The sequence below is a fragment of the Antechinus flavipes genome, chromosome 1 (genome assembly GCF_016432865.1).
Source record: "Antechinus flavipes isolate AdamAnt ecotype Samford, QLD, Australia chromosome 1, AdamAnt_v2, whole genome shotgun sequence".
Lineage (NCBI taxonomy): Eukaryota > Metazoa > Chordata > Mammalia > Dasyuromorphia > Dasyuridae > Antechinus > Antechinus flavipes.
The window spans coordinates 120,417,787-120,489,875 of record NC_067398.1 but is presented as its reverse complement, the minus strand read 5'-3'; positions in this window follow the sequence as shown (position 1 = coordinate 120,489,875).

Genomic DNA, 72,089 nt, shown 5'->3' with positions numbered 1-72,089 from the left:
TGCTATTCCTCCCTTAGACTTTGGACAAGAGTACAGAAGAGTCATTCTTTCCTTCCAATCCCCTCCCTCTACCTGTTGTGTCCATGGCAACTTATATTATAAATATATCGCTATATTAGTCATGGATTGTGAAAAATGAAACTCGGTCTCATGTCCCTGGCTACCATTTTGCCTTTCTCTTGCTTTTACTGGGCATAGATTAGCAGTTAGGGATCCTGAGAAATGGAGCATTCCAGCTTTGACAGATGCCTTGTGATTTTGAGGTTTCCTGAGTTTAAGATTTGTTTCTCAGTCAGCCCGAGAGATGAATGTATCCTTAATAGCTTGGAGTAGAAGAATGTGATTTCTGGGGCCATCCTTTAACTAAAAGACTAAAGAAAGTCACATCTTGGCTGGCTGGGAGGTCTCAATTTTACAAGTTGCTTAGACAGTATAGGTAAGAAATAAATGTGAAGCATCTGCTCTGCATCTCATGAAATTGTCTTTACTTTATAGAGGGGGATTATAATAAACATAATGGGCTCTTTGTCATATTTTATGTTTTTGTATTTGCAAATGTGTGCCTCTAAATCTTTTGCATCTTATGTGGAGTTTTTTTTTTTATGGTAGAGGAAATAAGCAGTTGTTCTATACTTGGAAGAAAGGAAAAAAAAGAAAGTCACGGGTGTCAGCAATTATGTAGACACCATGGCTCTGGTATGTTCAGATCTGGTGAACATCTAACATGTCAGCATTAACTAAGATCATTTCCAGTGTGTTCAAAATATTGGCAGAGAACTTCAGGCAGCAGTGAGCTGGGGTGCAATACCTGATTCCTCTTATAATTCATGCCTTTTGTACAAAAGCTGCCAGGAATACTTGAAGCAATGGTGACAGGGAAAATTAAAAGCACACTGATGCCTTAAAAGTAGATTCAGAGAAATAGGATTTTGTGATTCTCTACTGTGTGAGAAAGGAATAGAAAGATCATTGAAGAAACTTCAGCTTTAGTTTTGCATGATCTGACAATGAGAGTGTGTATAGAATATGCATGTGGAACAATGAACAAATCTCCTCAGCGACTTCCAACTAAAACTATCTTGGAAGATTAGCCACTGGATTCTGTCCTCCTTGAGATGGAAGACCTCAGGAGATACTATTAGTTAACAGCATCATTATGGAACTCTCTAGTCTACATGCATCACTATAATGATGCTCTTGAAGAAGAATGGAAAGATGCAAATATGAGGACACTGTACAAGAGAACTTAGGTGGATCAGTATATTACATTATGAATTCAGTTAGTGGTTTTCAGTGCTGGACCTGCACCGTAGATACAATCAAATTTTTATTAAAGAGAGTTTAATCACAACAATTGGACACCCTAACGTCACAGCCTCAGATGTGTTTATAGAAGATGTAGATATGATACTAAAGAGAAAAAAAGACAGGAAAAACAGCTGAATTGGAATATTGAAGATATTTGTCTTAGAGTTGAAAAAGTTACAAGAGCATTGAGATTTCAGTATATAAGATATTTGAAGGAGGAGAAGATGCTGAAGATGTGGAAAACCTCAGACATTATTAATACCAAAGGCGAGGGAGATGAGGGAAAGATGACAAAGAAACTCTCAGTAATGGTTGAACTATATGCTTATTCTCCAATTTATGTAGAATCTTATTGAGGACCATTTATACACAAACTGAATGTATCTTTGATTAAGGTATCAGTAGGGAACAAGTATGTATTTGTTGACCAACAAGCATTAATTAAGTGCTTACTATATGCCAGGTGCTATGTTAAAATTAATTTTACAAAGAGGTACAAAGAAAGAGAGAATTGGAATAATAGTGGGGACAATCTGCTTGAGAAGAAGGTAGGGAATCAAGGGTATGAGAATGGCAAGGAGAAGAATCAATTTTTCATGTAAATAGGAATAAAGGTAGAGATAGTAGGAGAAAAATTCTAAATTGAGATTTTATAACAAATTTATAAAGGACCAAATTAGTACTGTTTCATCAAGATTCCTTGAAATATCTAATAGTAGAAATAACTATGTTCAATGACCTAGAATACTGACTATCAAGCAAGGCCATATTTGGCAAAAAAATTTTTTGTCAGTGTGATAGAAGAGACCCAAAACAAAATTCAGGTTAAAGAGAGATTGCCTATGGATAGTTAACCAGCTGCTCTTGTTTGTGGATGAAATTATATTGATTGCTACAAGCCTCAGAACATTGCAGAGACTCAGAGGAATGATTTGTATTCATACAACACAATTTGGCCTGGTCCTTCATATTGGAAAGGCCAAATGGATAAGCAATGTCGACTGCCCAGATTACAACATGTATTTGGGTGGGCAGACTATAGATCTTGTCTAGAAATATAAGGTCAAGCATTTCAAGGGAACTAATGAAAAAAAAAATCAATTGAAAGTGGCCTAGCTGTACCTGATCTAAAACTATATTACAAAGCAGTGGTCACCAAAACCATTTGGTATTGGCTAAGAAATAGACTAATTGATCAGTGGAATAGATTTGGTTCACAGGACAAAATAGCCAATAACTACAGCAATCTAGTGTTTGACAAACCCAAAGACCCCAACTTTTGGGATAAGAATTCACTATTTGACAAAAGCTGCTGGGAAAACTGTAAATTAGCATGGCAGAAACTAAGCATTGATCCACACTTAACACTGTAAGATAAGATAAATATGAAGATAAGATTAAAATGGGTTCATAATCTAGGTATAAAGAATGAGATTAAAAATAAATTAGAAGAACATAAGATAGTTTACCTCTCAGACCTATGGAGGAAGAAGGAATAATTTGTGACCAAAGAAGAACTAGAGATCATTATTGATCACAAAATAGAAAATTTTGATTATATCAAGTTAAAAAGCTTTTTCCAAACAAACAAAACTAATGCAGAACAGATTAGAAGGGAAGCAACAAACTAGGAAAACATTTTTACAGTTAAAGGTTCTCATTTCCAAAATATAGAGAGAATTGATTCTAATTTATAAGAAATCAAGCCATTCTTCAGTTGATAAATGGTCAAAAGATATGAACAGACAATTTTCAGATGAAGAAACTGAAATTATTCTACTCATATGAAAAGGTGTTCCAAATCATTATTGATCAGAGAAACGCAAATTAAGACAACTCTGAAATACCACTACACGCCTCTCAGATTGACTAAGATGACAGGAAAAGATAATGATGAATGGTGGAGGGGATGTGGAAAAACTGGGACACTGATGCATTGTTGGTGGAGTTGTGAATGGACCTAACCATTCTGGAGAGCAATTTGGAATTATGCCCAAAAAGTTATCAAATTGTGCATACCCTTTGATCCAGCATTGTTTCTACTGGGCTTATATCCCAAAGAAATACTAAAGAAGGGAAAGTGACCTGTATGTGCAAAAATGTTTGTGGCAGTCCTTTTCATAGTGGCTAGAAACTGGAAATTGAATGGATGCCCATCAATTGGAGAATAGCTAAGTAAACTGTGGTATGTGAATGTTATGGAATATTACTGTTTTGTAATAAATGACCAGCAGTATGCTCCAGAGAGGCTTGGCGAGACTTACACGAACTGATGCTGAGTGAGATGAGCAGAACCAGGAGATCATTATATACATCAACAACAATACTGTATGAGGATCAATTCTGATAGAAGTGACCCTCTTCAACAATGACAGGATCCAAATCAGTTCCAATTGATCAGTAATGAACAGAACCAGTTATACCCAGCAAAAGAACACTGGGAAATGAATGTGGACCACAACATAGCATTTCCACTCTTTCTGTTATTGTTTGCTTGCATTTTTGTTTTCTTTCTCAGATTATTTTAACCTTCTTTCTAAATCTGATTTTTCTTATGCAGCAAGATAACTGTATATGTATACATATATTGTATTTAACATATTTAACATGTATGAGACTACCTTCCATATAGGGGAAGGGGGTGGAAGGAAGGGAGGGGAAACGTTGGAGCAGTTTTCAATGTTGAAAAATTACTCATGCATATGTTTTGTCAATAAAAAGCTATTAAAAAAAGAACTTGTATAATAGGAAGAGAATATGAGCTGTTCATGAAGAGAACAAAGGTGTATCAGAAGAAAGCGAGGAAGGCCTCCAGAATATTTGGGGGTCTCCCTGGGGTAAATTGTGGGAGAATGTGGATAAGAGTCATTTAGGATGGGCTAGCATGAATAGTTTATGATGTACAACATTATAGAAGGGGATTTCCAAACTGATAAGATCATAAGCCTATTTGAACATATAATTATACTTCTTTGCTATATATGTTCTTATATGATATTATCCAGCTATTTTTTGATGTTCATATACTAACTATCTGCATTTCTGCCTGTGAAGTATATTTTGAACACTTTGTGTAACTTGGTGGTATAATACTATGTATTTTAAATATACGTATAATGTATAATGTAACATATGTATAAATACTATGTATTTACATCGGACTTGTGTCCTTAATCAAATATACAAACTGTCATTATATATGCTATGAATTATGTGTTATACATCCACTGTTGTATGTACTAACAGAGATGTACCATTCTAGTGTGTATGAGATATTTGAAGTATGTGTACATATAGTTGGGCTATTGCTTGTACCAACCATATATGTCAATTTAGATCTTTGAGTGTACTGCATATAATTTGCCCTGAAAATTCTTTGCAGGGGGTTGTACCTAAGGATATATCAATGTCTTGTAAGCAGCTGGAAATGCAAATCTCAAAGTCTGGAGAAAGATCAAAGCTGGAGATCAATTTAAAAGTCATTTACATAGTCCTGACTGTTGAAGCTGTGGGAGCTCATGAAATTTTAAAAGGAGAGAATGTAAGGAATGAAGAAAAGAGAGCTGAGGACAGCAGCTTGGCAAATTTCCACCATAAGGGCTTAGAGGCAGGATAAAGGACTAATGAAGAAATCAGAAGAGAAGCATTTAGAGGCAGGACCAGCAAAGTGTGGGGTCCCTTAAGGGTCGAGTGGATAGACTATCCAGAAGAAGAGAGCAATAAATATGAAATGCTACAGAAAAGTTAATGAAGATGAGTCCTAGAAAAAAAAGACCATTGCATGAGAGAAGTATGAAGTCTTTGATGAACTTTAGAAAAGAAAATTTAATAGAATGGTGGGGACCAAAGCCAGATTGAAAGGCGTTGAGGATAGAATAAGTGTTAAAGAACTGGAGACCTTGGGTGTAGACAATTCTGAACAAGTAAACACATTAAGAATTATTGCAACTATAGTATTTACTAACTCTAGTGTTTTTGGAGTGGTTTCAAGGTTGAGAAATTTGAAGTGTATGGTGAAAAGAAAGAAAAATCAACCTCTTTCTAAGTCATTCCAGAGAGATATTCCAGAGAGGAGTTCAAATTTCAGCAGATCTTGATTCAAAGAGAATCTTAGACTCTACTAGCTGGAGTGTTGATAATGGTAATGGAGATTTTTCATGTGCAGTATATATTTCACATATATACTGACATTGCTAGACATATGATCTCATGGATGTAGGTATATCTTTTTCCAAGGTAAATTATAGCCCATTCATGACTTCTCATTCTATGGAATTCTTGTCCACAACCTCCCATAAATTTTCCACAGAAGATTTGCTAAACACTAGGAAAGAGAGACAGAAACAGAGATAAAGGCAGAGACAGAGACAGACAATACAAAGAAGGAGGGGGAGAAAGAGAGAGAGAGAGAGAGAGAGAGAGAGAGAGAGAGAGAGAGAGAGAGAGAGAGAGAGAGAGAGAGTGTAAAGACATATAGAGAGCATTCATTGAACACTTATGTGTGCCAAGCACTGTGCTAAGTACTGGAGATAACAAGCAAGCTAATCCTTGCCAAACTTTCAGTCTAATTTGGAAATATAACAGAGAGGAGAGCTAAAAAGAGTGTGGTGAATATAGACAGCCTGGTTTGGAACTTGCTTTTGGGAAATGAGCCGGATGAGGTTCTGAGCAAGGCAAAGCTAAAACTCATCAATCACAGTTCAAGATGGTTGGAGGGGAAGGGAGTCCAAGTTTCCAGCAGAGAGGAAGTGGCAAAGAAGGCTGGAATGGAACCAACAAGGTTTGTAGCTGGTGCCTGGGTAGAGGTAATTATTCTTTTGGGTAATATTTAATGCTAAATTAAATTAATTAATGTTCCAGTACAGCATTCACATTTTCTCTAAGATGTTTCTGCTTCCCATACACCACCTTTTCTGGTCTCTTATGTCTTTAATGATATCTTTTATATATTTTTCCCCCAAACCCATCATTATTATTCTACAGCCTGCTTATGTCCTCCGTGAAGGACACGCACAAACAAACACACATACAGATAGTTAATGTAACTTAACTTTAGGTTCCCACTGATTGAACTTATTCGAAGTTATTTTTTTCTGGAGTCTGGTTTTACTCTTCTTGGTCCAGTGTATTGTTTTTGAAATGTTTATCTGCCCTTAGAGATTTTGGTGATGAGAGCATTTTACAAACTCAAAAAAAAATAAATCTGTATTTCTTTAAATGCAATCACCTGTTGGCTCATGTTCAGGATGTTACTCATAATGAAGCATTTGTTCTTTGGGGCTCATCCACATCCATCAAAAAAAAAAAAAGCCTTGCCTAACCAGATGAATCTTCCAGAACATCCCAATGGGAGGTTTGCATCTTATTTTGAAAGCTGGCCCATGCCAATGGTTAAATTTCTTTATTTTTCTTGAGTCATATGACCAAATGTCAAAATGCAGGAATTGAAGGATGAAGATATTACTATTTTCCCACCAAAAGACTATGTTTCCTACACATTGAATTGATTTTTCTGCTCAATTTTCCCCTATCACTCTTTTCTATCACTTTCCTCCCATCCTGTTTCCTGTATCTGGAAGGGTGTTTGTTGGCATGATATAATTAAAATAGCACTGATCTTAGCGTATTTGGATTAAAGTTCTAGTTTTGAGGTTGTGTGACCATGGACAGGTCACTTCACTTAGCTGAGTCCATTTCCGACTTTGCGCTCTTGTGATTCCCTTTTTTCTTCCTAGCTAATACATTGGCATTTAAACAATGCTTTCTGGAAGCAATTCTTCTTCTATTCCTTTTGGTTTGTTGCAGAGGAGTGACTTCTAATAATAAGAATCTCTGGCTAAGTAGGAGGGTTGGCATCTTACCTTGGAGTACTTTGGGAAGGCAGCCATCTCCTCTGCTTCCTTATAGATCAGATAATCCTCTTCATTGACTACAAACTCAATATGGTATAGTTGATGATGGTGTAATTATCCTTGGCATCCAAACTGTGAATTCTGTACATCCCTGGACTTGTTTGACAACCATGTATGACCTGTAGTCATTAAAATGAGAGTGAAGATAGTAAGCAGAGTGTGAAGTAGAAAATTATGAGAATGTATTTATCATATCCTCTAAGACCCCAGTGACCATAATAATGACACATTTATGTGGGAGAGGAAAGGGAAGAGAAAGGAGTTGATTAGAGGAAGTCCAGATAGATTTAATGATACCTCTCACGCCATAAAGAATATGTAGACCTATTGGCACTTCATTAATAGGAAAAAGATAATATCTGGTTTACTTCCAGTAACTAGGGCTCCCAAAAGATCATTGGCTACCTAAAAACTCTGATGAAAAGAATGGACTCTGGTTGCAAAAAATACACTGAAGTGCTAGTCTATAAAGAATAGTCAACAGAACACTCTCCTTTTTGTCTTTTCTCTTCTGTTTTTCTTCTAAAGCATGAGGTAGAGGTGGGGAGGGTGGGTAAGATTATTTCTCCCTTTCTTCCTCCAGGGAGGGAATAAGACACATGAAAATTAATGGGAGTTGATTCCACAGTTGAAGTACTGTCCCATTGGCAACTTTGACATACTTATAAGGATTGTAATCTAATTTCTCCCCATAATTTAATTCCCAATGCCATTGAGGTCTCTTCTCGTAAGACTTTCTTGATCCTCCAATAAATAATTGTCCTTCTCTCCTCATATACTTATGACTTAAGCAAGTTTTTCACATTCATTATGTATTTTTTTGCCATAATTGTTCAAACATTATCATATGAAAATATTGTTTCATTGTAAGTTTTATGAAGACAGGTACCATATCTCTTTCAGATTAATTTAACAAGCATTTATTAATTGCCTATTATGTTCTGTGTATTAAAGCCACAAAGACCAACATGGAACAACATTTGTCCTTCAGGATCTTATGCTTAGTATGTAGACACATTTGAGGGGCAGTGTTGTTTAGCAGTGACCAATTCAAATAGATATAGATCCTTTGTAAAACCACAAATTAACAATATCTGTATTGTATAGTATTTAAAAAAATTGTTAGAGATTTCCCATTTATATTTTAATCTTGTTCTAAAGGTTATACCTGAGCAGTTTGGTATTTCTGGTGTAGTACATAGACTATTGGACTTGCAAGTCAGGACTCAGAAAAGCCTGGATACAAATTCTATTTCTGAGACTTACAAGCCAGATGTGACCTTGAGAGAATACTTTCAATTTTATTTCTCAATTTGGCTTTTGGGTTTATTGGATTTTAAAAATCTATTATTTCTGATGAGGGAAAGAAATAAGCATGTATTAAGTGCCTATTATATGCTAGGCACTGTGTTAAATATTTTATAAATATTCCCTCATTTGGTCCTCACAACAATTTTCAAAGGTAAATTTCATTATTCTTTCCATTGTATAATTGACAAACTTGAGGCAGACAGAGCTTAAATGACTTCCTGAATTACATAGATGGCAAGTATCTGAAATCAGATTTGAGTTTTGATCTTCCTGTCTCCAGAACCAGAGCTCTATCCATTGCACCACCTTCCTACCTGAGCTATAAAGGGATCCCTGAACCAAGCCAAAAGAAGATAAAGATTCTGAAAGTTACATGTGGAGAGAAACTGCATTCCAGAAATGGGGAATGGCTTGTAAAAATGCATGGAGTAGGAGTATTAGACTGGGGGAGTAACTAATTGTACCATTTGGTTGGGAAAGAGAGTTCATAAAGAGAAAATGGTTTTAGGAGAGGAAGCCAGATGATAAAAAAAAATGTTAAATGCCAAGCTAAGGAGTTCCTACTTTATCCTAAAGGCAACGGGAAGCTCCTGAGGATTTTTGAGCAGAGGTGTGTAAATAATCTTAGGACTATTTAATTACACCTGGAATGATGGAATCAAGATCCCAAAAACAATCTTGACAGGCTAAGAAGATGAGGTTTTCTTAGGTTGACTTTGAAATTTTATATGACTGCAAAAATGCACTCTATAAGATGGAGGAGACATGGTTATATGATCTCAGGTTCTAATACCAACCTCCAAATACAAAATCTTGCTTTATTGTGAATGCTGTTTCACACCTCTGGAGGAACCTGGCAGCTGATTCAATCAACTCTCAAACAAAGCTCTGAAAGGAAGACTTGACTTCAAATCCAGTCTCAGACACTTATTAGCTTTGTGGGCTTGAGCAAGTTATTTAACCTGTTTGCCTCAGTTTTCTCATCTGGAAAGTAGGAACAATAATAGCACCTATCACCCCAGATTGCTGTGAATATCAAATGAGGTAAGCACTTAACATAGTGCTTGGCATGTGGTAGGTAATATATAATTGTTAGTTATCATCATCATCATCATCATCATCATCATCATCTCCCATCAAAATTATGAATCCCTTCCCTGATAAATGCTCACTACATCTCTGCTTGAAGACTTTCTGCAAAGAGAGCTAACTTTGGCCCAAGCCAACCCATTCTGGTTTTTTTCTTTTATTTTTTTCTAATTACATGTAAAAACAAGTTTTAAACATTATTTGTTTAAAGTTTTGTATTCCAAATTCTCTCCCTTCCTCTTCCCCACTCAATTAGGAAGGCAAGTCATTTGATATAGGCTATACATGTGCAGTTATGTAAAACATTTCCATAGTAATAACTATGAAAGAAAATACAGACCACAAAAATAAGAAAAATAAAGTTGAAGAAAATATGCTTCAATACATATTCAGGTTCCATCAATTCTTTCACTGGAGGTGGATATTACTTTTCATTGCAAATCCTTTGAAATTATCTTGCATCATTGTCTTGATGAGAATAGCTAAGTCATTCACAGTTTATCATTGCTGTTACCATGTACAATCTTCTCAAGGTTCTGTTTCCTTTAATTTGCATCTGGTCATATGAGGCTTTCCCAATTTTTTTCTGAAAGCATCCTGCTCTTCATTTCCTATAGCACAACAGTATTCCATCACAATCATATACCACTATTTGTTCAGCCATTTCTGCTGCTTTTATGATGGGCATCTCCTTAATTTTCAATTCTTTGATGACATGAAAAGAGCTGCTATAAATATTTTTGTATATGTACATTCCTTTCTTTTTTCCAAAAAAAATCTCTTTGGGATATAGATCTAGTAGTGTCACACAGTTTTATAGCCCTTTGGGCATAGTTCTAAATTGCTCTCCAGAATGATTGGATCATTTAACAATTTTACCACTGATTCAGTGTCCGAATTTTTCCACATTCTCGCCAACATTTTTCATTTTCCTCTTTTCTCATATTAGCCAATATGACTAACTGTAAGGTGGTGCCTCAGAATTGTTTTAATACGCACTCTTTAATCAATAATGATTTAGAGCAAAGTTTCTTAAACTGTGTCATGACCCCACATAGGGTTATATAACTGAATGTGGGGGTCATGAAATTATAATTTATAATCGGTATATATTTGATTTGTACAATTATTTTATAGACTTATATAACTAGGATTACATTAAAAATTTCTCAGGCAAAAAGAGGTTACAAGTGGAAAAAGTTTAAGAAGTCATGATTGGAGTATTTTTTATATGATTATAGATAGCTTTTTTCCCCCTGAAAACTGACTTCATATCCTTTGATCATCTATAAATTGAGGAATAATATATATTTTTGTGAATTTGAATCAGTTCCCCATTGAGAAATAAGACCTTTATCAGAGAAATTTGCTATAATATTTTCCATAGTTATGATTACTGTTTATTTCCTTTCATCCTATTTTTCATTTATCCTTTTCTCTATCGTTTTACCCTGTCCATCTTCAAAAGTATTTTGTTTCTTATTACTGCCTCTTTCAGTCTTCATTCCTTTCTATCAGCACCTCCTTCTCTTATTTTCTCCTCTCTTACTTCTCTATAGGGTAAGAAATACTTCTATATCCAACTAAGCATGTATCTTTTTCCTTCTTTGAATAAATTTTGATCAAATAAAGTTCAAGTATTCCTTCCTCATCCTCCTCAACCTCTTCTAATTTCCCCTTAAATGGGAAAATCTATTTCACCTTTCTGTTCCCCCAGTGCACTCATCTTTCTCATTCCTTAATTTTATCTTTATAGATATCATCTTATCGTATTCAACTTATGCCCATGTTCTTTGTCCTCTTTGTAACTACCCTAAAAATGAAAACGTTTTTAAGGGTTATAAATATCATTTTTCTCATGTTGCAATGTAAACAATTTAACCACATTGAATCCCTTATGATTTTTCTTTCATATTTTACAGTTTTATGCTTCTCTTGAATCTTGTAGTTGAAAATTACATTTTCTATTCAGCTCTGCTCTTTTCATTAGGAATACTTAAAAGTCTTCTATTTCCTTAAATATCCATTTCTCCCTTGACATATAAATATATTATCAGTTTTGCTGGGTAGGTGATTCTTGGTTATAATACTCCTTCTTTATTCTCTAGAATATTATATTTCAATCCTTGCTATCTTTTAATGTAGAAACTGCTAAATCTTGTGCCATACTGACTGTGACTCCATGATATTTGAATTGTTTCTTTCTTGATGCTTCCAATATTTTAAATTTGACATAGGAGCTCTGGAAATCAACTATAATATTTCCTGGGATTTATCATTTTGGGATCTCTTTTCGAAGATGACTGGCAGAGTCTTTCAATTTCTATTTTACCCTCTGGTTCTAAAATATAAGGGCAGTTTTCATTTATAATTTACCAAAATATGATGAACACATTCTTTTTGCAATCATGATTTCTGGTATTCCATTAATTCCTAATATCTCTTCTGGATCTATTTTCCACATCAGTTTTTTCCTAGCCAGATACTTCACATTTTCTTATATTTTTTTCATTCTTTTGATTTTGTCTTATTGTTCCACTTGTCCCATTCTAATTTTTAAGGAATTATTTTATTCATTGAACTTTTGTACTTCCTTTTTCATTTGATCAATTCTATTTTTAAAGGCACTCTTCCTTTCATTGGACTTTTGTGCCTCTTCTACCAAACAATTGATTTTTTTTCATTATTTTTATTTTACCAATGTCATTTCTTTTCCCAATTTTCCCTCTACTTTTCTTATTTGATTTTTAAAATCCTTTTTGAACTCTTTCAGAGATTCTTTTGAGACCAATTATAATTTTTCTTTGTGGTTTTGGATGTAGATGTTTTGATTTTATTGTCTTCATCTGAGTTTGTGTCTTGATATTCCTTGCTACCATTGTAATTTTCTATAATTAGGTTCTCTTGTTTTTGCTCTTTTCCCAGTCTATGTCTTGACTTTTAACTTAATGTTAAAGTTGTGCTCTGCTACCATGGTGGAAGGGTCACTGTTTTTCATGCTGCTGTTTTCAGAGCTAATTCTAGGGGTTTGTACAGCTTTAGTTTTTTCAAATAGGATCTAAGAAGGGGTGTGACTACTGTTCTCCTGGCCTATGTTCTGGTCTGTGAGTGCTCTGGAACTTTAATCAGTCTTCACTCCCCTGTGGCTGCAAAGCTATTCTTCCTCATACTGGGACTGTGACTCAAGAATATGTCCTGGATCCCTATATGGGCAATATTACAGAGTTTGTAATCCAATACCACCAAAGGGTCCCCTATAATCTTCTGACCAGTCATCCAACCCCCTTCCTGGAGAACTTTGGAAGCTCCTGCTATTGATTCAGAAACACACACCCCTTCATCCATTCCTAGAGCTGCTGCTGGCTTGCTGGGGTGCAGTCTGTACAGCACTGTGCTCTACTCTCACCCCAGTGAAATAGAATTTTCTTACAGACCTTTTAAGTTATCTTGGGCTGTAAAATAATTTCACACCAACCTTTTGTTGATTCTGCTGCTTCAGAATTCACTTTAAGGCATTATATTAAAGTTATTTTGAGGGGAGTTGGGAGAGCTCAGTCAAGTCCCTGCCTTTATTCTGACATCTTGACTTTGTCCTTGTTATTTACTTTCATAAAGAACCAGAGCCTTGTTTCTGTGTTGTTCAGGATAGTCTATCATGGAAGTCACACACTGAGAAATATTTTCCCTATAACATCTTAGCAATTGCTGAAATGGGTAAAATTTCAGTCATTTTGCATTTGCAAAAAGTCAAGGGACACAAGAGCCATAGGTTGGTGAGATGCTTAATATTCTCTGGGAATGCAACATGGATGGGTAATACTTTCCTTTGAATACACTGAGCATAGATCTTATGCTTTTCATAGTCATCTGCCATTTTGTCCATCAAAATCTGTTTTTTAGTTTGAATCTTTACATAAATATATTTTCTTGTTTTTATTATGAAGTTGACAAACATCAACAAACAGTAATATTTTCATATATTATATGTGAAATTGTGAATATTATGTAATCTTGAAGCACATATTGAATTTATTTTTTAAAATTGCTATCAACTTGATAAATCAACAAATGAATACTTCCATATACAAAGATGATCAGAATAAGAAGATTGCATATGAAGCTCTGGCTTTATTATGTATAACTTTTTTTTTAACAAGGTAGTGAATATAATGTCAAGTCTGGAGTTGGGAAGAATTGAGTTCAAGACCAGCCTCAGAAACTTACTAGCTATGTATCTCTGGACAAGTAACTTAACCTTTATTTGCTTCAATTTCCTCAACTATAAATGGGAACAATAATAGCATATACCTTACAGTATTGTTGTGAGGATCAAATGAGAATATTTTTAAAGCCTTAGCATAGTATCTGACATATAGTAAATACTATATGAATGATAGCTATTAATAATAATTATTATTATCTTAAACTATCTATGAAGTGTAGCAAGAATAATATGAATACTACCTTGCTTGTCTGTATCCTTTTCTTATATTCCTTTTTTCTCTTCTCTGTATTTTTCAATGTTTCATTGATACTCTTTTCTTCTTTTTCTGTATGACTATCTCTGCCTTTCTATTTCTCTCTTTTTCCCCTCACCAAAAACAATCCTTCCCTTATAATATTTTAGTCAAGCAAAACCAAATACATGCATTGGTCACTTCTGAAAATATGTGTCTCATTCTGAATCTTTAGTTTAAATGTGTTTTCTTGATCTCTTTTCTGACATGCAGTAATTGCTGCTTCTATTTTTAAGTGTTTACTAATGATCATCTTAATAATTTGTTCTTGAATTTTACTAGGATTTAGTATTAAGCTCCCTTACAGCAGATTTTGTGTATGGTTGATTTATAGCTGGTATGGGTAAAACCAACTTGCTAAAAGAGGATCCTGAGCTGTATGAAGCTGCTTCCCAAAAGATCTTTTCACTCATCCTTCAGAATTCTTGTGATTTTTCTTCTACTACATATTTGATATTTGGAGTTGTGATTTGTTGTTTTCATTGTCATTATATGTTTTATGCTATGTATATTATTGATAATAACAATTTCTGAGTTCTGAGAGAACATATTATTACCAGATTAGGTAATAGATTACCTAATCACCAGAGATAATAATATCTTCTCTCTCCTGATGTTAGTAAAAAAGTTGTAGGGAAACTTTTAGTGAGCAAAAGAAGACCTAGAGTGTGTATACAGTTCATTTTAGTGATTAAAAAAAATCTTTCATGAAAAGAAATGAACTAGAAAAAAGGTTCCTTCAGAGGTTCCTATTGCATAGTATATTCTATCCTATTAAGTCAAATTTAATTCAATTCAAATCAAGAAACATTTATTATGTACCTATTTTATGCAAAACCATTGGGAGACATAAAGTCAAGGTCCCTGTATTCATGGAGCTTATATTGCAGCAGAGAAATATGGCATATATAAATAATAATGATAGAACACATGATTAGTGTATGAGATAGTTTAAGAGTTTGATGTTTAAGTATGCTAATAGTTGCAAGAATCAGTGAAGGTTTCTTGAAGTAGTTGGCATTTAAGGATATGATGTAGCATGGTGGAGTGCTCTTCAATTTGAGGGCAGGGTATTACAGTTCAAATCTCACCTCTTTTCCTTGTAATTTCTATGATTTTGGGCAAGCCCTTTAATCTTTGGGGAGGTATTGCTCTTTTTTCATCTGTAAAAGAAGATTATTGAAAATGAAAATTTCTTAGATGCTTTCTGAATTGCATAATCTTATAATAGGTAGAAAGGGGTAAATAATAATAATATTCGGAAAACAAGGAAATTTCAAAGACAGCAAATAGCATGAACAAAAGTTTAGAGTTAGGAAAGTTGAAGTCTGTATAAAGAACAGTGAATACCCTAGGTTGATATGCACAGAGAAAGAGACACGTATTAGATTGGAAAATAGGATAATCTCAGGTTATAGAAGATGTTCATTCCAGACAAAAGACTTCGAACTTTACTCAATAAATTTAAAAGAGCTATTGAAAGCTTCTGAGGACAAGTAACATTGGCCAGTTTTATGCATAATAAATGTCATCCTGGAAACCATGTGAAGAATGGCTTGGAACAGGAACAGAGCAGAGACGAGAATATCTGCTAGGACATTATTGCTATAATATTAATGGGTATTAATAAAGACTTTTGCTCTATACCTAATTAGGAAGTAAAAATATAGAAGACATTATGAATTTCAGAGATACTGCTTGAGTAGAATGAATAGGACTTGATAACTGAATGAGCTGAGAGAGAGAATTGTCAAGGTGTTAAACATGAAAGCTGGATGAATAGGGTAGTCTGATAGAAATAGTGAAGTCATAAAGAAGAGTATGTGTTGATATTTGTTTGGTTTGGGATATCAATGGACTTAAAGAGTCAAAGGAAGACTTTTTTTTTTAAGATGGAAGAGATCATTTTTAAGTTGGATGGCAAGGAGCGAATAGAGAGGGACACATGGAAACTGTTTGAGGAATTATTGCTGGACTATAATCTCCAAAGGAGAATACAGAAAGTGGGGTCAGGAGTCAACTAAGAGGATAAAACTTTGGGGATAACTTCTCTTAAGGGATCCAGAAGAGGACAAAGGCCCAGTAATGTAGACAGATATGGAGTACTTGGAGAAGTGGAAGGAAAAAGTTATGGGAGGAGATAGTACCTAGTAGTAGAGAGTTGTCAGGGTCTGATATGGCAGAGACCAAAGAGACTGAGAACAGGGTGGGAAAGGATATTGGAATGGATGAACTGTGAGTCATCTCTACTCTATAGTTTTGTTGAAATGGTAAGTGAAAATTAGTTTGCAAAGACCTGAAGGGATATTAGATGGTAAAAGAAAGCATAAGAAAGGGACAATTCTTTCTCCAAAACATTTTTTGATTAAAAACATATAAAAGGTGAGATAGTAGTTGGATGAAGCAGAGTCAATGAAGTTTTTTTTTTTTGAAAGACTGAAGAGATGATTATATTTTAAGATGACAAGATCATATAAAATTGTATGAGTTAGAAAAAAATTATTATTGGATCAAGAGCCTGAAGGAAACTGCAGAGGGTGATGTCAAGGTTTTACATAGAGAATTACCCTTCAAAAATAAGGAAATATTTTATTCCTAAAAGAGGAGCAGGAAATGGGTGATAATGCAGGAATATTTTGAAGAATGGAGGATAAGATTTCAAGGAACTATTACTCTTCGGTTGGACAGAATGCCTTCTCTTACTAAAAATTGAACTTTTTAATTGATGAGAAATTTTAGCTTTGGAAAATGTTATGGGTTGAATCTAGATCTGTGGTTTTTCTTATATTTCACATTCTGTTCTATTTTTTCATTCTTTATAATGTTTTGTTATTTTTTGATTTCTCATAACTTCACTGGCTTCTTCTTGCCCGATTCTAATTTTCAAAATTTTTTTTCCATAATCTTCTTGTTTTTCTTGGATGGTTTTTATTTATTTATATATTTTTTGTTTTTCCTCAGTGTCTCTCATTTTTAAAAAAAAGTTTTTTAAGTTCTTTTATAAATTCTCTCTGGGCAGAGAGCCATTATTTTTTGGGGTAGGAGCTTTTTTATTTTTATTTTTTTACTTCAGTGTCCTCCTCTAAAGCTGAAACCCAATCTTCTCTGTTCTTATAGTATGTTTCTATGGTTTGAGTCTTTTTTCTTTGCCAGTTCATTTTTTAAAAACAAGAGCTAATCCAAAGAGATCTTAAAGAAGGGAAAGGGACCTGTATGTGCCAAAATGTTTGTGGCAGCCCTGTTTGTAGTGGCTAGAACCTGGAAATTGAATGGATGCCCATCAACTGGAGAATAGTTGGGTAAATTGTGGTATATGAATGTTATGGAATATTATTGTTCTGTAAGAAATGACCAGCAGGATGAATACAGAGAGGCTTGGAGAGACCTATATGAACTGATGTTAAGCGAAATGAGCAGAACCAGGAGATCATTATATACTTCAACAACGATACTGTATGAGGATGTATTCTGATGGAAGTGGATTTCTTTGACAAAGAGAAGATCTAACTCTGTTTCAACTGATCAATGATGGACAGAAGCAGCTACACCCAAAGAAAGAACACTGGGAGATGAATGTAAACTGTTTGCATTTTTGTTTTTCTTCCCAGGTTATTTCTGCCTTCTGTATCTAAGATATACTGTGACATATATAAGTGACATATATAACATATAGGACTGCTTGCCATCTGGGGGAGGGGGTGGAGAGAAGGAGGGGAAAATCGGAACAGAAGTGAGTGCAAGGGATAATATTATAAAAACTTACCCTGGCATGGGTTTTGTCAATAAAAAGTTATTAATAAAATAAATAAGAGCTATTAATGTAAGTAACTCTAAGCATCTAGTGTCAATCATCTCAATCAATCTAGTGTGTGGGGGATTCACTTCATCATGAATTCACTTCAGCTGTTCCCTCTGACTAGGAACCAAGAGGTCATTCCCCACAATCAGCAGCTTCTTTGCCCTGCTGCCTCTGCAATCACTGGGTGTGCTGATTCCTTCTCACCCAGGGCCGTGTCCTGCATCACAGCTGGGCCTTATTTTCCTAATCAGTGGAGGTTCCTTCAGTCTTCCTGGAGTCAGGTCTGGATTCCCAATAGTCAAGGAGGTAAAAGTTAATATGGTTGGGTCTTGCCCCACAGATCCCCACTTGGAGTTTCTGTAGAGCTAGTCCAGATGTATTTTGCACTTCACATGAGTTAATCCAGGCCCCAGTCTTTCTTCAGATTTTTTTGGGTTGTATCAGAAGGACCTCTGTCTTATCCCAAGTTCGCCCTGAGGCACAAATTTGTTCTATTTGTGGGGAAAATTGGAAAAGCTTGAAATTTACCAACCTATTCTGCCATGTTCCCTGAATCCTCCCTAAAGCTAAGAATTCTTAACTCATATTCAGTGTAATTTTGTTTGATTTATGAAGACCTCAAATATCATTGCTGTCCTCCTCCTCCTCCTCATTGTTTTTCTTTTAATATTGTTCTTATATTCTTAGTTCCATATGTTAGTGAGATTTCTCACCATTTGTTTTATACAATCTATTCTTGTTTTTAAAAAATTCTTTAAATATTCTAATTTCCATGCTTATCTTTTTCATTGATTTTCTAAAGCAGTTTAGTTATCTTTTAAAATAGTATTTTATTTTTCCAAATACATGTAAAAGTAGTTTTCAACATTCATTTTTGTAAAACATTGTGCTCTAAGTTTTTCTTCCTCCCTCCAACTTCCCTCCTCTACCAAAACAGTGGACAATCAGCCATTTAGTTCTTAAAGTAGTTCCATGACTACTTGGGGGGAGGGTGGTATGTTGTAGTTGATACAATGTTAGCACTTTTGGGAACTTTATTTTCACTACTTTTATACCAACATATTAATTTTATTAGTGGGCATTTTTGTTATTTGCTAATATTTTTAGTCTATCTGCTCTTTTATTTTTCCTATGAGGTTTTCTTTGAGATTAATTTTTTTTCCACTTTCTCTTTCACCATTACTTTCTTTCTTTCACATTTCTTGCTAATTTGAGATAAGAAAGGAGAACTTGACCTAGACATGACATCTCACTCAATTATTTTTCCAAAAACTTCTTTTTGGTAATTAAAGGGATATTTTAGTTTGTTAAAGTAATTTTTGTAGAGTAATTCACTTGCTGGTGAATCTAGATATGTGAGCTATAATTGTATATTGTTTTGATATGTTTCTATAGGACATTTTCCTTCTGCATTCTGGATACTTTATAGAATCTGAAAAAATATTCACCACATTTGCCATTAACTTTCTATATGACCTTAAGCAAGGCCTAATTTTCCATTCTATAAAATGAAATGATTTTATTAGATTATCTTTGTTATCTCTAATAGATTTCAAATTCTGTGCTTCTGTTGAGGAAGAAAAAAATAATTTGTGTAAACTAAACTAAAATGGTAAATCCAATCTAATCAAATAAAATTGAATGGGGACAAATGTAAAGTCTTCTACTTGGGTTAAAATTCAACAGCATGAGTACAAGATAAGGTTGATGTGGCTAGTAAACAGTTCTCTTGAAAAAAAAAACCTGGTAGTTTTTGTGGACTACAAGCTCAATAGGCATCACAAGAGTGTGATGCAACAGCCAAAAACAGAGCAATGCAATTTTAAGTCGTGTTAGCAGATATACAATGATCATAATTATGTATGGGTTTTGTCTTGATCAGGCCACATCTTGAATGATTTATATTATCTTGTGAAAGAAAGATTAGATTTATTTTTCTGGCCCCAGAAAATAGAATAAGAAAAGACTTGAGGCAGAGAAATCAGTTAGAAGGTTATTGCAGTAGGACAATCAAAAAGAAGACCTGAATTAGACTAGCGAAATGCAAATGGAAAGAATAATACAGCTGATTGCATATGAGGATTGAGAAATGAATGAGAATGATGAGGCAAAAATGACTCTGAGATTGTGAAACTGGGTGACTGAAAGGATGATGGTATTCTCAACAGAAACATAGGAGTTAAGAAGTACAGGTTTTTTAAGAAGGAGTATAAAGATGATGAGTTCTGTTTTAGACATATTGCATTTGAGATGTTTGTGGGGCATTTAGTTGAAGACATCTAGTAGACATTTGATGATGATACAAGTCTTAAGTTCATAAGTTAAACCAGAGTTGAATATGCAGAATAGAAAGTGGGAGATGCAAAACAGAAAATAAGATAGAGTAGTGGAGGCCAGCTGATAGGAGAAGCAAAAATAGAGCAGTGTTATGAAATTACATAAGTGAGAGTTTCTAGGAGAAAGTTGCAGTCAATAGTGTTAAAAGTCACAAAAGGATCAAGAAGGATTAAACATGATGAGAAAAAAGCATGTTATCAAGTTAGGGGGAAAAAAGAGAAAGAGGAGAAAAGAGAAATGAAGAGTTTTAATCTAGAAGAGACAGATCAAATGGGAATTACATAGGTAATTAAAAATGGAAATTTCATGCTTATTTTATTATGGTGTGCTTTTACTAAATAGGAGCCACTGAATGGAAAAGTGGTGCAAAGTAGAAGAATGGTAAAATGGTATGGATGACGGTTTTTGATTCATACATAAATTTGATTTAAGTGAAGCAGAATTGTATGAAGTTGTCATGTTCCAGAGACATGACAATCTAGTGGCAAAACAGAATCAAGATGACTGGTCTAGGATGCAGTGGATGACCTTGCTGTCTTTAATGTCTTTAATATCTAACCACTTCCTTCAGTTGCTTTCATGCCTGTTGGAACAATTTGTTCTCATCCACCCATTTCACTAAATGAAGTCTTTACATTCTTAAGGGAGAAAGCCCACCTAACTCTCTGACAGATTCAAGACATCTCAGTTACCATCAATCCAGTTTGGTCTGGTCGCTGAAACAGTTTATCAGATATGACTATTATGCATGATACTGCTTCTTGAACCCAGGTAAGAGGTAGGTGAATAACAATGAATGTCAAATGTGGAAAGCAAAGTTACTAGTTAACCAAAGTTACTAGTTTTTTCTTTCCACCCTCTGAAAGGCAGAGGAATGAGGATTACAATAAAGAATAACAAATCCAGAAAAACTGATCATTATCCTTCATGGAAAAATAGATTTTAGTGAAATAGAGGATTTTCAAAATTTCCTGATGAAAAAACAAGAGCTGAAAAGAAAATTTGACATTCAAACATAAGACTTAAGAGAAGCAAAAAAAGGTAAACATGAAAGAGAAATCATAAGGGACTTACTAAGATTTACATTGCTACATGGGAAGATGATATTTAAAATTCTTATGAACTTTTTCATTATTTGGGGCAGCTAAAAGGAATTTATATAGACATAGGGAACAGATGTGAGTTGATTATGTTGAGATTACACCAAAAAAACCCCAAAAAACTCTAAGGGTAAGAAAGAAGGAGTACAATAGGATAAAGGGGAAAGGGAGATAGAACAGGGAAATTTTTCTCATATGAGACAAGCAAACAAAAGCTTTTGTAGTGGAGAGAAAAATGGTTGAGGTGGGGGAAGCTCCAGGCAATGAGTGAAACTCATTAGTCAAAATTGGTTCAAAGAGGGAAGAACATAAGGAAATAGAAGACAAGGGAAAGGGGGAGATGATAAAAAGGAGGGCAGTTTAAGGGAGAAAATAGTTATAAGCAAAATAGTCTTTTGAGGAAGAACAGGATAAAAAGAGAGAAGAGAGAAGATAATAGGATGGAGGAAAATATACAGTATTCACATGAATCATATGAATATGAATGGAATGAACTCACCTATAAAACAGAAGCAGATAGCAGAATGGATTAAAAACCAGAATCTAACAATATGTTGTTTACAAGAGATATATCTAAAACAGAAAGATACATAGAGTTAAAATAAAGGGCCGGACAAGGGAATATCAGGAACTTTATGAGCAAGACTAGAAAACACTTTCCACTTTCCAAAACAAAATCTAAGCAATTAGAAAAATATCAAGTGCTCTTGGATAGGTGAAGCGAATATAATAAAGATGACAATACTCCCTAAACTAATCTATTTATTTAGTGCTATGCCAATCAGACTTCCAAGAAATTATTTTAGTGATCTAAAAAATAACAACAAAGTTCATCTGGAAGAACAAAAGGTCAGGAATTTTAAAGAAATTAATGAAGAGAAAAGCAAATGAAGGTAGCCTTACTGTACCAGATCTAAAACTATATTATAAAGCAGCAGTCATCAAAATCATTTGGTACTGGCTAAGAAATAGAGCAGCTGATCAGTGGAACAGGTTAGGTTCACAGAACAAAATAATCAATGATTATAGCAATCTAGTATTTGACAAACCTAAAGGCCCCAGCTTTTGGGATAAGAATACACTATTTGACAAAAACTGCTGGGAAAATTGGAAATTTGTATGGCAGAAATTAGGCATATAATCACATCTAAACACTGTATACCAAGATAAGGTCGAAACAGATTCATGATCTAGACATAAAGAATGATATTATAAACAAATTAGAAGTACATGGGATAGTTTATCTCTCAGATTTGTGGAGGAGGAAGGAATTTGTGACCAAAGAAGTAGAAATCATTACTGATCACAAAATAGATTATTTTGATTATATTGTTAAAAAGTTTTTGTACAAACAAAACTAATGCAGACAAGATTAGAAGGGAAGCAATAAACTGGGAAAACAAATTTTACATCCAAAGGATCTGATAGACTTCATTTCCAAAATATATAAAAAAATTAATTCTAATTTATAAAAAAATCAAGCCATTCTCCAATCAATAAGTGGCCAAAGAATATGAACAGACAATTTTCAGATGAAGAAATTAAAACTATATGTAGTCACATAAAAAGGTGCTCCAAATCACTATTGATCAGAGAAATGCAAGTTAAGAGAACTCTGAGATTCACTACACACCACTCAGATTGGCTAAGATGACAGGAAAAGATGACAAATGTTGGAGGGGATGTGGGAAAACTAGGACACCGATACATTGTTGGCACACACCCTTTGATCCAGCAGTGTTTCTACTGGATTATATCCCAAAGAGATCTTAAAGGAGGGAAAAGGACCAACATGTGTAAAAATGTTTGTGGCCATCCTTTTTGTAGTGGCAAGAAACTGGAAACTGAATAGATGTCCATCAGTTGGAGAATGGTTGAATAAGTTATAATAAATGGAATTTCTTTCTGTAACTCTAACTGTTGGGTTTTGTTAGTGATATATAAGAATGCTGATGACTTATGTGGGTTTATTTTGTATCCTGCAACTTTGCTGAAGGTGTGGATTGTTTCTAATAACTTTTTAGTAGAGTCTCTGGGGTTATCTAAGTATACCATCATATCATTAGCAAAGAGTGATAATTTGGTTTCCTCATTGCCTATTCTTATTCCTTTGATCTCTTTCCCAACTCTTATTGCCAAAGCTAGCATTTCTATTACAATATTAAATAGTAACGGTGATAGTGGGCAATCTTGTTTCATTCCTGATCTTATTGGGAATGGTTGTAGTTTGTCCCTGTTACATATGATGCTTACTGCTGATTTTAAATAGATGTTACTGATTATTTTAAGGAAAAGTCCATTTTGAATAAGTTATAATATATGAATGTTATGAAATGTAAGAAACGACCAACAGGATGATTTCAGAGAAGCCTGGAGAGATTTACATGAACTGATGCTAAGTGAAATGAGGAGATACAGGAGATCATTATACAGGGAAATAACAATACTATATGAGGATCAATTCTGATGGACATGGTTCTCTTCAATAATGAAAGGATTCAAACCAGTTCCACTTGTTCAGTGATGAACTGAGCCATCTACACTCAGAGAGAGAATTGTGGGAACAGAGTGTGGAACACAACATAGCATTCTCACTCTCGCTGTTGTTATTTGCTTGCATTTAGTTTTCTTTCTCAGTTTTTCTTTTCCTTCCTTCTTGATCTGATTTTTCTTGTGCAGCAAGATAATTGTATTAACATGTATAAATATATTGGATTTAACATGTATTTCAACATATTTAACATGTATTAGACTACCTGCCAGCTAGGGCAGGGGGTGGGGGAAAGATGGGGAAAATTTGGAACAAAAGGTTTTGTAAGGGTCAATGTTAGAAAAATTACCCATGCATATATTTTGTAAATAAATAAATAAATAATTAGAAAAATAAAGGGCTGGAATAGAATCTAATGTTTCAAGCAAAAGTAATAAATAAATAAATAGAAATACAAAAACACATTTTGCTAAAAACATATCTGCTACCATAGACCGTAAAGCAGTATCAAAATTTTTTACAAGTTTCTCTGAAAAAGATCTCATTTCTCACATATATAGAGAATCAAGTTCAATTTTTTAAAAAAAGAGACATTCTTTAACTGATAAAAGGTCAAAGAATATGAACACTTTTCAGAAAAAGAAATAAAAACTATAGTCATATGAGAAACTATCCTAAATCACTATTGATTAGAAAAATACAAGTTAAAACAACTCTGAGGTCCCATTTGACACTTAATCAGAAATGACAAATGCTGAAGGAAAATAGATACAATAGTGAACAGTTGGTTGATTACTGAACTCATCCAGCCATTCTGAAGAACATGTTGAAATTATTGCCATAGGGCTCTAAAATATTTCACACTCTAGCAATACCACGACTAGGCCTTTATCATAGATTTCAGAGAAAAAAGAAAAGACGTATACACAAGTTAATATTTATATATATATATATATATACATATATATATATACACACACACACACACACACATACATATACATAAAATTATAGTGGCAAACAACTGGAAATTGAAGAACTACTTATCAAATGGATAATGGCTGCACAAGTTGTGAGATGATGAGTAGGATGCTTTCCGAGAAACTTGGGAAGATCTATATGAACTGATGCAAATTGAAGGGAGAATAACTGCAAGATCATTGTGGGTAATGACAACAATCTTGTAAAGATGATGAACTGTGAAAGACTTGGTTGCACTGATTAATGCAATGATCCAAGACAATTGTAAAGGACTCTTGATGAAAAAATGTTATCCACCTCAAGAGAGAAAATTAATCAACTCTGGGTGCCATTTAAAGTATAATTTTTTCACTGTGGTATCTTTTTTTTTTTTTGGTAAAATGAGTAATATGGATATTTTGTACAATTTTACATGGATAATTGATATTATATTGCTTGCCTTCTCACTTAATGAGGTAATGTTGGGAAGAAAGAGACAATATAGAACTCAAAATTTTAAAAAGTTGTTTAAAATAAATAATAAAATTAAAAAGTTCTTTTAAAGAGCTTTTGTATAAACCTTAAAATGCTATATAAGTGATAGTTATTTGTTATTATTATCATTATTGTTATTATTGCCTGACTCAATAAAACTTTGTTGAAAAAATAGATACCATATTAGGGTTCCCTTTTCTTGCTGGCTCAGTCTCTTTTCCCTATATTCATTTCAAAGAGGTGCTATATCTAAAAGTTTTTGAGTTATAGCCCAAATTTCAAAATTGAAAAAATCAATTATTAAAATTCAAATGAGTGGAGGGAGGCCTAAACAGTAACTTTGTGATTGTTTCAAATAAGGCAGCATCCCTTCCTCCTTTCTTGTTTTTTAATAGACTAAATGGACTGAATAAAAAGCTTGAAACTTTAATGGTAGGATTCTAGGGGCTAAAAATATTTTCACATGAAGATAATTTGCCCATAACTTCAGCCAGAGCAGGCATGTCCAAGTGTGGAATTGAATATTATGCAATACAAAGGTATTTCTGGAAAGGTAAGATCACACTTTATGTTTCCTCACACCCATTCTTTTAAGATGGCCTAGAGATAAAGGGTGTGATAAAGGGTATGGAATGTTATAGTAGCCCCCAAAATTGGAGTCTAGGTGAGGAAGGATCTTGAAATTTCACTAGCCTCAGATTAACAGCTCAATATAAAACTTTGGCTACTTCCACTGTACTGATTCACTGGTTAAGTGAAGGCACTGGAGCCTGAGGTAAAAATTGTGAAAGATTCCTGTAAATCCTAATTGTTGTACTTCCTTTAGGAAAAGGCAGTTTATAGAATAAATGAGGTATTGGCTTAAAAAGCACAAACAGTAATTGATTTCATAAACCCTCTAACCCTTTTCCACTTGCTACGGAACTCCTGTGGGAGTTCCCAAGTCTATGAACAGCTGGGTTTGATTTAGGAGTAATATCCACGATAAATAATGGGTTCAAGCTCCCATTCTAGATAATACTCAATATAATAAAAAATTATCTAAACTCAGTCAAGGCACCTTACTAGAAATCAAGAACAAAGAATATGTGTCTTTATAAATAAAAATTAATTGAAATTAGTAGGAGTATATATTATTGTGAACAAAGAAAAAGAGAAGCATTCTCATATATTTGGTAGACTGGGATTTTATTGTCTTTTTAAAATAGCTTTTTATTGACATAACATATGCATGGGTAATTTTTCATCATTGACCCTTGCAAAAACTTTCGTTCTAACTTTTCCCCTCCTTCCTTCCCCTTTTTGCCTAGATGGCAAGTTGTCCAATACATGTTAAATATGTTAAAGTATATGTTAAATACAATATACGTATACATATTTATAGAGTTATCTTGCTGCTCAAGAAAAATTGATTTAGAAAGAAGGTAAAAATAACCTGAGAAGAAAAACAAAAATGCAAGCAAATAATAATAGAAAGAGTGGATATACTATGTTGTAGTCCACAAGCATTTCCCAGTATTCTTTTGCTGGGTGTAATTGGTTCTGTTCATTACTGATCAATTGGAACTGATTTGGATCTTATCATTGTTGAAGATAGACACTTCCATCAGAATTAATCCTCATCAAATAGTATTGTTGTTGAAGTGGATAATGATCTCCTGGTTCTGCTCATTTCACTTAGCATCAGTTCTTGCAAGTCTCTCCAAGCCTCTCTGTATTTATCCTGCTGGTCATTTCTTACAGAATAATAATATTCCATAACATTCATATACCACAATTTACTCAGCCATTCTCCAATTGATGGGCATCCATTCAATTTCCAATTTCTAGCCACTACAAAAAAGGCTGCCACAAACATTTTTGTACATACAGTCCCTTTCCCTTCTTTAAGATCTCTTTGGGATATAAGCCCAGTATTTACATTGCTGGATCAAAGGGTCTGCACAGTTTGATAACTTTCTGAGTATAGTTCCAAATTGCTCTCTAGAATGGTTGGATCCATGCACAACTCCACCAACAATGCATCAGTGTCCCAGTTTTCCCACATCCCCTCCAACATTCATCATTATCTTTTCCTGTCATCTTAGTCAATCTAAGAGGCATGTAGTGATATCTCAGAGTTGTTTTAATTTGCATTTCTCTAATCAAATTTATCAAGGGTTTATTTATTTTGTTGGTTTTTTTCATAGAACCAACTCTTAGTTTTATTTGTTAATTCAATAATTTTTTTACTTTCAATTTTATTAATCTCTCCTTTTATTTTTAGAATTTCAAGTTTAGTGTTTGATTTGGGGTTTTTAATTTGCTCTTTTTCTAGCTTTTTTAGTTGTAAGCCTAATTCATTGATTTTTCTCTTTCTCTATTTTATGCAAGCAGGCCTCTAGAGATTTAAAATTTCCCCTTATTACCACTTTGGCTGCATTCTACACATTTTGGTATATTGTCTCATTATTGTCATTCTCTTGAGTGAAATTATTAATTGTGTCTATGATTTGCTGTTTCACCCATTCATTCTTTAGAATGAGATTATTTAGTTTCCAATTACTTTTTGGTCTATTTTCTCCTGGCTTTTTATTGAATGTAATTTTTATTGCTTCATGATCTGAAAAGGATGAATTTACTATTTCTGCCTTTCTGTATTCGAATTTTAGGTCTTTATGTCTCAATATATGGATAATTTTTATATAGGTTCCATGAACTGCTGAGAAGAAAGTATACTCATTTCTGTCTCCATTTAGTTTTCTCCAAAGATCTTTCACACCTAATTTTTCTAGTGTTCTATTTATCTCTTTAACATTGTTCTTATTTATTTTGTGTTTTGATTTATCTAGTTCTGAGAGTGCAAGGTTGAGATATTCTACTATTATAGTTTTGCTGTTTATTTCTTCTTGCAGTTCTCTTAACTTCTCCTTAAGAAATTTAGATGCTATACCACTTGGTGTATATACATTTAGTATTTATATTGCTTCATTATCTATGCTACCCTTTAGCAAGATTTACCCTTTTTTATCTCTTTTACTTAGATCAATTTTTGCTTTTGCTTGATCTGAGATTAGGATGGCTACCCCTGCTTTTTTGACCTTACCTGAAGTATAGTAGATTCTGCTCCAGCCTTTTACCTTTGCTCTATATGTGTAGCTCTGCTTCAAGTGTGTTTCCTGTAAACAACATATTGTAGGATTCTGGCTTTTAATTCAGTCTGCTATCCACCTATGCTTTTGGGGGGAGTTTACCTCATTTAAATTTATGGTTAAAATTACTAATTCTGTATTTCCTGCCATCTTGTTATCCCCAGATTATGCTTTTCTTTTTCGTTTCCCCCTTACCCCTCTCCCCAGTATTAAATTTATGAGTATCACTTAACTCACACAGCTCTCCCTCTTTAGACCCCCTCCCTCCCCCTTAGAGTCCTTCTCCTTTTCTTAAACCTTTTCCTTACTATTTCTGTATTCCCTTCTATTTAGTCTACCCCTTCCCTTTTTGCTTTTCCTGTCCCACTTTTCAATGAGGTGGGAGAAGTTTCTCTGTAAACCAGATATGCCTAATATTTTCTCTTTGAGCCAGTTCTGATGAGAGTAAGATTCACACTATGTTCATCCATCTTCCTTCTTTCCCTCAGATATAATAGGTTTCCTTTGCCTTTTCATGAGATGTAGTACCTCCATTTTTCCCTTTTTCTGGAACAATTTCCTTTCCAATTCTAGATCCTTTTTTATATTATAACAATAAACCAAATTATACATGTATTCTTTATTTATACCCATAACAGAAATACAGTTCTCAAGAGTTATTTTTACCTTTTATGCTTCTCTTGAGTCCTCTATCTGGAGGTCAAACTTTTTGTTTAGTTCTGTTTTTTTCATCAGAAATAAATAGAATTCACCTATTTCATTGAATGTCCATCTTTTTCCTTGGATGAAAATGCTTAGTTTGGCAAAGTAAGTTATTCTTGGTTGCATATCAAGTTCCTTTGCCTTTTGGAATATCAGATTCCAACTCCTTTGATCCTTTAATGTGGATGCTGCTAGATCCTGAGTGATCCTTATTGTGGCTGCTTGGTATTTGAACTGTTTCTTTCTGGTTGCTTGTAGTATTTTTTCCTTGGTCTGATAGTTCTGGAATTTAGCTACAATATTTCTTGGAGTTTTAAATTTGGGATCTCTTTTAGTAGGTGATTGATGCATTCTTTCAATGGCTATTTTACTTTCTTATTCTATGACAGCTGGGAAGTTCTCTTTGATGATTTCCTGTGAAAAATAGTGTCTAGGCTCTTTTTTTCATCAGGATTTTCAGGAAGTGCAATAATCCTTAGATTATCTCTCCTAGATCTATTTTCCAGGTTTGTTGTTTTCCTAAGTAGGCATTTAACATTTTTTTTTCTATTTTTTCTTTTTCTTTCTTTTTTTTTTTTTTTTTTTGGTTTTGTTTGACTGGTTCTTAGTGTCTCCTCAAGTCATTCATCTTCATTTGTTCAATTCTGACTTTAAGTAATTATTTTCTCCATTTACTTATTTTTTTTCTTTTTGTATTTGTTCAATTGAGTTTTTAAATGAGTTGTTTTGTTCTATGGAAAATTTTTTTTCATTTTGCCAATTTTATTTTTTAAGAAGTTATTTTATTTTTCCAATTCACAAATTCTGTTTTTCAGGGAGTTGTTTTCTTTTTCCACTCTATCTTTTAATGAGTTTTATATCTAGACCCTTTTGTAAAGCTTCCCTTTCCTTTCACCATTTTTTCTTCTAGCTCTCTTGTAAGATCCTTTTTAATTTCTTCTTTGAGAGCCTTATGTGATGGGAACCAGATCATATCCATCTTTGGGTTTTCATCTAGAGACAAACTATTTTTAGTCTCCTCAGAGTCTGAAATCTGCTCTCTTTCAGTATAGAAGCTATTTATAATTAGAGACTGCTTTGCCTTTTTATCATTTAAATGAAAACAAACAAACAAACAAAAAAATGCTGCAGTCTGCTTATAAGGTAGTGGGGTATTTCCAAGCTGCCTCTACAGAAAACAGGAAGTAGCAATGAAGGTGCAGTGGGACAGCAATGACTGCTCTGGTGTTAGAGGTTGCATGCTGAGATAATGCTGAGTCTCTCTTTGTGCTGGGTGGGTGTGGCCAGGTCCCAGAAACTCTAGCATTTTGGGCTCACAGTCTTTACCCCCTGTGTTCATTGCTTCTTTACTGATCTACTGGCTTGCTGCCAGGGCAGAGTAGCCAACACTGTGGTAGAGTTCTCCCCACAGATTTTCCCACTGGTGAAGACCATACCCCATGCAGCTCTGGTCTGCTCAGTGTAAGCTGTTTTCCATGCTCTCACTGTCTACCTGCCTGATTCTGCTCTTGGTCTATCCCTGTTCCATCCCCACACATGAGCAAAAACAGACCTTTTCTGGAAAATTTCGAGATTATCTTCTGTTGGTAATGTGTTGTACTCCCAATATTCATGGGTTCTGACAGTTGAGCACTAATTCAGAGGGTGGGTTTCGTAAAATAGTTTGAGGGTAGAAGAGAGCTCAGAAAGACTGTTTGTCCTCTCTGCCATCTTGGCTCCACTCCTTGAGATCTTATTCTCGAGTGAATACTGCAAGGAGAAGCAGATTCTTGGAAAACTCATGGGGAAAGGCATTGCAAAGTATACCATGAAGTTGAACTAAATCATTGATTCTCAGGTTAGGATCCATAGGCCTTCAAAGTACTATGAATGTAAATTGGAGAGGGTAAGTATTTCTACCAACCTGTAACTGAAATTTAGCATTTCCTACAATTAAAAAAACAACAACAACATTATTTTGGGAAGGGGTACATAGATTTATCAGAATACCAAAGGGTTTGATGACAAAAAGTTTAAGAATCTCTGAATTAAATGTTTGTTCTGCCACTAGCAATTATCCTGTTTTCTCTTCCTTGTCAGTCTCATGATAGGCATTCTCTATTCAGCAAACTATATCTTTTGATATCAAGTGGGTCTATTTTAATTCTCTGCCCTTTGAACCTCAAGAATCTTCCAGGACTCTTGGGATACTATGCATAGTACCTTCCTTATGTGATTTTCTTTCAGGTTTTCCCATTTCATTTCTTGCTAGTATCCTGTCTCCCACCTCATAACTAGTTTCCTACCTTCAGACACAATCTCACAGGATTTTAGTTCTGGAAGCTTCAATTATTCTGGCCCTTGTCTTCCAAACCCTTATGGTAAATATAATCCCTCAATTATATTGATACATATTACAAACTAGTTATGTTTATTTCTCAACTTAGATTATAAATTAATATTTATTAATTGAATATAAGACATATTCTATATAATATATATTAATAAAACATTATATGTATATATATGGTTTACACACAACCTACATATATACTTATATATGTGTAAATATATACAGAAAGAGAGAGAGGAAAACGTGATTGTGTGCAAAATGTGATTACTTGAACTTAACAAACACACCAACCCTTGCTTCTCAGAATTATTGGTTCATCTCCATGCCACTTTTCTCTCTGGGTTTAGAAATAACCTAGTGTGTATTTTCTGGAATTATCTCATAAATTTTTTTAAAATGAAAAATGTCTCACATCAATGAGCTGGAAACAATCCCAAGATATACAACTGGGTAAATTTTTTCTTTTGTGGGCTAACTTCCCTCTTTTTTCAATTTTCAAACATCAACCTAAAACTTTAGCCAAAAATAACTATTGATAATCATGTAATTTATTTGAAGGAATAAGTGGAAAAATGTAAATGAGCCTTCATATAATGCAGTCACAACCAGGCTTATCATCTCTCTCATTTCTATCCTGTTTCCATTCAGTCTAGGGATGGTCCGTGAAAAAGAGAATTAGGATTAAAAACACTGTCACTATTTATCCAGCATTGTGCTCCAGGTAAACAGGGGATGAAGAAACTATGCCTAGAATTATCTCATCTGTTTCAACCTAATTAAAATTTTAGGCCCCTCCTACCACACATTGTTTTCTGTCCTCTTGCTCCTTGCTCTGTGTGTTCATTGACTCTTGCCTTATCTTAGATTTTTCTGGCTGCTCACTTTGTGCTGAATCACAAAGTTTTGATTCAAATTTGGGCAAAAATCTTCCTCAGGCCTGAATTGCCAAAATGAGTGTATCTGAAATCAACTCAGAACCCCTGTAATCAATCTAGTCTTAGAATTCTCTGTACCTGAAGGTCTTCCAGCAGTCTCTAGGATTTCACTGAAGGCACAGAAATAATAATATTTGTGTTATTAATATAATATTGTAGGTATTGTAATATTATCTTAATATTATAATATGTTATAATTGATAATATAAAATATATGTAGAAAACAGTATTAATATAGAACCTATGTGACCCTGAAGAGGTCATACAAAGTTTCTATGACTTGAGGTCTTGCATACATACTTACATACACACATATATACACATAATTTTGTGCATATATATATATGTGTGTATATATATATGTAAACACACATTATACACACACACACACACACACACACACACACACACACACACATATATATATATATATATATAATGCACTTAACTCTCTCAGTCATTTGAAAGAGGATTAACCAGTCCAATTTGTGAACTATCTACACATATTTTTAAAATCCCAGATTGAATTTCCTTTGTCACACTATATTTCTGGGTTATTGAAAATTTCAAATGATTCTTATGTATAGGAAATGTGAATTCACATGCCAAAACAATGCAGATACACTTTCCTCTCAGCACAAATATGGTTATAATGGAATTTTAGGTTTTTTCAGAAGTAGATTCCACCACCAAATCCCTTCCTTCCATGAAGGGGCTTCCCTTTAGAATTCATAGAGCACTGGCAGAGACCTTAAAAACTGTAGGGTCCATCCTCTCATTTTATAGCAGAGAAGCCCAAAGGGTCAATGACTTAAGACCAAATAGTTGGTGACAGAATTGGGATTCAGATTCCTTGCTGTTTATTTTCCATTTATACGCACTGTCTCACAGATGCATCTTCTAAGGGATTTATGCAACTACCTTGGCATGGAAAATAACTTCTGTTGAATTGTATTCTGTTATGTTATCTCTCCTTTTTGTAGTGATCCACTATTTTCTTCCTGATGAATCAGAAAAGTTATAAGAATAAATTTTAAATACTTTCCCCTTAGACAAAAATTAATGTACTGATTGATCTTTAAGTTCTTGGACAGGAAATGGGCCTTTTAAGGGGAAATATTTTTTTAAATTCTCTTTCAGACTTTTTACTCCATTCTAGATTCAGTCTCATTGTTCCTTTTAGTTTTTGCCATTCAGGGCCAAATTAGGCCTTCAGCTGTCTGGCAATTGACTGATACCCTATGAGGTGCAGCTTGAATTCATCACTCTGACAATGGACTTCTTACAACAATGGATTGCCAATGGCAACAGCCGTGGCATTTCCAGAAGTGGCAGAATTCTTGAACAGATCTCTTCATCAACCAAGTGGAAGGGAACACTTCTGATAACTAAAGAACTGTTTAAGGGATAATTTTTTATCATTTTTTGAAAAAATACTAAGATTGATCCTTCACTGCTTTATTATGGTATAGACCTATTTTAATTTTATTCTTTTATTTGTTTCCAGGCTGAAGTTCACTGGTCATTATTTAACAACCAGTTCTTGTGGGGAGCAGTACTCAAAACATACCTTTAATTTTAATCTGAATTATTACTTCATCACTTCCTTAAATCTGGACAATCAACATAAAATAAATCAAATACTGATTTGTAGCATTTGCTGATTTCCTAAGCACAATTGCTCACACCAAAACTTTAATAACTGACTTTTTCAAAACCTTTAGCAGAGGCAGCTAGATGGTGAAGTAGATAGAGCTCTGGGTTTTATCGTGAGCACCTGGGTTCAAATCAGGTACATTTTAGCTATGTAAATTCTTTAACTTCTATTTGTCTCAGTTTTCTAATCTGTAAAATGGAGATAACAGAAGCACCTACCTTTGTAAGAATCAAATGAGATATTTGCACAGTGCTTAGAATAATGACTGACATATAGAAGATAGATGCTATATAAATATTTAGGGCAACTGGGTAACAGTGGATCAAGTATCAATTCTGGAGCTAGGAAAACTCATCTTCCTGAGTTCAAATCCACCTTCAGATACTTGGTTGCTGTATAACTTTGGGCAAGCCATTTAGTCTTGTTTGCTTCAGTTTCCTCATTGGTAAAATGAGTTGGAGAAGGAAATGGTAAACTACTCCAGTATCTTTGCCAAGGAAACCCCAAATGGAGCCATAAAGAATTAGACATTAAAAAAATGTCTGAACAACAAAAATACATATTTATTCCCTTTCTTCCAGCACATACTTGCTTCAGAGACAGTTTAATCAAACATGAGATGGTATGAAATAACACTGGAGTAAAATGAAATTGGCTTGAAGTAATGTAATATGCTTCAAACTTGGGAACTAATTGAACATAACCCCATAGTACACTTAAAGCATCTGGGCCATTCTAGTCATTTATTGTTTATTTATGTGAATATAGAAGAACTAGCAAGTGTTTTTATGAGACCAGTCTTGTATTTAGAATTTGTTAGAGAGCTTTCTGAATGGTGCTGAGAGCAGGATGGTATAGCTTTCTGGCTCAGTGAATCACTTTTGCTCCTACTTTTAGAACAACAATCATTTCTGTCAGATAAGGAGTAAAGAAAATAGATTTCATTTAATTTTTGTCCTACCCACTTTCTCAGGATGCAGGGGGCAATGAAAGTAGTTTTCTAGTTTCCTAGTTTCTTAGTATTTCTGGTATTGTTCACCTATTGGCAACTGAAATGTGATTTGCTCCTTTCACATCACTATACATTGAATAGAACTTCATACTATTCCTACACTCAGAACAAAATTTCATATATTTACTGTCTATCTCTGCTCCAAGACGTTATGGAGTTATGGTCTCACCAATATAGATATTCCCTCCAATAGTGCATTGGGCATCCTATCCATGCCTGCCGATCCTGTGCTATCCTCATCCATGGCTGTCTATAAGGATCCATCCAATATTTTGGAGACTTTTCTAATTTTATTGATATACCAATATATTACAATCCATGGACTACCAATGGAGTACACACACTGTCCATCAGTTGTTTCTTACTCTCACCATATGACTGGCAAGTATTTCTTTGATCACAATACCAGCTGAAAACAAAAATATATAAAAGACTTCACAATCCATAGAGGATTCCTCCTTGATCTGGACTCTGCAATGGACTTCTCTCATGACAGCGAGTCATGGATTTATGGTTTTGGTTTATAAGTTTTTGGGTTTTTTGATTTATAGTTTTGGTTCATAACTAGATGTGTTCAGTTGAGAAGGCAATCTGTGACACTGAGGATGTTTAGCTTGGAGAAAAGAAACCTTATATTAGACATAATAGGTGTCTTGGAATATTTGAAGTGTATTAATTTTTCTAAATGTCTATGACTCTCTTTGGAGAGAATAGACTTGTCTAGAGTTCTTCCAAGAATTATTAATTGTACTCTTGGTCTTGGCCTTTTCTGGGATTACATGAGAGTGGTGAAAAAAGCAACTACTACCTTTTGTGGTAGCAAATAACTGGAAAGAAAACAGATACTCATAAACTGGGGAAACAACTAAACAAACTGTGGTTCATGAACACAATAAAATATGACTATGCTGTAAGGAATGATGAACATGAAGAATTAAAGAAATCATGGGAAGATACAAATGAACTGATGCAGAGTAAAAAAAAAAGACCACAAACAACCTAAATACATACATACATATGTGTGTAAAATGTCTGCAAAAAATGTCTGCAAATATCCTTTGATCTACCAGTGTTTCTACTGGGCTTACATCCCAAAGAGATCTTAAAGGAGGGAAAGGGCCCCACATGTGCAAAAAGATTTGTGGCAGCCTTTTTTGTAGTGGCAAGAAACTGGAAACTGAGTGGATGCCTCTCAGCTGGGGATTGCTGAATAAGGTATGTTATATGAATGTTATGGAATGTTATTATTCTATAAAAAATCATCAGGAGGATGATTTTAAAGAGGTCTGGGGAGACTTACAAGAATTGATGCTAAGTGAAGTGACAGAACCAGGAGATCATTGTACATGGCCACAAGAAGACCATAGGATGATTAATTCTGATTGACATGGCTCTTCTCAACAATGAGATGATTCAGACCATTTCCAATGATCTTGTGATGATGAGAGCCAGCTATACCCAGAGAAATGACTGTGGGAACTGAGTATGGATCACAATATAGCATTTTCACTTCTTTTGTTGTTGTTTGCTTGAATTTTATTTTCTTTCTCATTTTTTTCCTTTTTGATCTGATTTTTCTAGTGCAGCAAGATCATTGTATAAGCATGAATTTACATATTTTTACCATGTTTAACATAAAAAAAGGAAACTGAATGGTGTGTAGTTATAGTAGAACTTGGCCCTAGAGAAAAATGTACTTTTCCTTCCTTCTTTAAAGAGACCGAGTTCTATGCAGAAAGTACATTGCATGTACTATAAGATAAATTGAATGTGTTTATTGACTTTACTGAACTACCCTTCATTTTTTCTTTTTCTTATTAATATTTATTATAAGGGATGGGTTGCCAGGCAGGGGAGAGGAATGGGATACTTTCAAAAATGAAGGTGGTTTTAAATCATAAGATAATAAAAAACAATGAGAAGATTAAAACCAAAATACTTTTTATAAATACAACTGCTGCTTAGACCCAATCCTCAAATTTATAATAGAGTCTCTCAATTCATCTGCAATTTTATTTTTGACAATAAAGGGAAAATATATAAAAGGAAGGCAATGTAAAGATAAGAAATATTAATATATTGTACAAGAACCATAAACAGCATTCTACCAAGGACAGACATACTTGTTTGTTTCAACTATCCTCATAAAAAGAAAATACTCTCATTTTGAAATTAGGAAACAGACAAGAATATCACAATATTCACAAGAAAAACTGGGGGAAAGTCTGCAAAACCACTTGTAACAACTCCATGGGATTGTCCTCATTACACATGGCATTTGAGATAAATCATAATGAGGCTATAGACAAGAACAGTGGATGGATTTTTGGCAAGTTTCCCTCTAAATCGTGGTGAGAAACTTCAACATCAACATGAAACAAATGACTTTTTAGAAATGTTCCTATTAAGAAGGGAGGCTGAGGGCTTTGTCAGTCTGATTTGTTTAAGTGTTTCTGTATTCTTCCCTGGTTCTTTAGTCAATGGAAATTTATTAATAGTTGCCAGCACTCCCAAGGTTGCCATAGTATTTGTAAACAAACAAAGTTGGTCAAGAGGCTTCAGGGTGGTATAAAATTCTAAGAGAAGTTTTGTGAAAAAGTCCTTCTCCTTGGGGAAGTACTTTGGAAAAATGGCACCTTGAAAGGGTCCTAGAAGACACAGAGATAGTACCAGTGACTTACTGAGTGGGATTTACTATTTTTACTCACACAGTCCTATTTGCACTTCATCACACTGCTCAAAAACTTAAAAGAGGGAGAGGAAGGATATCATCCTCCTGATGGAGTGAAGCCATGGAATATAACTGCTGAAATAGTAACAATAGCTAACATTTATGTAATACTTACCATGTGCCAGGCACTGTGCTAAGTGCATTACAATTATCTCCAAGTGGTATAACTCAGGAGAGTCTTTGAAGTCTTAGAACAGTTAACTGATGCTAACTTCCCTTTGACACTCTTACTTAGTAAAAGTGGTGATTTGTTTGTCTTGAGCTGCTCTGACTAATTTTTCTGAGATCTTCGGTGTTATCCTTCATGCATTTCCCTTTGAGGGGAATTTCTGAAGTATCCTAAGTTCAAGAGCTCTGACAGGATCTGGCTCACCATTAGGTGTAACACCATGCTTGGCTAAAAATCCCCATTTACCATTTGATCGTGGAAACCCCATTGAGAAGCAGCATGGCACAGTGGAAAGGGCTCTGGACTCTTAGAATCTGGTTTCAGATTTCACTTCTGATACTACCTGTATGATCTTTGACAAATCACTTAGTCACTTTGGGACTCCATTTCCTTATCTTTAAAACAAAATAAAACCAAACCAAAATAAACAAACAACAGCAACAACAACATCAAAACCCTGAGAGTTCAAACTAGATAACTCCAAGGCTAAGATCCTATAACTAAAGGGACTAAAAACCCAACCTATTCTCAAGAGTTGAGAGTCTAGAAACTGTTACAAAAGATGCTTCTCACAAAATGACTGCGCCACCTTAAAGGGAAGGATAGAGATTTATGTGATAAAAAATGCAAATAGAGGTTTCTTAAATCTTTGGTTATCTTGGGCGACAAGTCATATAGATAATAAATAGTAGAGCAGGAATCTGAACTCGGTTCCTCTGATTCCCTTTCTTCCTCTCTGCCCTACCCTCCATTCTTAAGAGTTCACCATTTTGATGCCAAAGTTTTTATGTATACCTTGTCCAATTTTTTCCACTACTGCTCAGAATTCTGGGGCTCAAAGATCCACTAGCCTTGGTCTCCCCAATCATTGGGATTATAGATGAATGCCACTATTCCTAGTCAAACCTAAGTGTAGGATGTTACATTTATAGCTATTAATCAATCAATAAAGCTCTATTAAATACCTACTATGTGCCGAGAACTATGCTATGAATTGCAAATACAAAAAAAAGAGGAAAAAATAGTTCTATTCCTCATGAAGTTTACAATGTAATGGTGGAGACAATATATATGAAATATAAATATGTTACTATTTTGATATATAAATATTGTATACAGTATATATGAACACAACTATATGAAAATAAGATATATACAGAATAAATAGGAAGTAATCTTTTCCAAAGGGAAAGCACTAGAATTAAGAAGAGCTTGGAAAATCTTCCTGTAAAAGATAAAACTTTATTTGAAACTTAAAGGAAATCAAGGAAGTCAGTAGGTAAAGTTGAGGAGAGAGAATATTCCGGGCATAGGGGATCTCAAAGAAAATGGTGAGAGCTGAGAGATAGAGTGTCTTGTTTATGGAGCAGCAAGGAAGCCAGGGTCACTAGTACAAAGAATACATAGTAGGAAGTCAGGTGTGAGAAAAGTCGAAAGATAGAAGGAAGTAGATTATGAAAGGCTTTGAATGCTAAAGAGAGTATTTTGTATTTTATTCTAGAGATAATAGGTAGTCACTGGAGTTTATGGAGTAGAGAGGTGACATGGTCACATTTGTACTTTAGAAAAAAACATTACTGACTGAATGGAGGATGAATTGGAGTGGAGTGTATTCAATTACATCTCTCTAGATTCAGCCCAACATTCTAGCTGTTGAAATCTTTTGGGATCCTGATTGAAATCCAATTCATTAGCTATATTTCAGCTTTGTGAAATCTCTAAAGTTGATAAGCCTGCTGTAAGTGGCAGAAGGCCAAGGACAGTTCCTGTGGCATTCCAAATGAGATTTCCCTCCAAGACTGGCTCCACCCTACTTTCCCAGCCTTATTTCATGTTACTCCCTAAGATGTACTCTATGTTCTAGTCAAACTGTTCTACTAGCTGGTCTCTGAACTCTTGCCTTAAAGCATTCGGCCTCCTTCTGTGCATTTTCCCAGGCCATACCCCATTCTGGAATGCCCTTCTTCCCCTTTTCTGCTTTTCAGAATTTTTGTCAGAACTTTTTGGAGGTTCAGCTCTAGTACAACTTTATGAAGTCTTTTATTATTTTGCCAGCTGTTAGTAGCCTCTTCCTTCTCAAATTATTTTGTATTTATTTGTCTTTGTATATGAAAAAATCTTACAGTAAAATGTAGTCACCTTCAGGGCAGGGACTGTTTTATTTTGTCTTCATATTCCAAATACCTAGCACAATGTTTTGTAAAAAACAGACACTTAATAGACACTTAATAAATGTCTGGTGAATTGAAGTTCATAGAATTCTGGATTTTGATTATGATTACTATAGTTATTTCCTGATCTTTCCTTCTGCTACTACTCTCCCTCCCTCAATGACTTAATTATTTCATATATTATATGTGCACATCTCATCTTCCTTATAGAAGAAAAGTACATAGAGGAAGGTGACTTATATTTGTCTTTGTGTCTCCAGTGCCCAACATAGTGCCTGACATAGTGAGGGCTTAGTAAATGCTTATTGATCCAATGATTGATGGACTCATTGGTTTTGTAGTCTTGCCATTAATGAATCTGTTTAGACCTGTTGGTGAATACCAGTTCTGAATTCTACTTAGCTGTACTATCATCTAGCCCACTCATAAAGATAGCAAGAGAGTTTGTTAATGACAAAATAATTTCTGTAATCTATCAGGGGCAATACCATCGTGAATAGAGTGATGAGCCTGAAGTCAGAAAGACTACCCTTCCTGAGTTTAAATCTGGTCTGAGACCCTTCCTAGCTGTGTTATTCTGGGAAAGTCACTTAAACTTGTTTGCCTCAGTTTTCTCATCTGTAAACAAGCTGGAGAAGAAAATGGAAAACCATAGCAGTATCTCTGCAAAAACAACAAACAAAAAATCTCAAAACCACAAATGGGGTCATGGAGAGAAGGACATAACAAAAAAAAATTAAGCAGGTGCTTTGCGGTTATTTATTTATTTTTTTTTTAAAGAGCATTATGCTAGTGTGATGAGACTTGTTCTTGATAAGACTTCTTAGGAGTATCTCTTCTTTTTGTAAGTGTTCACAAGCCATATCTTTAAAGATCTAGAGATTTTAGAAGACTATGGAAAAATAGGAGACAGTGATAAAACTGAGAAAGTCAAAAAAGCTAGTATTATCTTGGTATGCACTAAAATAGGTATGGCTTTTATATCTAGAGAGAGGATTGAAGCTGAGTGTGGATCACAACATAGCATTTTTATGCTTTTTGTTGTTTGTTTGCATTTTATTTTCTTTCTCATTTTTTTCTTTTTGATCTGATTTTTCTTGTGTGGCAAGATAATGGTATAAATATATATGCATATATTAGATTTAACAGATATTGTATTATGTTTAACATATATTACTTGCCAACTAGGGGAGGGGATGGGTGGAAGGAGAGTAAAGATTGGAACATAAGGTTTTGCAAGGGTCAATGTTGAAAAATTATCCATGCACATGTTTTGAAAATAAAAAGCTTTAACAACAAAAAAAAAGAATTTTAAAGAGAAAAAGATAAAATAAGTATGGCTTCAAGAGTACAATTAGGCAGCATCTAAAATACTGTGTTTAGTTAAGGAGGTAAAGGGCATATAGAAGAGGGCAGTAAATATGGTGAAAGGCTTGCATGCCATGTTATACAAAGATTGGCTGAAGGAATCGGTGCTAGTTAGCCAGGAAAGAAGAGTAGGTTGTGGGGAGGGGCAGAGGAGAGAGCATGTTAGCCCTTTAAATATTTTGAATTTAAATATTTGAAAAGTTATCAGTGGAAGAGGGATTTCTTTGCTCTACTTGTTACTAGAGGAAAGAATAGGGCCAATGGATGGAATTTGAAAAGAAGCAAATAGGTTCTCAAACAGAAAAAAATGAATGACTAGAGCTATATAAAAGTAAATTAGTTTACCTAAAAAGGAAACTGAGTGATAAATTCATAGAGCCTAGATTGTGTTAGGCAATACAATACCTATAAATACAACTAACAATAATAATAGTTAATTTTACTTCAATATTTTACAAAGCACTTTATGTATATTATTGTATTTGATCCTCAAAACTGCCCTATGAAGTAAATGCTGTTATCTCCATTTTGTAGATGAAAAAACTGAGGTTCAAGAAGATTGGTCAACTTGACCAGAGCCATGTATTTAAGTGTTTGCTAGTGATGGAAATAGTGTTATGAAACAGTTGCTACCTTAAAGGAGTTAATATTCTACCAGACAGTAACAGTAACTGTTAACAGCAATCTTCTTTCCTTGATCATTCCTTTATTCCCAACACACCTTAATATATATATATGTGTATGTATGTATTTACATATGTGTGTGTATATATGTATATATGTACATACATCTCCTGAACTCTTAAATTCACACTAAACTGTTCCCAGCTTTCCTCTGCTTCTGCACAACACATTTGAAGATGAAATGATCACTCGAGCCCAAGATTAATATGACTGATGTAGCAGTCAGTTCCTTTTTTGGGGGGAAGGTGGTAGTTAGAATCAGGCTCTGAAAAACAATTCTCTGCCACACTTACTCCTTCTTTTAAAGAATGGAATGATCTCAAAAGTGGAATAATATTTTGTCTGTTACTTTGCATTTGTTCAGCAGAACACCAGCCAGCAGATGCCTGGGAAGACAGCAGGTGTCTCTATTGTCTAAGTCAGGCCAGAAGGGAGTCATCAACTTTCGCTCTTCAACTCTTCCACCTCTGTCCATTGCTGAGGTGTCTCTCACTAGTAGGCATCTATAACTGTACAACATTGTTCCTTGATGTATATTGAAGTATATTTCTTTTTTAAACATCCCTAATATAGAAATATGTTTTGCTTTATTTTATATGTGTAATAAGTATTATATTTTTGCCATCCTGATATATATCATTGCTCATCCTTTGTTCTCAAAGAGAACCAATGACATCAGGGGGGTGATATCTTGACTTGAAAATGAATATGATTTAAGTGAGACAAAACTATGCAAAGTCACCCATCCCACTCTCTCCTCCAGAGCCATCAGAATCCAGTGGTAAGATGTAGATCAAGACAATTGGGAATGATCCCCTCTTGGTAGGTTGGAGACATACCTTGGTAAGTCAGTCTTCAAGTATCCTTGGAGAGGAAAGAAGAGAATTTGAATCTGATAATAATAAAAAATGGAATTAAAAAAAGCCCACCACATCATTCCTTGGAGTTCAGACAGGTGCATACTACACAGAGAATCCTATTCTACTATCCTCAGAAAGAGTCTCATATTTCTTACATTGTTCTAAAATTTTATTGATCCTTCTTTTTTCCTTCTAATCTTCTGAAACAGATTAGGATTTTTAATCTACCTTTTCTCATATTTTTTGCTTGCTTTCTTTCCTTTCTTTTGAAACACTTCTCTTCCTTCAAGGCACTCTTCATGAATGATAATCTGGCCAAATGGAGAAGTTCTTCCAGCTCATTTTACTTTGTCCTCTAGGTAAAGATAGGCTTGGTCTTCTGTTTCTTCTTTTAGTAGTTCTCATGACAAACACTTTGTGCACTTTCCTCATGGCAGACTAAGTCACTTGGAATTCTAAAAGGGACTTGACAGCAGTGGGTTACATACCTCTGCATCATTTGGTAGTTAGCCAATTCCTGCCAAGTCAAAGGGTCACAGTGGAACAGAACATTTAATGTATCAGAAGTTGTGCATTCATATCTTGGCTCTGACACTTCCTAACTGTTTGACTTTGAGAAAGCCACTCAACTTGTCTGGGCTTTAGTTTCTCATCTATAAAACAAAGAGGGTGTCATTAAGACTCCTTTTAGTTTTAAATTTGTTATCCTAATGAAAACATAAGGAAACTTCTCTCAGCTATCTCTTTGATAGGGTCTCAGGTTAAAATTTATTATACATATAATATATATCATAACACAACATATAATATATTGTTATAATGAGGTATAATAATAGAATATATAATTATATAATACCTGAGTATATATACATAAATATGTGTGTAATTACATATACATGTTTTATATATGATATAGTTATAAATATATTTTATATACATACACATATATAAGTATATTTACATATAAAATCTTTATCTTTTCCCTGAGTTGTGCTCTGATAAACAAGGTACACATTTCCACATATCTATACATGTACATCATATGTATGCTATGTTTTTATACTATATTGAATTGTTAGAGACTAGTGTTTTGTCTGATTTTTAAATAATCAAATCTTCATGAATTCTCTGAAATAATGCTACTTTTACTTTGCATTAATAAAAATTTTTTGTATTAATAAAAGTTTAAGAAATGTGATTATTAGTTACTTTGTATTTCTCAATAGACTTTAGACATATGCCCTATCTGATAGCTTCTTTGGTCCCCAAACCTTGTCTTTGTTTTTGTTTGGTTATTTTTTAACTAAATGTTATTATTCTAAATTGAGTAATGAGGTTCTCCATCTTTTCTACAATTTGGTCATTATGGTTTTTACCTCAACTGTAAGGAGTAAGTATCGCTCTATATCCTCACATTGTAGTAAAGGTTCATTATGTTCTTAAATTGACTAGACTCTAGTCATACTAGACTATCATGAGTAGAGTGGGAAAAATAAGTGCTGATAATAAGTGGTAGACAAAGTCTGGTCCTCAGGTTTATATTTAGTCTTTGATGGAACATTCACTCCTTTTGGATAGAGGTACTGCAAAGTTAAACTGACATCCAGAAAATAATGAGATAGCTAATTTGGCTAAGGAACTTTCTGGTCAGTCAGTTTGCTTTCAGGGATTTTCTGGTCCCAGACTTGGCATGTGGGGTGATCTATTTTATTTAAATAAAGAACTGTTGGCTATTTTGATTCCTAAAGACAAAGTATGGGACTTGGGCAGAAGAATAGGAAGGTTAAGAGTTAAGATTTTCTGTTTTTTTTGTAGGGTTCAAGGAGAGGCTCTTGGTAGTTCCACAATAGGTTATTACCGAAATTTGGCTCCATATCTTTCCTGAATCCAAAAGACCAGTGATCATTGCACCATCAGAGGGAGCTGCTGGGTTAGAATCACATGGGGCCATGGGAAGACAAAGGTACCAGCCAACCCTTCCCTGGGTGATGGCACATGGCCATGGGAACAGGAAGTGGTCAAAAAACAATCCATGAGAAGCCCAGAAAGATTGCCCAGTGAGCTCTATCTTTAATTGGAATGGAGAAGTGAACCAACCAGCAAAAGCAGAGGAGAGGGTTGGGGCAGCTTGCCACTCACTGACAAGAATTGGACAGTTTCCTATACAACTTTTATTATTCTTTTGTATACACAAAAATGGTCATGTTTGTTGATGTTTATTGAACTCTGAATAAAAATTAGCACCATTCTTGGGGTTCATCCACAAACTTGCACTTGCACTGGCAAGTTGGGTCCTTAGGAGCATGGCTGCCACCTTGACCTTTCTGGAAAATCCTATGAGTAACTACTCTTAACGTTATAGTTCACAATCTCCACTCATGTATATCCTTTTAATAATCAACTCGGAGACAAAATTAGGTCTTAGCAAAGACATATCTCCACAGTCTACAAGGAGGAGAGGAGCATAAACCTACAATGAAAAATTAGTGAGACATTATGGCTTGTCCTTTATTCTCAAAGAGAATCACATAAGTTGGGAACACATTTGGAAAGGGAATTAAAAACTTTTAGAATGAGCATTGGTGAGTACTCACAAACTTCACTGTGAAATATGGTGCCAGTAGCAGATGGGCCATTCTACTGCTGGACTGGACTAGCTTCTCACGGGAAGCTCCATCTCAACTAGAGAGATCGCTCCTCTCCAGGCTGTCATTACAGATGTAGCAGTCATTAGCATTATCATTATCAGTTTTCTTCCTCTTGTTCTTTTTCTTCTTCCTCCTCTTGTTCTTCTCATCTCCCTCTTCTCCCTTTTCTCATCTTCCTCTTATTCTCATCTCCCCTCTTCCTCCAACTTCTTCTCTCCTTCCCATTGAAAAGAAAGAAAAACAAAATCCTTGTTACAAATATGGACACATTTCACACATTAATTATTATACATACACACACAGTGGGGAGGAGAGGAGAAAAAGAAGGGGGAGGATTAGGGCAGCAAGTGGTTAATTGTGGGAATTTATGAACCATACTGACTCAATCTAATGACTCAATTCTGGAGCTAGCTTAGTTCTCTTTCTATTCAATTATGGACCTCGTCCACCTTCTGTCTTGTGAGAAAACGCTGTTCAGCTGTGAAAATTGGGGAAAAAACCTTATTGCATTGCTTGAAACTAGCCCTGCTTGGCTGAGAAACTGGGCCACCTCTCCCTGCTGCTTAGAAATCCTTAATTCAGGACCTAGTTTATGCTGACCAGAAACTCGGTCAGATTCAAAGATTGAAGTAAAGAATTTCCTCACAATTGTACATCTCAAGTAATCCATGGGTCTTATTTAAAAAAAAAAAACCTGGCTCAATACTGATTAATCTGTAATGGTTTCCATATTCTTTTGATTGTTTACAGATACTTGAGGGAAATGGGCTACTTTTTTTTTTCTGAATTCAAGAATTTGTGCCCGTTTACTCTTCCTCTACCAACTTGGAAATTTCCTATTTTTCATCCCATTAGAAATCAGATTACCTAATATATTGTTTCATTTTAATCAATTGGCTTACATGGTTAATTGTTTTTAATGTTTAAAAGTCTGTGTCCCCCTCTATTTGGTGTCCAGGACTAAATTGAGGAGATCTGGTCCCAATTTGTCAGGCAATTGCCTTGCATTACTTAATAAATAAATAAAGTGCTTTGAAGACTGAACCTTTGTTTCCTCAGTCATTTCATCTTTCACCTGATGTATGTGTATGTATATATACACACACAAACACACACACACATGTTTCATTCTATACTTTTTGGTAAGGTGAATAGCATTCATTATCAGTGGTCTTTTACAATCATGTTTGGTCATTGCATTATTCAATATTCTTAAGTTTTAAAAAATATATTATGCCTTTATGATGTTGCTATGGTATAAATTGTTCTGTTTCTGCTCACTTTACTCTGTATCAATTCATACAAGTCTTCCAAATTTTTTTCTCAAATATTTCCCTTCATAATTTTTTACAACATGATAGTATTCTATCACACAAATGTGCATGCACACACACATACACAAATCTCAAAATTTGTTCAGAATTTTTTGTTGATGGTCATCTACCTCCACTTACAAATTTCATTCTCTAGTTTTCTGTCACTAGAAAAAGAACTGCCATAAATATTTTTGAATGCATGGGTCATATTCCTCTTCCTTTGATTTCTTTGGGGTATGAATCTAGCAGTGGTATTGGGTCAAATAATAGGACGATTTAATAACTTTGTGAGGGCATAATTCCAAACTGCTTTCCAGAATAACTGGAACAGTTCACAATTCTACCAATAGTGTACAATATAGTGGTTTTCCCATAGTCTTGCCAGAATTTGTTATTTTTCTTGTCAACTTTGCTAATTTGTCATGAAGTGGCACTTCAGAATAGCTTTCTTTTGCATTTCTCTAATGCTTAGTATTTGCATCATTTTCCTCTTTTGGCTATTGGTAGCATGCATTTATTCCTCTGAAAACTGCTTGTTCATGTGTTTTAACCAGTCATCAAACTGGAAATGATTCTTATTCTTATAAATTTGAAACAGTTTGCTCTATACTTTAGAATTTAGACCCTTATCAGAGAAATTTGTGGCAAACTCTCCCCATTTATTTGCTTAAAAAAATTAGCTGCACTGACTTTGTGCAAAAAAAAAAAAATTAACCCAAATTGTCCATTTTGTCTTTCATAATTCTCTTTATTCTTTATTTGGTCATGAACTCTTTGTTATTCATGGATCCAAAAAGAAATTTTTTATTTGCTACTCTTTCTGTCTCTGTCTCTGTCTCTGTCTCTGTCTCTGTCTCTGTCTCTCTCTCTCTCTCTCTCTCTCTCTCTCTCTCTCTCTCTCTCTCTCTCTCTCTCTCTCTCTCTCTTTCATATTATCCTTCATGTCTAAATCAGCTAGGACCCCATTTGGAGCTTGAGATGCTGTTTTAGTTTCTGCTGTTCAGTTTTCTCAGCAATTTTTTGTTTTATTTTTGTTAAATGGTGAGTTCTTGTACCAATATATGGAGTCTTTTTTTTTTTTTTCCCTGAGGCAATTGGGATTAAGTGATTTGGCCAAGGTCACACAGCCAGTTAATGTTGACTGTCTGAGTTAATTCTAAATTTGAACTCAGGTCCTCCTGACTTCAGGGTTTAGTGCTCTATCCACTATATCAATTAGCTGTCCCCAATATATAGAGTCTTTAGATTTATCAAACATTAAGCTACTATTCTTGCTTGCTTCCTTATACTGTATGCATAAACTGTTCAACTCATTGACCTCGCTATTTTTTAGCCAATAACACATTTTGATGATAACTGTTTAGTAGTATAGAGTGAAATAAAGTACTTTCTTCTCACTTTAAAAAATATTTCTTTTGAAATCTTGACTTTTTATTCTTCCAGATAAATACTGTTTTCACTTTTTAAAATATTTGATCTTTTGCAGTCTGGTAATATTAGGCTTAATAGGTAAATTAATTTACACGTTTTGTAATTTTTATTATATTGACTCAGTATACCAATGAGCAATGACTATTTTTCCAATTGTGTCCGATTATGCCTTCCTTTCCATAAAAAATATTTTATAGTTGTATCTGCATAGTTACTGTTATGACTTGGCAAGTAGATTTCCCCAATATTTTATATTTTCTAGAGACACAGAGAGAGGCAAACACTATACTTAAATCCTGGTTAAGGTAACAATATCATATTTATATTATAGATGAAATATGGTAGAAATTCTTTTCCTATTTTGTTCAAATGTGGTTTTTTTTGTAATATTGGAATTGTTTGATAGAATTCATTTTTAAATCCATCAAGTATCAAGGTTTTTTTCCTTTGGGAATTCATTTGTAGATTGTTCAATTCTCTCGCTCCCTCTCCCCCTCTACCCAATGAACTGAGTCTGGGTTATTTAAATCCTCTATTTCTTGTTTGGTTAATCTGGATATTTTGTATTTCTGTAAATATTCATCTATTTCATTTAGATTGTCATTTTTATTGTCATGTAAATTGGCAAAAATTTCTACTTATTTCCTTTATTTTTTCTTCATATGTTGTGAATTTACTTTTTTTCATTTTTGACAGTTAAAATGTCTTTATTTTTAAAAATCAATTTATCTTTAATAAAATTTAAAAATAGTTTATTTTAAAATAATCTATTTTATTAACAATGATTTTTTTCAGCATTTTTAATCTTTTATTTACATTTCAGGAATTCTACAATTGTTTCTAATTGTTCAATAATGTAGTTCTTTTAGCTGCATGCCCAGTTTTCTCATCTCTTCTCTTTAACTAATGAAAGTGTTTAAAAATATAATTCCCTCCCAAAAAAAGATTATTAAGACTAGTGAGAAAAGAATGTGCTCAGTAGCAGTGTTCTAGATTTGATGTAATCTATTTCTGGTCTCTTTTCTCCTCTTTCTCTTGCTCAGAGATCTAAGATAAGTTTTTCACATTTCCTTTTTTAAGCCTTTTTTTTTTTTTTTTTTTTTTTAAAGAACCAGTCTCTGTGGTTAGAGTTTGTTTGTTCAGGACTAATCCTTCCCTTGATCTACCTTCCCTCTTTCTCCTCCTCTTTCCTTTTTCTTTTCTTCTGCTTTCTTGTTGAATGAAATTTTTTTTTTGTTCTCACTGTATATCTGTATTCTTGTTTGATTTTGACTTGTTCTAATGAAAGTGATGGTCAAATATTGCCCACTTACCCTCCTTGTTTTGTAGTCTTCTATTTGAGCAATCCAATTATGTGAAATAATTTTCCTCATCTATCTTCTTTCCTTTCCCCTCAAGTACATTACTTTTTCCCTCAATTTCTTTTCTTTTAAGATAATCAAAATATTTTAAAAATTGCTAGGTCTTCTGTTTTATTACATTTTTATGACATCTAATAATGGTAAAGTTATGAGGGGACATATAATTTCCCTATATTTTAATGTAAACAATTCATCCCTGCATTTTCTTTCATAACTGTTCATCTTTTTATGTTTCCCTTGACATCTCTGTTTATAATCAAACTTTCAGTTCAGATCAGCTCTTTTCATCAGGAACACTTACTTGGAAGCCTTCTATTTCATTAAAACTTCATTCTGTTCCTAGTACCCTCTAGGAAAAAATAGTTTTTCTGGATAAATTATTTTTGTTTTTAAGATTACATATTTTTGCTTTTTAGAATATTGTATTATAAATTCTCTGCTCTTTTATAGTGGTAGCTTCTGAATCTTGAGTGATTCTGACTCTGACCCCTCAGTACATAGATTTTTTTTCTTTCTGGACAGTTGTAGTATTTTGTCTTTGACCACGAAGATGTGGATTTTGGGTCTAATGCTCCTAGGAATTTTCATTTGGGGGTTTCATTCTGGAGGTGAAATGATTGCTTCTTGCTATTTTTCCACTTTGCCTTCTGATTTTAAGAGACCTTGACAGCTTATTTTATGGTATCTTAAAATATGATGCCTTTTTTGATCATGGCTTTTAAGTAGTCCAGCAATTCTTAAATTTTGATCTTTTTAAAAATTTTAATCTTTATATAAAAAATCTTAGATTTTAATTTATTTTTTCAATCTTTTGACTTTGTTTTTATATTTCTTATCGATTCTTGGGGTCATTAATCTCTATTTGATTTCTGATTTTTTAAAAAAATTAAAGCTTTTGATTTTCAAAACATATGCATGGATAATTTGACAACATTGACCCTTGCAAAGCCTTGTGTTTGAAATTTTCTTCTCCTTCCCTCCACCCCTTCCCCTAGATGACAAACAATTCAATATATGTTAAACATGTTAAAATATATGTTAAATCCAATATGTAGTAATACATTTATACAATTCTCTTGCTGCACAAGAAAAATCAGATAAAAAAAAGAAAGTAAATATGTAAGAAAACAAAATGCAAGTGAACAACAACAAAAAGAATGAGAATGTTATGTTGTGATCCATATTCAGTTCCCACAGTCCTCTCTCTGGGTGTAGATGGCTCTCTTCATCATAAGATCCTTGGAACTGGCATCAATCATCTCATTATTGGAAAAAGTCACTTTCATCAGAATTGACTGTCGTATAATATTGATGTTGCTGTGTATAAGGATCTCTTGGTTCTGCTCATTTCACTTAGTATCAATTCATGAAGTCTCTCCAGGTCTCTCTAAAATCATCCTCCTGATCATTTCTTATAGAACAATAATATTCCATAACATTCATATACCATAATTTATTCAGCCATTCTCCAACTGATGGGTATCCACTCAGTTTCCAGTTTCTTACCACTGTGAAAAGGGCTGCCACAAACATTTTTTGCACATGGGTCCCTTTCCTTCTTTAATATCTCTTTGGGATACAGACCCAGGAGAAACACCGCTGGATCAAAGGGTATGTAAAGTTTGATAACTTTTTGACCACAGTTCCAAATTGCTCTCCAGAATGGCTGGAGATCCATCCACAGTTCCAACAACAATGTACTATTATTGTCTCAGTTTTCCCACATCCCCTCCAACATTCACCATTGTCTTCTCCTGTCATCTTAACCAATGAGAAGTGTGTAGTGGTATTTCAGAGTTGTCTTAATTTGCATTTCTCTGATTAATAGTGATTTTGAGCACCTTCTTATATGCTTAGAAATGGTTTTAATTTCTTTATCTGAAAATTGTCTGTTCATATCTTTTGACCGTTTAACTGGATAATGGCTTGAATTCTTATAAATTTGAGTCAATTTTCTATATATTTTAGAAATGAGGCCTTTATCAGAACCCTTAAATATAAAAATGATTTTCCAATTTATTGTTTCCCTTCTGATCTTGTCTGCATTAGTTTTGTTTTACAAAAACTTTTTAACTTAATACAATCAAAATTATCTATGTGGTGTTTAATTATGAGTTCCAGTTCTTCTTTGGACTCTTTTTGAAATTCTCATTTTCAAGAAGAGCAATTAGATGGCACATTTGACAAAGTACAGGAAGCCTCATCTTTCTGAATTCAAATCTGGCCTCAGACACTTACTAGCTCTGTGACCCTATTTTGCCTCAGTTTCCTCAAATATAAAATGAGTTGAAGAAAAAAATGGCAAATGACTCTATTATCTTTCCTTAGCAAATTCTAAGTAACACCATGAAGTCAGGTGTGATTGAAACAACTGAAAAAATGTCCCTCCTTTGAAAATCTTGCTTTTGGGATATGAACAGACAATTCTCAGATGAAGAAATTGAAACTATTTATAGACATATGAAAATATGCTCCATATCATTATTAATCAGAGAAATGCAAATTAAGACAACTCTGAGATACCACTACATACCTGTCAGATTGGCTAGAATGACAGGGAAAGATAATGGGGAATGTTGGAGGGGATGTGGGAAAACAGGGACACTGATACATTGTTGGTGGAACTGTGAACACATCCAGCCATTCTGGAGAGCAATTTGGAACTATGCTCAAAAAGCTATCGAACTGTGTATACCCTTTCATCCAGCAGTGTTTCTACTGGGCTTATACCCCAAAGAGAAACTAAAGAAAGGAAAGGGACCTGTATGTGCCAAAATGTTTGTGGCAGCCCTGTTTGTAGTGGCTAGAAGCTGGAAAATGAAAGGATGTCCATCAATTGGAGAATGGTTGAGTAAATTGTGGTATATGAATGTTATGGAATATTATTGTTCTGTAAGGAATGACCAGCAGGATGAATACAGAGAGGACTGGAGAGACTTACATGAACTGATGCTGAGTGAGATGAGCAGAACCAGGAGATCATTATATACCTCAACAACGATACTGTTTGAGGATGTATTCTGATGGAAGTGGATCTCTTCGATAAAGAGAGCATTAATTGATCAAAGATGGACAGAAGCAGCTACACCCAGAGAAAGAACACTGGGAAATGAATATAAACTGCTTGCATTTTTGTTTTTCTTCCCGGGTTATTTATACCTTCTGAATTCAATTCTCCCTGCGCAACAAGAAAACTGTTCGGTTCTGCACACATATGTTGTATCTAGGATATACTGCAACCCATTCAACATGTAAAGGACTGCTTGCCATCTGGGGGAAGGAGCGGAGGGAGGGAGGGGAAAAATCGGAACAGAAGTGAATGCAAAGGATAATGCTGTAAAAAATTACCCTGGCATGCATTCTATCAATAAAAAGTTATTTTAAAAAATCTTCCTTTTGGCTTTATATCCTTGGAGAAGAAAGACACTTTTCAGTCTGACCCCAAATATTCTTCTCCTGTACTTCTAGACTTCCTACATTACTTATGGAGTTTGCTGCCCTCTTTATGCTCAATAAAGGCTAAAAGGCTCTATTTCTCTATACCCTGACTGCTTTATTTGGAACATGCTCTTTAGTTGGTGGCTAAAGTTGGTTCAACTCACATGTAAAGCTCGACTTTTTCACTTAAAGATTTAGGCTAACATCTGTACCTAGTTCCCTTAAGAGGCCATGTGCACAAGTAGTTGGTGTCATCATTCCTAAGGTCTAATTCTCTCTCCAAATGGTAACAAAAAGAGATTGTCTTCTTACTACTGTCATTCCTTAATCTATTCTCCTCCCTTTTTCCTACCATCATTTTCCTTCCCACTCCTTTCCCTCTAAGGTGGTCCTTCCATCCTAATCAGATGGAAACTTTTGATTCCTCTTAGTCTTATGATTGTAGAATGCCTAAAGATCCTAGCTTTCTAGTCTCCAGTTAAGTTCTACACTGTTAACTAGGTGGTCTGATAATATATCTTTCATATACCACTCTAGAATGTAGTCTCCCCAAAGCCTATTCATTAAAAAATGCTTTCATATACATGAAGAATACAGATAATTTTCATTAATAGTAAAGAAAAAGTTATGTTGCTACATTTAAGGATTTTTTCCCCCTCAATGATTAATTTCATATAATCCATCCACCTTCAGTCCCACTTTGGGGCTGGGACTATAGTCTGAAACTGAAAGAGTAAGAAAGAGTCTCCATTAATAACACTCAATAGTTTTACCCTGCACAAGCAGCTTGCCCTTTATGGTTGCAAACTTATGATCTTATCATTCTTAGCACAAGCAGTGCCATAGAATAATTGTCTCCTGTCCTTAATATACAATATGACAATTACAAGTGTTTCTCAATCACCCAAATGATGGAGGTACTTGGCGAAACTAATGGAAGGTGGTCTCTATCCTCAAAGAATTCAAAATCAAAGCCAGACCAATTAATCAAATTTTATTTATTAGAAATGTACCTTGTACAACACCCTAAACTAGACTGAAGTGGAAAAATGGAGCTGAGGGAAATATGAAGAGCTGTTATATAGAGGAGGTTTTATGATTCATAAAAAGCTTTACACACATGGTCTCATTTTAAACTTCCAGAAATCCTGAAGGTAAGTACTGTAGCTATTTTTAGCTATTTTTACAGATGAAGAAACTGAAGTTTAGTTAGGATTAGAGACAGTGTGCTGCAGCAGAAAGTTAGAGGATCTAGGTACAAATCCTGTCTCTCACATTTATCACCTGTGTGACTTTGGGAAAGCTATTAAACCTCTCTGGGATTCAGCTTCTTCACCTAAAAAAGATGGAAGTTTCACTAGATGGCCTCCTACGATAGAGCTTTGATACTGCTAAGGCATCTAGATGGTACAGTGGTTAGAATGTTGTACCTGAAGTCAAGAAAATTTGCCTCAGATACTTCTACCAAGTCAATGATTTCTGTTTTTCTCAGTTTCCTTATTTGTAAAACAGGGATAGTAATAGCACCTACCTCCTAAGATTGTTGTGAGGATCAGATGAGATATTTGCAAAGCATGCTTTGCAAACCTTAAAGAGATGCTTATATAAATTTTATTATTAATTCTATTTTATTAATATTATTATTATTATCTTAGACTTTGACCATAGAATCTTGCAGGAAGTTAAGCATTTGAGGTAGGATTTAAAAGCAAGTCCCTTGTGGTCTAATGTTCTTTCCTGTAACTTTCTTTTTCTATCCCTGCCTCCTACTTCCCTATTCACATATGAACTTTAGGGTTTTCTTTAAGCCCGAAAGTCTAAATGTTCACAGATAGGATGGGAAAATCAGTAATCGTGGGATCTTGGACTTAAAGAGAAGAGGGACCTCTGAGTATATCTAGAACATCCACTTCATTTCACAAATGAGAAAATCTAGATCTAGAGAAATGAAAAGACTCATCCACTATCCCCCTCCTCCACCTTCATGGCCCTGCCCCATCCCCCATCCCCTCAGCCCTGAGTTAGGAAGTGGCACAGATAGGACAGAAACTCCGTCTGGCTCTTACCGGGGTTTGCCCAGCAGCCATTTAAATTTCTCATTTCCTAATACTGAGCAGAAATAGCGTAGGAGGTGAAATGTGAATCGCATCAACTGGGAATTCGATTCCAGCCAGGCTTCTCTGGGCGGCTTTGTAGCGCTGGTCACGATTTCTTTGGCCGGCAGCCTAGTCCAAGCCAGAAATGATGCAGGCTGGCAGTGTTGTGGGCAGCAGGAATTCTCACTTTACACAGCTGGGAATTAAACTCAAGTTCGGGATTTGGAACCGGCTCCACTGATGAAGTCAAGGCTCATAAAAGGGCTGTGAAGAGCCCAGAGCGAAAGTATGAAGAATAACACTCAGAAGCTCCAGGGTAGAATCAAGCGGGTTCACAATTTTTCTAGTGCCATAGGCTGGATTTTTTTCTGCAGTCCTCCCTTCCCCCCACCTTTTTGTAGGGATAAATGAGGGGAGTGACAGGAGTGAAATAAGCATGGAAGAGGGGAAAGGAGAGAACGGGAAAGGAGGTGGAGAAAGGGGAGAAAAGAAGGGCGTAATAAGGAGAGAGCCTTTGCCACGTGGGTCGGGCAGGAAACATTTCTGCCTAGTAGTGTCCGTTTACACAATTTTACACACACATACACACACACACACACACACACACACACACATACACAGCCTCACTTGTTTGACCTCAGAAGGCTGGCCAAGAGTCATTTCTGATTTTATTTCTCTTAACCATCCTGTCTTAAAAAGAGTAATTACAATGTTTAAAATCTCTTTTTGGCTCTAGGCAGTCATATCATTTTACCCCTCCCTTGTGCACACATTTTTGCACTCTGTTGTCAGACATATTCAGTCAATCCATCAAGAAGCATTTATTAAATGCTTACTATGTTCCAGGCACTGTTACTCAATGGGAATGCAAAGAAAGGCCTGGTTTAAAAAAATGGCAGGGATGGCATTTTAAAAATTGTTACACAATTTCTTTTAAAATCTTCAGTTCGGGATAATCATTACATAGGAGCCTCATGTGATCTGCCTGCAAGGAGTTCACATTCTAAGGTGGGAAACATGTAAGTAACTAGATACTTGCAAGATATGTACATAGTTGATGGGAGAGGGAAAGGACTCATCAGGAGGTTGTGGAGAAGACTGTGAAAGACTTACTGGACGAGATGTAAATTGAGCTGGGTCTTTAAGAAAGCCAGGGAATTTAATATACAGAGGTGATGAGAAAGAGCATCCTCAGAGATGGGGACAGCTAGTGCAAGGATAACAGAGATGGGAGCTGGAGTGCAATAATGTAATCTCTCTTATTTGCCGAGTTTCGGCTTCCTACAACAAGATATCCCTCCCAGCATAAATTCACTTCTAAACTCATCATTATGATTCTAACTCAAGCCTTGATTGACACTGTCTCCCTCAGTCTTCTCTATCCTCTGATTGAAGGGCTGGGAGGCAGAGTACCAAACTCTTCCCAATGCCTTCCTTTATACTAGGTGGAAACTGAATTCAGCCGATTCCATCTTATATCTGTTGCCTTTCTTGTTTTCAACTCCATGAAATGAAATACTCCTATTCCAGTTCCCCCCATCTCCACTCTTTCTATCTCCTTTTGCATGTTGTCTTTTCTAAACATTGTAAACTCCTGGAGGCCAGAGACCATCTTTTTAGCACTTAGCATAGTACCTGGGACTTGGTAAGAAATAAATACTTCTTGGATTGGATTATATTTGATTCCATTAGATGCAATCTAATTAAATGTCTACTAAGTGAAAGATATTTTGTCAGATGATGAAGATATAAAGACAAAATGAAAACTGTCCCTTACTGGAGGAACTTAAAGATTCCTGTTTGGTGTGCTCAATTAGATTATAAGCTTAAGGAGAGTAGAGGCATTTTCTTTGCTTTCTTTTCTTTCCTTAAGATCCATGCTCCAGGTTCCGGTTTTAAGTGAGCTGTTTCTAAGATAGTACTTTCCCCTATTTCTGGTCATTTGACTCCTTTGGATAGGGTCCAAGATAGGCCCGTTGTTAGACTGAGTTTTGTGCCAAAATGGGTCATGTGAGGATCCTCTGTAATGATTATACTGAACTGTAGGTTTTAAAAGAAATTTTGGAACAATCTAAGGGTTTTTGAAATGCCATTCCTGCCATTTTTTTTTACCAGTCTCACTTAAATTAGTAATTAGATTCTCACTCATATCTAATCCCACTCAATCCCTCCTTTCTTGTCCTCCTTTCCTCCTCACCTCCCCCTACCTCTCACCAATCATCTTTTTAGAATTAGGGATTGAAATATTAGCTTGTGATCATACTCATTCAGAGTTTTTGTAGCTTATGACCTGTAAATAAAGTTCTGAATTTACACGGATCAGATTCAATTTTTTCAGATCTCTCACAAATGTGTCAGTTTATTCCCCCCTCCCAGGAATTTGCCTAGGAGCATCCAAAATTTTTTTTTTATGTCTAGGTATCCAAAAAAAAAAAAAAGGAAAGGAGACCTAATATGTCATGCAAATATTTCAGCTAAAATACCTTATAACAGTATAAGTTCAACATAACCAAAATAATAATAGCCAGAATTTACATGCAATTTGAAGATTTATAAAGCACTTTATAAATATCACCTCATTTTATTCTTATAACAATCCTAGATAGTAGGTGCTGACTCTAGATTTCCAGCTAAAAGAAATGAGGCAGACAGAATTTAAGTGATGATGTACTTATGGTCACAAAGCTACTAAATAGAACTCATTTTCTTTTCCCTAAACCCTACTCTTCTTTTGAATTTCCCTAATTCTCTCAAGGGTATTACTATTCTTCTAGTCACCTAGTTCCCAAACTTGTCATCCTTGACAAGTCTCTTCACTCCTACTGATACCACATGACTAGTCAGATACCAAAGTTTGTCATTTCTGCCTCTACATCATCTCCCTAATCTGTCCTCTTCCCTCCACCTACAGACACATCAACTCTACTGTATATCTTCATCACCTCTTACTTGAATTATTTTAATAGTCTCTCCCATTTATATTCCTACTTCAAACCTCTCCACATCTTTTATACAGATGGCAAAGTGATTTTTTCTAAATTGTATATATGACTATGTCACTTCCCAAATCAATAAAGTTCAGTGACTCCCTTGTACTTCTAGGATCAAATAAATGTTCCTATGTTTGCATTCAAAAACTTTCACAGATCTGGTTCCTTTCTAGAGTAATCACATATTATTCCTTTTCATGTATGCTGTTGTTGAGTCAAATTGGCCTTCTTATGATTCCTTATATACCACACTTCATTTCTCATCTCTGAACTTTTGCATTAGATGTGTCCCATGACCTAGAATTTAGTCTCTCCCCACTTTTTACCTGTTACATCCCTAGTTTCCTTCAAGAAGCAGTGAAAGCATGAAATCTTTTCTAATATACTCATTAGCGAATGCCCTCTATCTCCATCATCTTTCTATCCATTTTAAGCTATTTTTATTTGACTATGTTATGTGGATTGTACAGAACATGTGCAGATATTTTCTATTTATTTTTGTTTGACCATGTGAAGGCTCCACCTTCATTTATGGTACATAAATGACTCAAGGGCTTGGAATGAGAAATGAAGAAGAATGTCCTAATGGCTCTGCAAAGCCAGAAAAGACTAGATGTAGAAAAATAACTCTAGGCATTTCCATCTCATTTCTATGAAACTGAATCTTGAAAGTGGAGTCAATTGTCCTTTCTTTCACTCAGCCTCCATGTGGCTGTGAACACATGACCACCCTTGCCCCTTTTGTAATTGTTTTTCCCTGGTTTTAGACAAATGAGCATACACCATGGTGGCTATATCCAAAACTAATAATGACCTGCTGAGTTCCAAAAAGTCCTAAGAAGCCTGAAAGTGTGAAAGCTATGAATTATTCTTTTATCCATTTGTCCTATAAAATTACATTATGTAGTCTCCATTAAATATTGATTATGTCATTGAACTTCTCATATTGGTAATAAATTTTATTGTGCCATAGAATATGTTTCATATTTCTTCATTTTATTATTTGTTTTTGAATTCATAAATAATTATATGAACAATTTTTCTTAAAGTGCCATAAGAACTAGAAAAATATATATACTTCTTAGGATTCTCATTCAATGATCACAAAAATCTATCACATTTAATTTTTCCCCTTTAATGTATGCAGATGCTTCATTTCTTTCTTTTTTAAAAAAATATTTTATAAGAAAAGTAATTAAAAAAAGAAATACAAAACAAAAAAGAAAATTGTCATGTACCCAGCAAAATACCAGAGAGGATCAAAATATATAACAACAAATAACAGTTCAAGAAAGTATAGATACATAGATATAGAAATGTATATACATATATCTATACATATATATAGAAGAAATTATATTCATGAGTGTCCATATTTTATTTACTTTCTTTTAAATTGTTCTTTTGTCTCTGCTGCACACTTTTTAAACTTTATTTCTTTCCCCCTTTCATTCTCCCACCATCCCTAAGCAGGTTATAATTGAAAAAGGATATATTTATGTGTCCATATATAGACATACATAAACATACACACACACACACACACACACACACATACACACACACACACACACACACACACACACACACACACACATCTTTCCTATCCTTGCTGACCCTTTGCATTAATGCTGCTCCTAACTTGTCTTGCTATTATTTAACCTTCTCTTACCCATGGATCCCTTTCTTGTCTTCTTTCCTCACACTTTGCTTCTTTCACCCATCCTTCTTTCCTTATTTCTTTATAGATTTTGGAGGATGTTATATCCTTTATCTTATGTAGTATTACCTATTTAATCCATTTCTGATGTGAGGAAGTTTTCAGAACCATGAGCCCTCCTCCCCCACCTAATACCTCTGGGTCTATTCTTCCTCTGCACCTCATTTGTATGATATAATTACTATTTTTTTTTTACCATAACTCTGCCTCAATATTTCTTTTGAGCTTTCTTATTGTTGATGTCAGTTTTAACCATATGGTATTCATTTTCCATGTAAAAAAAACATAAACAATTTGTCTATGTTGAATTCCTTGAAACTGATCTTTGATATTGGCTCTTATATGTTAAATTTTCTATTAAGTTTGGGTTTGGCTGAAAAGTCCGAAAATCTTCAAGTTTGTTGAATGTCCATTTTTTCTCATTCAATAGATAATTTTGCTGGATATGATATTTTTGGTAGCAGGCCTGGTTCTTTTGATGGTTGGCAGATATGATTCCAGGACCTGTGGTCTTTTATTGTGGTTGCTGATAAATCCTGTACAATTCTTGTAGCATATTTGAATTGTGGTTTTGTTTGTTTGTTTGTTTGTTTTGTTTCTTGCAAAATTTTCTCTTTGATTTGGGGGATTTGAAATTTGGAAATAATGTTCCTATGTGTTTTCCACAAAGGATCTCTTTGAGACAGTAATCAGTGAATTTTTTTCTATTTCTACTTTTCCCTCATGCTCTATCATTCCAGGACAATTTTCTTGGATCATTTCCCTTCATTATTGTGTCTTTCAGGATAATTATATCTGATTATATTATATTTTCTCTTCTTGATCTGTTCTCCAGATCTGTCATTTTTTCTTATAAGATATTTCATATTCTGTTCTATTTTTTCATTCTTTATAAATCTGATTTGTTATTTCTTGGTTTCTCATAGCTTCACTGGCTATTGCCCAATTCTAATTTTCAAAGAGTTATTTTCATCTTTGAGAATCTTTATCTCCTTTTCTGGTTGGTTAACTTTTTTTTTCATAATCTTGTTTTTCTTGAATGGGTTTTATTTATTTAATTGGTTTTTCCTCAATGTCTCTCATATGATTTTTAAATTTGTTTTTAATTTCTATAAATTTTCCCTGGGTAGAGAGCCATTTCATGTAACACTTTGGGTTAGAAGCTTTTTTTACTTCAATGTCCTACTCTGAAGATGAACTCTGGTCTTCCCTGTTCCCATAGTATGTTTTTATAATTAGATTCTTTCTTCTTTGATGGTTCATTTTTGTTTTGTTTTGTTTTAATAGGAGGTATTAGTATAAGCACCTCCAATCGTGGGGTGGGAAGGATGGTACCTCTGACTTCACTTTAGCTCTCCTCTTTTTTTTATTCTTTTTTTTTATTATAGCTTTTTATTTATAAGATATATGAATGCAATTTTTCAGCATTGACAATTGCAAAATCTTTTGTTCCATTTTTCCTCTCCTTCCCCCCACTCCCTCCCCCAGATGGCAGGTTGACCAATACATGTTAAATATGTTAAAGTATATGTAAAATACAATATATGTATACATGTCCATGCAGTTATTTTGCTGTACAAAAAGAATCGGACTCTGAAATAATGTACAATTTGCCTGTGAAGGAAATAAAAACTGCAGACAGACAAAAATAGAGGGATAGTGGTTCATGCTCATTTCCCAGAGTTCTTTCTCTGGGTGTAGCTGGTTCAATTTGTTACTGCCCTATTGGAACTGATTTTGTTCATCTCATTGTTGAAGAAGGCCATGTCCATCAGAATTGATCATCATATAGTATTGTTGTTGATGTATATAATGATCTCCTGGTCCTGATCATTTCACTCATTAGCTCTCTTCTTTGACCTGGAACCCCAAATTAAGAGCATCACCCTCCAGCAAGTGCCCAGAGTCAGCAGTCTTTGCCCCACTACTTCTCAAGTGGGTATGCTGGTTCCTTCTTGCCCAGGGCCACATCTCAGCAGTATAGCTGGGCTTGGTGTTTCCAATCAGCAGAGGTTCCCTCAGTCTTTCTCAGACTCAGACCTGACTCTAGAAACAGTCCTGGAGGTGAAAATTTCTGTGCTTCTTGCTGAAGCTTCAGCCAAACCAGCTAGCCCCAAGTTTCTCCATTTTGTGTTTCTATAAAGATAGTCTGGAGGTGTTTGCACTTCACACAGATTAATCTCCAGTCCCAGGTCTTTCTTCAAATCTTCTTGGGTCATATCAGGAGGAGCCCTGTTCTGCCCAAGTCTTCTTGATTTTTCACCAGTCTATGTTCACCCTGAGGGGCAAATTTGTTCTATTTGTTAGAGAAATCTGGATACCTTGAAATTTATCAACCCACTCTGCCCTCTTCCCAGAATCCTCCCCACTTCATTTTTTTATTGCTTCTTTTTTGGTTAGTTTTCTCTAATCTGAAAAGGGAAACCTGATAATTAGGTTTTCTGTGTAATTTGTTTGATTATCTTTTCCTTTATGCATTTAAATGCCATTTCATTTAATGCATATTAAAATTGATATTAGGTTATTACTCATTGATTCTTTAAGCATAATATAACTTTCTTGCTCATCTTTCTTAATCATGCCTATTTTATTACTCCCTTGACTAAGATATAATTAGCATACCTCCTATTTTGGATTCAGCTTTGGCTTCATAGACTATATTCCAGACCCTCCTGTTCATCCTCCTCCTCACCATCAACAAGCATTTATTAAATGTCAAATATATTCCAGCTATCAGCTAAATGCTAGTACTTATTCTCTTGATCTTGCTCACTGAATTTTGCTGAAGTTTATACAAGTTTTCTGATTTTTTTCAGTTCTTTCTTGCAATAATATTCCACTGTATTCATATGCCACAGCTTGTTTATCCATTCCTCAATTGAAGGGCATTCACTTTGTTTCTAATTGTTTACTACCAGAAAAGTTTTGCTATGAATATTTTGGAATACATTTATTTTTCTTTCTGTTCTTGAACTTGTGTAGCAGTGGGATTTCTGAATCAAAGGGTTATATTTTAGAAGCTTGGGGTGGTAGTGGTATATAATTTCAAATTGTTTTCCACAATAGTATGATGATCACTTTCTTGACTCACTTGATTCTAAACTTTCTGCAATCTGGTTTCTAATTTTGTCATTTACCTGAAACTGGTCTCTCCAAAGTTATCTTGATCTCTTTAAATTTTTTTATTTCATTAAATATTTCCCAATTACATGTAAAAAAAATTAGCAATCATTTAAAAAAAATGACCTCTAGATTCTCTCCCTCCTTTCCTCTCTTAATCTCTTTTTTGAGATGACAAGAAATTTTATGTTGGAAAAATGTGTGAAGTCATGCAAAACATATGTCTATTTTAGATATGCTGCAAAAGAAAAGAGAGAAAAAATAAGAATAGTTTTTTTTAAAAGTATGTTTCAATCTGCATTCAGGGTTTATCAGTTCTCTCTCTAAAAGTGGATAGCATTTTTTATCATGAGCCTTTGGAATTATTTTGGATCATTATCTTGTTGAGAAGGTGTGCAAGTCTTTTATAGTAGATCATCCTCATAATATTGCCTTTACCATTGAAAAATTCATATATCCTGTACTCTAGATAGAACTGGATATCTTCTGGAGACATCTCTGAGATAAATTGCATCTACTCCTTCCTGATTTCAGGATGTTAAACATTCAGATGATGTTAAAGTTGATCTCCAATCCCATAATACCATTTGCTTTGGGACATTTCCAATTGGGTATTCTTTATGCATCTTAAACTTAATATGTTCAAAACAGAACACATTGTCTTTCCCCATAAGCCTTCCCTTTCTCTGAACTCCTTTATCATCAGGGGCACCACCATATTTATGCAGGCCCGTATTCTTGACTTTTGACTCCCATTTACCTCACATATCCAGTGTGTTGCCAAGTCTTGCGGTTTGCATGTTCACAATGTTTCTTGTATACATGCCCTTTTCTCCACACATACAGCCACCATTCTGGTACAAGTTCTCATTACTTTATTATAAAAGCTTTCTATTGGATCTCCCTGTTTCAAGTCTCCCCCAACTCCTAATCTAGCCTCCATTCAGCTGCCATGTGGTTTTTTTAAAGTAAAAATCGACCATGTCTCCTTTTCCACCTTACTTCCACTAAATATACTCCATAGACTCCCTAGTACCTCCAGGCAAAACAACAACAACAATAACAACAACAACAACAACAACAACAACAACAACAATAAGTCATCTGCTTGACATTTAAAACCCTTTACAACTTAGCCCCTTCCTACTTCTTCAATCTTCTTATACTTTAAAATATACTCTAGGATACTACCTAAGATATTCTAGGATCTACCTAGTTTTTTCCTTGTTTACTCTATCTTCAAACTCAGTACTTTTTAACAGTCCAGCAAAGATCATTTTCCTCATTTTTATCTACTAGTTTCCTTGGATTCCTTCAAGATTTAACTCAAATCTAATTTCATCTCCATTAACAGTGACTTTCCTCAGAACTCTAGAGTTTGCTAGAATGGACTTCCCTTGTGAACTTCTCAAGTTCTTTACTTGATGAAGAAATTATTTTTCATTCCCAAACTGAAGAATTTGCTATTCTAGTGTTGTCTCCCACCTCCCTAAACTATCAGGCCTCCATGGAGAACTCTGAAGAGGAGAGTAGATGAAACTTCCTCTTGGTGTGTTGTAGGAAATATTAAAGATCTTTAAAGAACATCTAGTTATAAAATAGATAGATAAATGTCTACTATACTATGGCTGACCCACATGCCAGTCACTCAGTAAATAAACATTTTCTAACTATCTAAGATATAGCAGATACTATGCTAAGGTCTGGTGATACAAAGCAATGCAAAAGAACCTCATATTTGAATTGAGAAGACAACATACAAACAGAAGCAACCTTAAAACTTTGTGCTTTTATGGACAATTGAAAGAGCAGAAATTCAGAATTCAGAAAGACTCTTCATGATTAATGTGTAACTAGAATATGTGTACATGTATGTGAGTATGAGCATTATTGATATGTATGTGAGTTCACAGGAAATTAGGCAACTTGCTGGGCATCCCTTCCAATCTTAAGATATAGAATCCTAGATTTAGAGAGAAAAAGGACCTTAAAATGTATAGTCCAACCTTCTCATTTTACAGATGAAAAATTGAGGTACAGAGAATTCACTTGTTCACAACTTTGTTATTGTTGATCAGTTATTTTTTATTTGTATACAACTTTTCATAAGCCCATTTGGGATTTTATTGCAAAGATATTGGAGTGGTTCTATTTCCTTTTCCAGCTCATTTTACAGATGAGGAAACTGGGCAAATGGAATTAGGTGACTTGCCCAAGGTCACACAATTAGTAAGTATCTGAGGCCAGATTAGAACTCAGAAAGATGAGTCTTCCTGACTCCTTGCAGGGCGCTCTATCAACTGTGCCACTTATCTGCCCATAGTTACACAGATAACAAATAAAAAAGTCAGAATTAGAACTTGGTCACTCAGGCTCCAAATTCGATGCTCTTTCAGGTTTATTTACATAAAGTTGAACAGGTTGGCATTAGCCATTGCTAAGAAAGCTTGTGATTCATTATATATGTCTCAAAGGCATTGCATTTTCAAAGTCACCATTTAGTTTTATCTTTCAAATGGGAGGAGTACATTTGCTTCTTGGTGGGCCACTGGGTGACTCTCATGCCAGACTAGCAACCAAACAAAATAGTACATTCTCACTGTCTCATCATCTATTCCCATGGCTTCTGAACTCAAATAACATTTCCTGAATCACCTCTCCAATACCCACCTTCTCTTCTCTAGACTACATTAAGGGAAGCATAATGTTGGCCAAGAGGGAAGTGGGGATAGTCTTGTTGTATTTTGTACTGTTCAGACCAAACTTAGGATGCGGATACAATTCTAGACACAGAGAAAGACATTTTAGGAAGGACATTTATAAGCTGATTCTGGCCAAAGCACAGGATCCAGGATGTTGAGGCCTTGGGAGGCTAAACCAATCTGGAAGGTTGAATTAAAATTCTAGAGATGTTTGAGATGGAGAAAGGAGACATGGATTGGGAGCACAAAGATGGAAATGAGGACTGTGTTCAAATACTTAAAAATTGTATATCTAAGAAGGATTAGACAATCATGAGAAAACAGAAATTATATTTCTACTCAAGAAAAAATTTTCTTTTTAAAATATGCTTTAATTCATATTTTGTTTCTTTCATCACTATAGTTATCCTAAATATTCTTTCCCTTTCCAGAGCACTATTCCATATTACAACTAACATTTTAGAAGAAAAAAATCAGTTACAGCTGAGAGCTACATTGGGAAAAATCCAAAAACACATGCAAGGTATAATACCTATTGACATCACATCTCTATGAAGGGATAGTTGTGGATATGTATCTCATATGAGGAAAAAGTTTTCTTTTACTTTTTATTAGTATTTTATTTTCCTTCAGTTACTTGTTAAAACAACTTTTGACATTTAAAAAAGTTTTGAGTTCTAAATTCTATTCTTCTCTCACTTCTTCCCCAGCCTCCTTCTCAGAGAAAGTAAGAAATCTGATATAGATATACATGTTTCATTATGTAAAACATTTCCACATTAGTCATTTTGTACAAGAAGGGTCATATGAAAGGAAGAAAAGAAGGAAGGAAGGAAAGAAAGAAAGAAGAAATGAGGGAGGAAAAAGGGAAGAAGGGAGGAAGGGAGGGAGGGAAGGGAAAAGAAAGAGGGAGGAGGGAGAGAAGGGAAGGGAGAGAGAAAAAAAAAGAAGAAATAAAAGATAGAATGTAAGGAAATGAAAACTAAAATGTTTCAGTTTGTATTCAAACAATATCAGTTTTTTTCCCTCTGCAGTCTAATAACTGGTTTATCATAAATTCTTTGGGATTGTCTTGGATCATTGTATTGCTGAGAACAGCTAAGTATTTCCAGTTGTTCATTATACAATGTTGCTGTTAATGTATACAATGTTCTTCTGGTTTTGCTCACTTTTCTTTGCATCAATTCATGTATATTTCCAGGTTGTCCTGAAGTCATTTTGCATTTCTCATAGTATAATAATATTCCATTACAATCTCATACCACAATTTGTTCAGCCATTCTTCATTTGATGGACATCCCCCTGATTTTCAATTCTTTGACACCGCAAAAAAAGAGTTGCTCTAAATAAGAGGAAAACACTTTTGAAAAAAATTTTTTTGATTTGGTTTGATTTATTCAGACCTATCCAAATCTTTGTGATCCATTTGGGTTTTCTTGGCATAGGTGCTAGAATGGTTTGCTTTTTCTTTCTCCAGCTCATTTCACATATGAGGAAACAGAAGCAAACAAGATTAAGTGACTTTCCTAGAGTCCCATAGCTAGTATGTATTTGAATCCATATTTAAACTCAGGTATATGAGTCTTCATCATTCCAGGCCTGATCTTCTATGCATCTGAGCTATCATTCCAAACATATCAAATTGGCTAATATTACAGAAAAGAAAAATGACAAATGTTGGAATTGATGTAGAAACATAATGCACTGTCTTTGAAGTTGTATACTCACTTAACCATCCTACAAAGCAAGTTGGAATTATGCTCAAAGAGCTATTGAATCAGACATATTCCTTTACCAAGTAATGCCACTATTAGGTCTATTTCCCAACAAGGGGAAAAAAAACAGGAAAAGGGCTTATATGCCCAAAAATATTTATAACAGCTCTTTTAACAGTGACAAAGAATTAGAAATTGGAAAATGGTTGGGTAAGTTACTGTATATGATTGTCATGGAATACTATTATATGATAAAAAATGACAAACTGAACATTCTCAGAAAAATCTGGAAAAACTTTTACGAATTGATGAAAATTGAAATGATCAGAACCAGAATAACCATGTACACAGTAAAAGTAATATCATGTGTCATGATCAACTATGAATGACTTAGCTATTCTCAGCAATACAGTGATCCAAGATAATTCCAATTATGATGAAAAATGTTATTCATCTCCAGAGAAAGAATGGATGAAGTCTGAATGAAGATTCAAGCATATATTTTCTTTACTTTTTCTATTTTTTTAGTGAGGAGATCTGTACTGAGGAGATCAATATAGCTACTATGGAAATACGTTTGCAAGACTACAATAGGTACTCAATGAGAGAAGAAGGGGGAAAAGAGATGGAACACAAAGTTGTTTTTTAAAAAAAATAATGTTAAAATTGTTTTTCTATGACATTAGGGAAAAATAAAATATTACATCATAGATTGATCTGAGCAGGGCTGAGTAAACATTATGATAAGTAGTCTAGAATATCAAGAATATACCAATACTGCCTGAATTGGAACAGAACCATAAGAGGATCTTCTGTGTTTGCACTATGGATACCAAGAGGGATGTGATGGTGATGTTAATGGCTTCTCACAATAATTTTTCAAGCATATAAAAATATGGCCAGCTAGGTGTCAGAGTGAATAGAATTCTAGGCGTAGAGTCAGGAAGACCTGACTTCAAATGCATCCTCAGACACTTACTGGGTAAGTCACTTAACTCAAATTTCTTCATTTGTAAAATAAGCTGGAGAAGAAATGACAAACTAACTCCAGTATTTTTGCCAAGAAAAATCCAAATGGATCACAAAGAGATGAATAGAATTGAATAAATAAGAAATTTCTTAGAAAGTGTCTTCCTCTGATATATAGCAGCCCTTTTTTGTGGTGACAAAAAATTGGAAATCAGAGGGATGCCCATCAGTTGGGGAATGGCTGAATAAAGTACGGTATGTGATTGTGATGGATGTCATCAAGAGTCAGATGGATTGAAAGTACAACAACGAACAACATATAACTGATCTATCTAAGGGAACTCACACAGGACATATCTGGATGTCTTCTCCAGCTGAGTGGTGCTATTAAAAGACAAAACCCAAACAAACAAACAAGCAAACAAACACAATATAACTGACCATTTGAAAGTTTTGTTTCTCCCTTGGAGCTTCCTCAGGGAGCCCTCTGTTCACACTGTTTTTAGATGTCGGGTTTGCAGGGTACACGTGTTCCCCTCTTACTTTCTTTCTTCCCTCTCTAGACTCTTGTCCTGGCTTTGCTAATAGTCCCTTTAAAAAATGATCTCAGGCCCGTGGCTATTCTGGCTTGAAGCATCAGTATACTCTGAAGCAATAGTGCAGTGAAGAGAATGCTGGAATTCAAGAAGACTTGAATTCAAATGTGACCTCAGATTCTTCCTAATTGTATGACCCTAAGCAAGTCTCTCTACTGCTGATTGCCTTAATTATTTTAAAATTTCTTCCAATGTAGTATGGGGATATTAATAACACCTAACTCCAAGAGTTGTCATGAGGATCAAACAAGATAGCTATTATTATTGTTGTTGTTGTTGTATCAAATAATATTTAAAAATATTGGATAGATAATATTTGTAAAAAGTGTTACCACAGTGTTTCACACATAAATAAATGCTAATTCTCTCTTCCCCCTGTTCTTGCTCACATTCTTCTCCTACCTGTGTACTTTGCCATTGCAGCATGATGGGGCTAGTTTAGAAACCCCAGCAGCTTGCTGCTTCTCCTTGGCTTAAATAAATCAATTAATTATACCCCCCACTGAGATAGGAACAATGGAACCCAGATGTTCACCCCTGAGCAGGAGCTGTGCTTCTTTTGTCCTCAATCCCTCTGGGCTGATTCAGTTATCTCCCCAATGATGCTGACAAAATACTGTGAACTATGTACATAGGATTGTCTTAGGTTTTGGGAAAGACAAAGATATAGCTCTTGGTATCAAGAGGTCATGGCTATGGCCTTGACTAAACTCAAGGAGTTTACTTTAAAAAATGGGATGCAGAATTATACAAGACTGTTATTCAGTCATTCAGCGTTTCCATCCTAACTTCAGACCTACTTTTCCATCTATTTTACCACCTCGTTAGCATTATGCAGACTAATGATAATAGCTGGTATTTATATGGTGTTTTAAGGTTAGCAAAGTGCTTTGTGGATGTTATTTTATCCTTGCAACAATTCTGGGATGTAGATGCCATTATCATTCCTATTTTACAGAGAAAATTAAAGTCAAAATATAATTGACTTGTCCAGGATCACACAGTCAGTGTCTAAGATCAAGCTTACTTCAGGTTTTCCTGACTCCAAGACAAGCCTTTTAACTACTGTGCCATTAGCCTCTATCAACTATAAGATTATAAACATTTTAAGAATTCAGAAAAGGAACTCAGTGAAGTATCTCAGGAAGGTAGTATGTCAACTTTATTACCCAGACTTCTCTGGTGTCATCTTGCCAAATAAGTTCTAGTGAGATTCCCTGGAAAAAGTGGATCTTGAAAGAACTAAACCAAACTGAGAAGATAGCATTTGCACCAAGGCAACAAGCAATAGGAGGGTTTACTGTAGCTTTCTTGGCTACATTATTTTCTTTGTCTCTTTCTGTATGTCTTTCTCTGTCTCTCTTTTTTCCTTTTGCTGGGGCAATAGTTATTAGCTAACTTGCTCAGGGTAGCACAGCTAGGAAGTGTTAAATGTTTGAGGTCAAATTTGAACTCAGGTCCTCCTGACTTCAAGGGTGATGCTCTATTTACTGCACCAACTAGCTGCCCCATGTCTCTGTCTCTCTTTTTCTTTCTCTGCCTCATTTCTTATTTTTCTTCTTCGAATAAAACTTGAAAAAAAAAGCTGTTTCAACTCAAGATCCCACTCGTAGAAGCCAATTGTCTCTGAATTAGCTTTAGAGTTGAGATATCAAGGTTTTTAGGAAGAAAGATCAGCACCATTATTGACTTTGGTCTTTTAGGTAAGCTTTCTAACTTTAGAGAACCCAGGCAATAATGTTCAAAGAAGTCCATCTTCTCACCTTCAACTGAGCTAAAACACCTGGGTGTAATTCTATTGCAAGAAGAACTTAGGAAGGTAGAGTGATCTTAGCTTTTATATTTTAAAGAAAGAACTAGGATTGCCTGGAGCTTGAAATTTTCATGCCAAGTCATCCCTGGTAAGCAAAGACTTTGGGCTGTTGAGTAGGAGTCCCCAGATCATATTCACTACTGTTTCTCCTGATCAAACTCCTAATACTTTAGTGCTGTAGGCATGCTTGACAAAGAGCCAATAGCACAGATCTACAATCTGTCAAGGCATGCCTGTGTCCTGGTGGGAAAACATCTTCCCAAAGCACCTGGAGCCAAGAAGGGAGTAAGAACATAAGCTGGGGCCAAGAAAGGAGAAAGGGGGATCAGGCAGAGAATGAGGGACTAAGTTGTTAGATTGGGAGGAGGGGTATAAATTAACTCTCTATGCACCTCAGTGTAGGTTGAAGGTAGAGAAAGAGAAAGAATAAAATTGGGATCATTGATGGAAGTTTTAAGGAGCAAGAATTTAGTTCGATATAAGGGGAGAATTTTCTAATTATAGCTGTCCAAAAAGGAATAGGTTGTAGTGAGAAGGTGGTGAGTTCTCCATCACTGGATATGTACAGAGGCCAAATGACCTTCTGTATATGACAGTTGTAATAATATTCTTACCATGGGCATAGACTGGCTGAGATGATTTTTGAGATCTCTTCCAAATCTGAGAGTTTATGATTCTATCAATAACCTACTTTGGTAGAATTGTGGGGTACCTTGTAGGAAATATTTTAAGCTAACCCTGGCAAGACAGGATGATACCGGGTTCTAGAAAACCTGGTAGTATTTTGGTTTAGAATCAGAAAAGGCTAGATTCAAATTCTTATTAGTTGCGGAATCTTGGGGAAATAATGGAGTTCTCTGATTTTTATTTTCCTAATTTTTAATAAATAAGCATAGTAATAATTGCACTGCCTACTTCATGTGATTATTGTACTTAGAAAGCTACTTATATATCACCTAGTCCAACAAATGAAAAAACGAAGTGCACAAAGGTAAGGTAATTTTCTCAAAATCACAGAAATATTGAAGTAGCTGTTGTTTGTCTTTCATTCTCGAAAAGGGCCCTGACATCAGGAAAGTGATGCTATGAAAGTAATTAAACCC